The 72,089-nt window shown below is 32.5% G+C and overlaps 3 protein-coding genes across 5 annotated transcripts; 2 read left to right on the top strand and 1 right to left on the bottom strand.

The window, feature by feature from the left end:
• The first annotated feature begins 34,428 nt into the window (after positions 1-34,428).
• On the top strand, positions 34,429-38,453 carry LOC144574592 (zinc finger CCCH domain-containing protein 53-like). Of its 2 annotated transcripts, none has more exons than XM_078324583.1 (9): positions 34,429-35,201; positions 35,286-35,477; positions 35,580-35,765; positions 35,846-35,943; positions 36,032-36,274; positions 36,383-36,533; positions 37,109-37,309; positions 37,412-37,493; positions 37,626-38,453. In XM_078324583.1, exons 1-8 carry the CDS (start codon positions 34,552-34,554, stop codon positions 37,443-37,445), a joined length of 1,755 nt encoding a protein of 584 aa, XP_078180709.1. In that variant the 5' UTR covers positions 34,429-34,551; the 3' UTR covers positions 37,446-37,493; positions 37,626-38,453. The 2 variants fall into 2 exon arrangements, with proteins under 2 accessions (XP_078180709.1, XP_078180710.1); XM_078324584.1 differs by having other exon boundaries at positions 36,032-36,265.
• A 1,625-nt stretch (positions 38,454-40,078) lies between these two features.
• LOC144574947 (glutathione transferase GST 23-like) lies at positions 40,079-43,258 on the bottom strand. 2 transcript variants are annotated; one of them, XM_078325051.1, is made up of 2 exons: positions 42,794-43,258; positions 40,079-40,487 (listed from the first exon to the last, which is right to left on the bottom strand). In XM_078325051.1, the coding sequence occupies exons 1-2, from the start codon at positions 43,118-43,120 to the stop codon at positions 40,143-40,145; spliced, it is 672 nt and encodes a 223-aa protein (XP_078181177.1). In that variant the 5' UTR covers positions 43,121-43,258; the 3' UTR covers positions 40,079-40,142. The 2 variants fall into 2 exon arrangements, with proteins under 2 accessions (XP_078181177.1, XP_078181178.1); XM_078325052.1 differs by lacking the exon at positions 40,079-40,487 and adding an exon at positions 42,049-42,465 and having other exon boundaries at positions 42,794-43,204.
• Positions 43,259-43,600: 342 nt separating this feature from the next.
• On the top strand, positions 43,601-46,778 carry LOC144574948 (L-ascorbate oxidase homolog). Its single transcript, XM_078325053.1, has 3 exons — positions 43,601-44,729; positions 44,919-46,019; positions 46,156-46,778. Exons 1-3 carry the CDS (start codon positions 44,485-44,487, stop codon positions 46,454-46,456), a joined length of 1,647 nt encoding a protein of 548 aa, XP_078181179.1. The 5' UTR covers positions 43,601-44,484; the 3' UTR covers positions 46,457-46,778.
• Positions 46,779-72,089: the final 25,311 nt, after the last annotated feature.

Genomic DNA, 72,089 nt, shown 5'->3' on the forward strand with positions numbered 1-72,089 from the left:
GATATCACAAGTCTAAAGATAACACTAATTAAGGACTTGGTATTGATTCTTAATAAAAAAATTTATTCAAATATACACAATGAAATATAGTTAGATTGCCTCAATAATGTCAACTTTTTTTGAGAGAATAATTGGATTATTTGATTATTGTCAACATATACCATTTGCTCGAAGATAGGCAAATGAACACAATAAATAGTAAATGCATTTTAAAATAATTATATGAATAATTCTTGAATAATCTCTTAGGCTTTTGACTAAACAAAATACCGATCGTTGTACGTCTACCGTTGAACGAAAACTTAAACTAAATTTTTGAGGCACTAAACGACATTTTTTTTAATTCTGATGCTTCATATGCCTGGTGCAACCCCCAAGGGATATTCGAATCCATCTCATCCCCCCCCCCCCCCCCCCCCTTTATGTAAAGTGGTCATACGCGCAAATCCGACTTTCCTAGCCAAAGTTATGGCTGTTTAATGTTTTTTGAAAGCTGAACTTTAAAAATTCATAATTAATTGTAGAAAAATCCAAATAAATTGAAATTTGTGTCAATTATGTGTATTTTTTAATGTTCTACATGTTGGTGTAATCATTTCTTCAGTTTGATCCCTATATCAATCCAGACTTCCTAATTTACCAGAAGAGGTCAAATTTGATGTTTTTAGTGCATTGCACTATACCAGTGGTCTTTGCTTAGTGCTGGGCTGCTGAGTTTGGATTTGGTAGCATACCAGAGGTCAGTCTATGATGCTTTGTGCATAGACAGATATCTAATTTGAGGTTTGTTCATATTTTAGTAGCTCTAAACTCCTGTTTTAGTACCAGAAATAAAGAGAAGAATATCAACAAGTTGTCAGAGCTTGGAAATTTTTTAATCAAGGCCAAATTCTTAATTAGTGTTATCTTTAAACTTGTGATATCCAACTGACAAACCAAATCAAAGTTATAAAGAGTTACGACATCACTGCATAAATATATCAAATATCTTATTTTTTGGCATACACTCTAAACAAGAAAAAAATTTCTTCATAAAATTATTTAAATCAAAATATTAAGATCTCGTTAAAAATAAAAAAAAGAGGACCGCCCGAACCACAAGTGGTCTGGCCCCCAATGGTTCGCCCCTGGCCCGGGCGGTCTGCTAGAGAGGGTGGGCTGAGCGGTCGAGGCAATTTAAAAAAAAAACCCAATACAGGACAGTTTTAAAATTTTCTTTTTTTTAGGGTATTAATAAAAATGGCCGGGTTTTAGGTAGCTAAATAAAAAATAATAATAAAATGGGGAATAAATAATCAAGCTCCGTTGAAAACTGTGACACCTAGGGCTGCAAAAGAATCGAGCCGCTCAAACTTAACCCGGTTTGAGTTTGAGTTCGAGTTCAAGTTTGAACCACTTTCAAACTGAACTGGTTAGAAATTGAAGCAAGGTTTTGATCTGAAAAGAAGAGTTTGAGTTTGATTCAGTGCAATTCGAACTAGTTTTGAACCGAACTGGTTTGAAATTTAAGCATGGTTTAGAACTAAAAATAAGAGTTTCGAATCGAGTTAGACTCAGTTCAAGTTTGATTCGAACCAAACTAGATTTGATTTGTTTCAAAACTGAACTGGTTTGATAATTCGTTTCGAGCTGAATTTATTTTCGAATCGAACTCAATCAAATCACGGACTACGAACTTTTTGTGCACCTCTAGTGACAACTAGCAAAATAGCTATTAAAATTTAAAAAATTTTAAAAATATATATTGTATATTTTCTTTGTAGTTATACATATGTTTTGCATTAAATTAAATGTCAATAAAAAAAAATTTGAGAAAATAAATGCCAACAAAATTAAACTGTTATTTTTTTTTTTAAAAATCCCAAAAAATGACTAACTAATTTTTATATTGCATCATATTTTATGCATTTGATATTTAAACTATAGAGAATATAATTGTGATTTTGTTAGTTTAATTTTAATCTCATTTTGTCAAGGGTAATTATATCCATGTTTCCTGTTAATAAGATCTTCTTTTAAGAACTGTACTTGCAAACGACTTGAAGATGAAAGGAACTATACAATGGGGAAACACAGAAAGGAAACTAACCGAAGAAATGATAATTATTTTAAAATTGTTTAAATAAGATAGATTACTTAAACCATTTGAGCTACTAGTTCAAACATCATATTAGTGCTCCAATCATCTTTCCTTTTTATGAATTAGTTTAAAAGTGAGAGGCTCCTACAGTGATACCAAACTGCTTGCGCCTCCTCTCTAGTCTCTAAAGCTGAATATGAAGACATAAGATGAGAAAATCCAACCTAGTAATCTACGGTATGTATAATATTTCTTTCACTCCAATGAATCAAGTATCAACCCGCGCGCAGAGGATTAATGGAATTGACAAGTCATTTAGCATCATACTGATCCACCACTTGTAATATCTGGGCCGAGAGTTTTAACAGATACAAGTTAAAAGGCCTTGCTAAATTATCTGGGCCGAGATATAAAATTTCTAACAAATTACCTACTTTACAACGCCCCTTTTCACAATTAAAAGGCCTTTGTACAACACTTTTGAAGCAGAGTCGAGACATCAATTGTTTGTCAGTGAAAGCATATTCATGAAATCGGTGGTCAGTAATAAATAATAAATAATAAATAAATAGAAAGATTGAAGAAAACAAGAAATCAAGCAATGATATCTTGTAGCAACACCCTGTTTTGTTATGGATAAGGCTACTTTAATAGTTAACAAATTGGAGTGATCTCGAGTGTGGGTCCCTGATTTTATATATATTTTTATTTATTTAGTACAGCACGTACATGGTGCTGCTGATCAGTTGAAATAATAAAAATTGTAGACAGAGCACAATGGCAAGAAGACAATAGCTGACATGCTCACATGTGAGCTTAAACACTGTGTGCTGATTGGTTGGATGCCTTCCCTAGCTCCTCTGTCTGTGATTTGCTCATAATATTTTTTTGAACTTCAATTTTATTATTTATACTATTTTTTCAAAAACAATAAATATAATTAAATCTTGAATTTTAGCATCCAAAAACGGTTTTCTCTTACATGAAACACTTTCTCATGAATAATTCGATTATAACACGTTAGGTAATAGAATATTTTTGTTTAGATTTGGACCGTCCAATTATAATTCGCATGAATACAAAAGGTTTCATACATTTCATTTCGAATCAGATTAATTTGTCTGAATTCTAATATAATAGTCAGAGAAAAACACTTCCTCAGAAAATGTCATTATAGGTATTAATGTCTTACCTCAGTGACATCATTCTTCAGAAAGCATTTTTCTCTGACAAAGATGCTAACATTTGCGCTATAATTTGAGATTTTAACAATTCTTTTGTTATATTTTTATTTTTCTAAATGCTAAAAATAAAAATAATATCGGTCCAACTTTTTTTTGTCAAAACTCTAAAACAAATGGTATCTTATCTTGAAAATGTTCGTTGGTTTACAATTTAGAGAATTTCAGGACCGAAATGCAAAGATGTACCTTGGTAAAGAGGCTATTTTATTATAGTACTCAAATATATTAAATTTATTTTTGTTATCTCCGCTTCACAAAATAAAAAATGTTACAATCCGCATTCTCAGAGGATACGCGTAGATATCAATAACAAAAGAAAAAGAACCCCTTTTTTTAAAGCTCTTTTTGTAAAATTTCGATGACCCTCCAAAATTTACTCAGAAAAAAATAATCGATGACAAGAGAAGAATACATAACATGTAGATTTTTTTTTTCAAGGTTCAATCAGCATGTTTGTGTTGAAATTTTACAAAAAGATTTCTCTTTATGATGCATTTGCTGGTTATGCTTTTAAATTCCGATTGAAAAAATATATATTTTGACAATTCCGGTTGGTATAAATAATGATTAGAATTCCTGGAAAACGTTTTATTTTAATACTCTTAATAATGAATTCTAAAACTTAAAAACAAAATTTAAAAAAAAATTATAGACACATTTTTTTTGGTATATATCGGCTTTAGCCTTTTAGAGTATGATGTTAATCATCATACCAGCAGCCACTCTTTGAACTATTTGGTTAGCTAGGAACAATGTCTGTTTTAATAACTCTTTAATACCTTCAGCTGCTATAATAGGATCAAAAATAATCTTACTTCATATTGGTGTAAAAATAACTTGGATGATTCTTTTTTCAAACTAACCTTAGTAATTCTCATGGATACCTCTTCTTTGTCTCAGGCAGGCGTTATAATCCTCTCGGAGACCGATACGTCGGAAGAGGAAAGCAATACTTGGGATTCCGAGGAAGATCCTTGTCTTAGACTCGAAGGGTCAGACCTTTCTAACTACCTGCGAGACAGAGCTGAATATGATGTGATTAATGCTGCATTCCTCTCATCTGCCAACCCCCCTGGTCAACCAAGTTCTTCTTATACCAGTTCGATCACCTGCTACTTTCTAGTTTCACTTTCTAAGTAGTTGTCTCAGCTGTTTTGTAATTGGACTTATGTAGTGCCTAAACAAACTATTTCCTCTGCTTTATTAGATATCTCCTAATTACTTCACAATTAGGAAGATCCATATATGTAGTAGTTATCTGCTTTTGAACTCTATAAATAGTTTGTAAGAATATTTGCGTTTCTATGGAAACAGGTGGTATACACCACTTTTATCAAAAAAAAAAAAAAAAAAAAAAAAAAAAAGAAAGAAAAGAAAGGGTATGATGTTAATCAATCTATCAAATCCAAATTCGAACCAGCCCAATATCCATACAATTATTCGATCTAGTATCAATTAGTTTCTTACGTACTTATGGCATCTTGTTATATTATTGTAATCAACAAAGTTTGATTGGAAGTACTGTTTAATTATATTATTACAAATTAAAACAATGCAGTTCTGATTTCTAAATCTGATCCCAATGATAGCCATCCTTGGTCAAATAATTAAAGCGACTAGCAGTACACGTAGGAGGATGTTCATTACACTATTTGGTGTAAAAAATGTTTGAGGGTTGTGGTTCGAGAACTCGTTACATATATATATATATATAAAACCGCAAATTAATAGGATAGAAACGAAACCTGTAGAATTCGGATTAATTTGTCTATATATACTAACTCAAAAATTTGACTTACTACAGAAAAAAAATTATTTCGAATTGACAAGATTATTAATATTAAACGAATCTTACGAATTTTCAAATTGATTCAAATTAGTTTGAATTCTAATTGGACGGTCTTGACTGTTCAGCAAAAATAAATTAAGTCTCTTTAAATTTCATTTTATATTCTTTAGCTTTAATTATTAGTTACTTAATTTTTTTACAGAGATTAAGAAACTCTTCTTAATTTAGTCCTTTTTTGTCCAAAATCTTATTTTTGTTCAAATTAACTTTGAAAAACCTCTACTCCTGAATTAAGTCTTCTTAATTAACATCTATTTACATATTAAGTCAACCACACATAAACTTCTTAGTGTGGATTAATTAAGATTTAATCTTACTCTTTGCGTCTAATAATCTCATAGTGTATATATGGAGTACCTCTCAAATATAAAGTTATATATATATATATATATATATATCACTAGTTATACATGCATGGGCCAGCTTTTCCTTTTCTTTTTTTAAAAAAATGGTTCGTCGTGATTTGAAGTTGTTCGGTTAACATCAATATTAAAGGCATGTCCTAAATTCAATTAAATTATTTTGTGATTTGGTATTCTCTAGACACTGACCAATCCAGACGAACTAGTTCTTAAATGAATTATTAGTCTTTTTGGACAATTGAGGTCCTCCTTTTCCATAAAAACAAAAGGCCAATTAATTAGTTCTGGCAGTCAACTTTAATAGATGTAATTAAATGAAACAAACTTTGGAATCTAAAAAAAAAATAGATAAATATTTAAGCAGAATACTACTAATTAATTAATTAGCACAACTTATTAATCAAATAATTAAGGTTAATGGACGTATCCGGTTGATGAATTTAGACTATTCAAAGGGAAGCTAGCCTCACTTAATTAATTTGGAAAGCTAAACAACCCTGTCTTATTATATAGTTCAATTCATGATATGCACAACTCATTTGCACAATCTAATCTTATTTTAACAAGATTACAATACAGCATGAAATTAATATGCTGATCAATCCTTGTTGGCCCAACTGGAATCATTTAAACCTTAAATTCCCTTTCAAATGACAGGAGAACAACTAATGCAATAGCGCACTGACAAAGATTGCAACGATCTTGTTTAATTTTAAACTATACATTAATTTGTTTTAGACTATTAATTTTGTGGGCTCCTTATGTCTTGTTAAAACACGTACTGGTCCCATTTGACACAAGACAAAGTTGATTTGGTGTTAATCACAGAGTTAATTAATTAGTCCATAAAAATATATATATATGCTGTTTAATTTGTTGAGTTAGTACACGTACTATATCAATCCAGATATTTATTTAATTACTTTAAAAGAAATATGAGGTTTCAGTACTAATCTTCAATTATCACTCTCTATTTGTCTACATAAAATTAGCTAAATTTGGTATATATGATCATATCAAATTATTACTATATCATTTCCGTAGCATGGGAAAACGAGATTATATATATATAATGCACAAGTCACAGGACCTCAAGAGCAATTATAACCTTATCATGTATATATAGTGTTCACTGTTCAGTACATTAGCTCCTTCCAAATTAAGCAATTACAATTTGCAAATTGTTAAATAATTATTTCCAATCAGAAAAGGACTTATATATATACAACCACAACCTATCCTTTCATGCAGTCCTTTTCATTAAAATTTTAATATATATTTTTTTTCAATTTATACCAGTTCAAATATTCAATTCTGGCCAATAAACTTTTTAATAAATTTCAATTTGGTCAATCTATTTAATCATTCCAAGCGAAATAGTTGCAGCAGTGTTTAGCAACTTTTAAGTACTAATTAATCAATCATTCTCATGCAACATGTTTAATCATAATTAGATGTTTCTCTTCTCATCATGACTTGTATATTTTTAGTTCAATTGCAACTACAATCTAACCTATAATACATACTTAGCTATATATATATCTCAAAGAACTATTCTACAAGGCAAAAAGATATAATTGCTTGAGAGGGACATAAACCTCTATAACAGGACATATAATTGCACCAATTAATTTGGCTAAAACAAGTAAAAATAGCCGTTTCTTTTCTTAACCCAACTTTTTCTCATTTCATTGTTTCAGTCAGCACAAGTCCAAGATTCCCCAATTCCCAACAAATAGTTGCCTTGCTCCCCTTGCAATTGCATCACCCCAGCACAAGCCAACTAAGGTGGTTACTGTTCAAATGTGACACCAACTTATGTTGTGCATTGTGAAGTTATATGGAAGAAAGTCTTAGTTTTGCAGCATAAAATATCAAACAAAGCAAGGAAATTATATTAAGTCTAAATGTAAATAAAGTTAGATTTTGTTAAGTACTATATATATCTAGTGCAAGATTCTATATACAAGTTATGTTCATTGTAGAAAAGTTTTTATATAATTTGTCTCTAAAATAAAATATTTTTTTAAAGATTTTCTATTGTCTTTATCCCATTTAACACAACACAATAATTAAGCATTAAAAAAATCTTAATGAAAATTTAAGAAGACTTCTTTGGAATACGTATGATGCAGTATAGATTGTGCTTATGTTAGATAATTAGTTAAATTATTCTGACAATCTTATATGATTAGGGTGTCAAAATTGCATGCAACTAATTTAAAGATCCATATATATATATATATAAAGCTAACTGGCATGTTAAAAAACTTGATACATATATGTCGATCAAAATAAATCATTATCAGAAAATTAAACCTATAATTACTACCAATAATACTTTTGAAACACCTTGATGGTACACCTAATGATAATGTGATATACCTCACAATAAATTCATAGATTAATCATAAGAAAATAGTTAGATTAATATACTTCATAAGTACATATACAAGCAATAGTAGATCATAGGACATGATAGCTTGAACACATGAATATATAGCCACAAAAGAGCCAAAAAGGTTGGCAACAAAAAAGAGTTCAGCTTTCCAACTCAAACAGGAAACCGTGCCAAGGCAGTCACACGTGAAATGGAGCCAAACACCAAGCCATGACACAGCGAGAGTCGCGAGAGGAGAGAGAGAGAGAGAGCAGAATATTTGTTTTTAGCATTGTATAAAAAAATTTAAGGATTTGGATGGAGTATGGAGAAATTGCAGCCCATAGAATATTGGATACGGTATCGTACGGATATCGTATTGGATATGATACATCGATACATAAATTTTTCAAAATCTAGAATACGATATGTTTATTTTTATATATTTTTTATTATTATAATTATATTATTAGTTTTACAATTGTATTATTTTCTAACAACAAAGGGTAACTAGTGTAGTATTAGATATATAGCTTAGTTGAGAATCAAGAGGTCTTGAGTTCGAGTCTCGCAGAGAAAAAATAATTTTGGAGAGTGGTGTATGTGCGGCTCAAGATAGACCATATCTTTTATTGCGTGGTGTGCAGGTTTTGTGCGTTCAACGGAGCATATCAGGTGCATATCCAGTTATATTGCTACGTGTCAAGCCGTATTGGAAATTATATCAAGATATTAAGAATACGCCACCTAAGTAGATACACCAGCTGGCATATCAAGCGCGTATCGCTATCCGATATGTACCTAATACAGAGACAAAGTCCATGTAGGAGTATCTGAATAACATAAAATATACTCTAGAAAGCGAATCAAATTACTCTAATTTTATATAATTGTGATTCACATGTCTACATAAAATAAAGAGTTTTGGAGTCATCTACGGGTTCAAAATCTCAATATTATCTATCTATTTTTCTACATTATTTTTGAGTAATTTCTATAAACTAAAAATTATGGAGAGAGAGGGAATTGAGAGACAGAAGCGGGTGCGTTGAGATCCCACTCCAGTGGCTGTGATATTGCCCCTTGGAGCTTTGGAGGGTAATTGGTTGTATTGTATTGCACCCCATGTCATTCTTCTCTAAAATCTACAAGTATTGTATGACTGTATGTTTATTTTAAGGTTTGCAAAATATTGAAATTACATCGGAAATTTCACTTGTATTTAATTAGTTGGTTAAGCTGTCATTTTGTTGTGTATATAAACATCAATATACTTATCAATTAATGTATTTTAATGTCAATAGAAACACATAATTGTTTGTAGTAATGATTTTGTGATAATAAATGAAGGAAATAAAAAAAAAGAAGCAATGCAAGTAACTTAAACTAAATAAATGTTGCCATTTCATATTTGTTTGTGATATATGTAGAAGTTTAAAATTAGTTAACTTATTTGAAGTCATTAAATAAATAAATAAGTAAGTAAAATTAAAAACTATAATTCAACAAAGTTAGTGACAGTATTTCTTTTCACGAAAAATGCAAGTTTAAAACCAACTAAATAATATCAACGTAATAAAATATTTGTCCTCACATGCATTAACTACTAATTAATAATTTGAAGATATAAACATATTTTATAAAAAATGTGAACTATACATACAAAATAACATTACGAACTAACATTAATATCAACAGTTGCTTAAATGCGATGAATATATTACTAATGGACGAATTCAAAACTATAATGTTATATGTAATTACTTTAAAATTTTCTAACTTAATGTAAAAAAAAAAAAAAAAGAGTGAGGCTATCGTATTTTGCAGCGCGGATTGGCTTGTGTCATGAATTTGTATTTTTAGTTTTAAAGATCAAACAGTCGATCTGAACTGCTAAATGTGATTTACATATAAAAATGTAATTGAAGAATAAATTTTACACTTTTTAGAATTTTTTTACTAGTTTTATATGAAGAAGTAGATACTCACTAACTTTGTATGGTTGAAAAGTAGGAACCGCTCAACATGATTATGTGATTTTATATTTATCTAAAAAAATATATATATAATTTGATCTTCAAATACATTTTAAAATAGATATCAAGTTAAATAATTTGGATCAGTTATTTGAACTTTATAATTAGATTGATTCATATCACGAATTGTTCCACACTTTGTAATGTATCGTAGTCTCATAAGAAGTGAGTTCATTAATTTCATCACTAAATAAAATAAAATAAAATAAAGGGAAATGTGATGATTATAAATGATTGAGGCTATGAAGAAATTCCAGTGGGAATATTGTAGAGGATTGATGGTAATAAGTAATAACTAGTGAGATGAGACTGAGAGACTAGATAGCAGTAGGCAAGGCAGGACAGGAACACAAGCCATGTGAGTGCCTCTGACATATTTCTTTCTCCTGCTTTTAAAGCTGACTTGTCCTTTTGGTAACCAGCTCGGCTCCTCTCCAATTCTATGGTTGCATTGGACAGACTCTCTGTCTCTCTAGTCTCTACCTAAGCTAAGAGCGTCAACAACTCAAGATAATGTGTCCCTGTACCCTGTTGATATCCATTTTAAATTTCTACGTATCACTGTATGAGTGAGAGCGAGACTACGGTTTCCTAATATAAATCATATTTTATCTGAACCGCTCGTGATCTTCCTAAAAAATATACTTCAATCTAGATTTTTAGATTTTTTAAATAGATAAAAAATTATTAGATCTTGATATTATGAACTAGTCAAAAATAGCGATTCTTTACCTATCTAAAAAGATAGTAAAATTAATTAAAAAATATATATATATAATTTGAACTCTTTAAGTTTATTTTTCATGGGAAGATTATGTTAAGTAGTCCTGATTAAATATTTGTACTTAAAAAAATAGAAATATATATCCATAGTATAGACCATTGTGTGTTTTAACTTATACATAATATCATAGCCTCACTCTTATATGTATTTTATGTTTGTAAAAATTATAGTATTATTGTTTATATAATTATAAAAAAACTAATTTATGTATCATATTCATATCAATGATTTAGCTATTTTCTTCACATCAATTTTGAAAGTTTTTATTTCTTGATTTCCAATTTTGTTGATATGGTAAAAAAAAATTATACTTGAAAGCAGTAAACAGAACAATTTTAGGAATAAAGATATTTTTATGAATAGAAGACGAGACCCGCCATTCGTTATTTTGTCTATTGAATTTAAAAATGAAAGCTGATAACAGTATCCGCGCTACAGTACTCACACTGTACCTGCAGGGGGACCACCAATTAAATTTGGAAAAATATTTTTTTGTGGGGATCGCAAAAACTCCACAATTCAAAAAAAATTTTTAAAGTATTAATATCTATGCATAGAAGTATTTATACCTATGTACAGAAATATTTATAGCTATGAGGTAAATAATTATTTATTGTGCGGATACTGTAGCGTGAAAATAATAGTACCCACAGCACTGTATCCGCGGGAGGACCATCGAAAATCAAATGCAGAAAGATAACTTCCTACAGGGACTGCAAAATCTCCACAATTTTAATTTTTTTTTCATATTATTAATACCTACATAATTTTTTCTTTCAAATGAGATCCATGATGACGTACTTTCAAACTCGTCGTCGCGCAAGTATTTATACCTCATCGTACAAGTATTTTTTACATATGACACTGAAAGTATTAATATCTAAGTATTGAAAGTATTTATACTTATACACTGAAGTATTTATACGTATGAGGTCAACTATTTTTGTCAGAAGAAAGCTGACGCGGGGATGATTGGAGAACTCGAAAAGGGATAATCATAATAAGTCACGCATTAAAATATTAATATTTTTTTTACGTGTTACTATCTTATCTTCTAAGTATTTATAACTACGAATGTATACATATCTAAGTATTTTTTACATATGATACTGAAAGTATTAATATCTAAGTACTTGAAGTATTTATTCCTATGAAGTTAACTATTTTTGTTAGAGAAAGGTTCACGCGAGAACGAGTGTGGGGATTGTAAAAGGAAAACTATATAATTAGTGGGGACCGTAAAGAAATGATGCTGCTGAGATTTTAGAATATTATTTCTCTAAGTGAGGGTACTGTAGCACGAGTAATGTAGCGTGAGTACTGTAGCGCAGGTACTAAAATAATTATTCTTTACAAATTAGGAGACCATATACTAGCAATAATGATTTATCAAATATAAATCTATACATAAGAATAAAAACAAAAATACATGTATATTACCACGTGAAATAAATAGGAAACAGGACTAGATTTTCACTCAAAAAATTAATCTGTTCTCCTAAAATTCATAAGGAAGACAATATCCTTGCACTGTTCTAAATTAAAATTAATAAGAAAAAAACTAAAACAACAATATTTTTCATTTACACAGGAACCACATGTACTGCTAATAAACAATATAGTATATATACATATACCAAAAAAAAATGCACATAACAGATAGATTATAAGAATACTTAACAAACTATTCACGATGTGACGGACTTTTTTTTTTTACATAATTAATTTGCTCATCAACGTCATTTAATTAAAGTTTTTTGTTTAAGCTTTCTAATTCACCTTGCTTCACACCTCCATACTATAGTCCCTAATGACACTTAGAGGATGGTTAATTAGAGTTTTAGAAACTCTTTAGACATTTTTCAATTAACCATCTAAATTAATCAAGCCAAACAGTTGTGTACAAGTAAAGTAAATAGAGAAAAGTTTAGAGAGATTTCACACGCAGGATGATAACGGAGTTCAGTGTAAAATGCCTACATCTCCGGGGCAGAGCAACCTCATCGGCGCCCCTTTCCTATTACCCAGAAAGAAAGGATACAGCTAGTGACTCGTAATCCCAAATCGTGTGGGCAGTCACGGCCAACTTCGTGTACAGGTTGGGCCTAAAAGCTGTAGCTGGCGAGTCCTACGCAGAGGATCATCACACAGCTTTGAGTGTATTAAGCTGAAACGCTTGTGCTAGTGTACTCCTTCATGCCCCACAAACAAACTACACTAGCAAAGTGATAGTGTTAATGTCCTAGATCAAATGGTTTTGACTCTATGATTTGGGTTCATATGATGGCTGAAGTAATTCAGCTTGTTCCTAGAGTATGACACCATTTGATTCACTGGCTGGGACTAAAGTGGTCATGTTTGGTTGTGGAGTAAGTGGTGGAGTAAACCCACTACTCCACTTTTAAGGAGCCAAATGAGGAGTAAATTTAAAGGAGTAAGATGGAGTAATATTTGAGTTAATCCGGATTAAGTTACTCTACCTCTCCAGGTGGAATAACTTACTCCACCTGTGGGTCCCACAATTAGAGTAACACAATGTTATAATTTTCTCTCTCTTCATGATCTTACTCCACCAAATGTTTGGTATTTTTAGTGTATGGAATTGTATTGAATTTATACTATTTTTGTCTTTAAATTTGTTAACCTTAATACTCAAAGAATGGTTAGTTACAAGCGCACAACCTATCCTTGTAGTATTTAGGTGTCGAACTACAGAGAGTATTATTAAAAACTAATTTCTGACTTTATGAAATAATTTCATAAAATAAAAGAAAGTAAAGTAAAAGTGGGGGGAGGGGTTTATTCTAACAATCCTAAGTTTGGGTTCAAACCCGGAAGAGAAGAGTTTTAAACAAATAAAAGTAATAAAGGAAAGTTTTGGTTGCTTTCAAGTTTGAGAAGATCTAAGGGCATTCGGTCTACAATCCCTTGCTAATTCTATCTACTCGGTTTATTTAAATTCATATTTGATTTGACGAGGTTTCTAATCTAACATGTTAAAAAGGATCATTTTCGTGAATTAATAACGTGCCTAGATAATTCGGACTTCACGGTTATGTCCTTCACCCTAGCTGTCTAGACCATAAAGCTCTTGTTAGTCTCTCATATCCTCGAAGATCAGTACTTCACGATTAAGTCCTTCTTACCAATATCTGATTCAATTTGAGATGTCCTAATTAGGAGTTGACTTCACGATTAAATTCTTCACCAAACCCTAACCTTAATTTTTGTAGTTCCAGCATAGATTACAAATTGGTTAGATCCTAATCCAAACCTAAGGTATTTGTGTTCATAATTTGGTACCATCCTATATAATCCTAACTTCTTTGGTTCTTTCAAATCCAAAGCGGGAGTTATGCAAGTCAAGTACTAATTATGTAATCAACACTAATGATAAATTATATAAATTAACAATCCAATCAAACAATCATAATAAAAATAAATAACCGAATAAAATAGAATTAAGCAAGTTCATGCATTGACCTAAACCCCTAAAGAGATATCTATTCTCTCATGGAGATATCCATTACAAAAATAGACAAAAATAAAGATAAATGAAATAAAGAATAAGTTACACCCTTCTCTAAATTAAAAACATCAATCTTGCCGACTTCTTCCTCAAGTTTTCTTCTTCTCCTTCCTTGAAAAGCTTTCGAGACTTCAGGAATTTCTGCAGATTTTCCGTTGTATTCAATGGTAATAGACATACACCAAGAGATGATGAGAGATGCCTTGAATGAGAAAGATCTCCTCCTTTTATAGCTAAAGTTCTGCCCAATTTAGAGCCTAGAATGTGGGGACGTTATTAAGTGCTATCTTTACATGTTTCCTAAACTGGCGTATCTAATTTAGGCCCTTGAAACGCGCCCTGGATGTGCCAGAAATAGAAAAATTATCGAAAACATATTTTTTTGGCTGTTTGCGGGTCCAGTAAGTCCGCACTGGGTGGTCGGTGCAGGTGGCCTGGCCGCACTGGCTTCTAATTTCCTTTTTTTAACTTCTTAATTTCTGCATGATTCTCTGAGTGCATCCGCACTGGATCCTAGTGTGTCTGCACTAGCCTCGGACTTTTCTCTTTCCCTGAAGATTCTAAAACTTGCAAAAATCAGCTAAGTAGTGAGTGCATCCGCACTGGCAGTGAGTGTGTCTGCATTCGGCTCGGACTTTTTCTAGATAGTGCTGAGATACTGGAAATTCGTCTAAGTACTGAGTGCGTCCGCACTGAGGGCTGGTGCGTCCGCACTGGGAGGTCTTTTCTTCATTTCCTGCAATCTAAAGCCGAGCAAACACAGTAATTTGAAGAAAAGGCGCTCGAAGTCCAATGCAGAAGAAGGAGTCATCCAAGGAAGAGGTGTTCTAGGTTCTAGGTTATGTCTTTTTTTATTACTTCTTTTATTTTGTCATGGCTTAGAGTAGCTAAGCTCCTTCTCTCTAGGGATGGATGTAATGAATTCTAATTTATTTCTTTACTATAATATTTATTTTTCTTTTATGTCTATTTAAGTTTTCATTATGCTTTGAATGTTATTGAAATATGTCCTTGCATACAGAGTTTCATCTACTAAATGCCAAAGTAATCTACATGCCATAAGGTTACATAGTCATTGCGTCCTTGTGTGAGGGACAAACATGTAAGTACTAGCACCTAAGCTAACGATTCATGGTATCAGTTCAAATACTAGGGTTAGAACCCAAGGTGCTCCCTTAACAGGATATAAACTAGATAGCATATCAAAGTATAATTAGGAATTTATTTATTACTTGTAATGAATAAGGTTTAGGGTTATTACATAACGAGTAATAGGGGAATATAATTGATTAGGTTAGTGTGAGTGATTTAATTATATTATATCATGTGATAATCTAAATTGTCCCCTATAAGCCGACCTTACAGTCAGAGAACCTTTCAAATACGCATAGAATCGAACCCAAGCATCTGTAGGAAATAATAGTACCGATATGCGACTCTGCTCTGCGGGGTGGTCTATATCGCATATGGTAATGACAGAAGGTCATATGCGGCAATGACAGAAGGTCATATTCAGGTAGACATTAGTACCATAAATATGTATTGAGATAATTAGAAGGATTTCATTCAAAACCCTAGAGGCTCCCTAAACTTGGTTTACAGTAATTAGCATCTCCACCTATCAATTTGCCAAAATAAACTGTAAAATCAAACTGCACCTATTATTATTATTATTATTATTTATTTTATTAAGTATACACGCTACCCAATTAAACCCGAAGAACCTAAACTAGTGCTAAAGTTGTTAAACTACTAAGTTCTATCCCTGTGGATTGACACCCGACACTACTACATGGTAGGATTATGCGCTTGTAATCCGACAGAGTAGCATTAGAGTAACTAAGTATATATTTATATATACTAAGAGTTAGTAGTCTCATTTAGAGTTATCACATGCAATGTGATATTGGCTGATCACAAGTATATGATGATTCACAGATCAAGTAACACAATATATATGCGTGCAAGATTGACACAATCCTATCTTGGGCTTATCATTATAGATATAATGTGATATTGGATACGACACATGCAGTGTTAAAAATATTGTGTCTATAGGATCAAGATAGTGTCTGGTTACATATCATCTGTATCGTTTGGGTAATCAAGAAGCATTGTTAGATTCCTATCTTGATCAATGAGACCGGTTGCTCATTGTCAACATGATACTAATCCAAGAAGGACACACCTCCAAGGGCTCTAGTTGTCTTATCATATGAGTTTATGATATCATTGATGCACAACCACATGTTGCACATCGGATCACATAAATACTTATGCATGCTGGCTAATGGTAAGTATTGAATACTGTTGGCTTTTGGAGCCCTCTACTTGTATGTTTGACTAGATTTGCAAAACATACATAAATTGCATTTAACAATTTCCTTGAGTTGAGATATGTGCAGGTTCATAGTTCATAAGATTTAGAATTGCAACAAGACTGCTGAGGCCCTTTCCTTTGTCCTTGAGATAATTGTGTTGTATCTTGCAATAATCTTTTTTGTCTATTTAACTAATTTGCAAAACATACAATTATTGAATTTCACGATTTCTTCTATTTTAGAATTATGCAGGTTCAAGCCAATTGTAATTGCAATGTAGATTGCTTAAACTGAAGAAATCATGAAGATAGCTATCAATAATTTAATTTGTAATATTTTAAACTTGGTAAAGTGTGTTTGATGTTGTTTCAACATGATACAAACGTTGGTAATGTTTGTAAAAGGTTATAACGATTATACCTTAAGAAAACGCTGTGAAACAACTTGATCAAAGTCAAAAGAATCAAAAACATTGCCATAACGTTTTAAAAAGTTGGTAATGTTTTAATTAAATTTCTGAACTTCAGAAATTCTTGTTTTTAATCAAGTTTTCACAGAGTGAAATCATTGGTAATGTTTGAATTGAGCTCACAGAAAATTGAAAACCCTAAATCATATTTTGAACTAAAACGTTGTAACGTTTTAACAAACGTCTGTAACGTTTTAACAAACGTCTGTAACGTTTTAAGTCAAATTGCTCTTTCTGGAGCTGTCTCTATAAATTGAGCTGTGGAGTCTCTTCCCCACTTAACCTAGCCGCCCCTAACATTGCAAAAATCTATTTTATATGGGCTTGAGCTCCTCCATTGTTGTAAGAGCTTAGAACTTCAATATCCCTCAAATAACATCAAATCCACTTCACTAATCTTGAGTTAGATTATGTTAGAGTGACCTTTTGAGTGTTTTTCTTGTGAACATTGATTTAGAGACTTTGTTCTCTTCTTGAGTTGTCTGTGTGACTTCCTTTGGTTATAAGGGCTCGCCGGCTCTCATCTCTAGTTGGTCATGTGACTTCCCTTAGTTGTAAGGGCTCATCAGTTCACAAGTTGTAAACCTTTCTCGTTGAGTATAGAAAGGCGCACCAGAGACGTAGGCCTTTGTTTTGCCGAACTCTGTTATCACCCCATGTGTCAAATTTCTCTAAAGTCGTCTATTTACTTTTAATCGCAATTACTTTTCAATTTTAAGCGATTAGCGGTGCATTTAGTATAACAAACTGACTGCACCACTGTTTCAATAAAGGCTAAGACTTCAGAATCAACATCTACTCTTCACAAGCATTCTGAAAGGTGGTCATAAGCCGAAATCGGACACTCGAGAACCACAATATGTCTGTTTGAAGAGTGTTGAAGTTCCAGAACAGTTGATAACCGTTATAATGGTCCAGGGACCGTTACAACGGTAAAAATACACCACAACAGGGAAAATACCACTTAAGCATCACTTGACGGAGGGCAAGTCAGAGCTATTAGAAAAGCAAATAAAATATGATTTCATTTGTTCATACTTTTTTTATTCAAATTTGGTACGCGTTTGTTCATACTTTACAAGTTTACATGATTTATAACATAGTATGCATTATAAATTTTTATAATTGGATTTTGTCTCATTTCATAAAGAAAAAACACCAAGATTAAAAAAAAAAGATATAAAGATAATTATTCACAATTAAATTCATACTCATCCTATTAGATATTTTATTAAGATAAAGTTTAAGTAAATTTAATAGGTTTACTTCAATTTTATTTGCTATATAGAGAGAAGAATTTGAAATGAGTACTTGTATCTCTCTCTATCTTGCATAAGAATAGTTAATTTCAAAAATTACCCTTCTCTTCGCTGGAATTCGAAATCTGTTCAAACCGGTATTTTTTTTCTGATTTCTAACTAACTTTTTGGCAAAACAATCTCCATTTTGAAATCGATCAAAACCGACAAAAAAAATTACCAAATTTTATCACTAGCGGTTTTATCATCGGTTTCAAAAGTCACTTCTAGATAAATATGAAAAATATTGTGATCTTTCTATTTTTGAAAAAAAAACAAAGACTTTAAGTAATTTAATATGTAATTTGTCAGAGTTATATTAGATACTTTTTTTGTTTTTAAAAAAATAGAAGATCACAATATTAAATATTTCTAATATTTCAATACAAAAATAAAATAAATTATAATTTTTTTGTTTTGTAAAAAAAAAAAAACTTTAGAAATTGGTGATAAAATCCGATAATTTTCTTGCCGGTTTTGATCGGTTTCAAACCGGAAATTCTTTTGCCGAAAAGTTAGTTAGAAATCGGGAAAAGAAAAATCGATTTGGGCAGATTTCGAATTCCAATGGAGAGAGAGAGTTTTTGAAGTTAATTATTAATTTTGGATATTAATAAAAATTTCGGTAATAATTACATAGTATAACAATTGTTTTGAGTGCCTTCACAAAGGTTCTCGTTTCCTTTTGGTGTTTTAAAGGAAATCATTTAACGGAAGCAGGGTTTCTCCAATGAAATCCTTGAACTGGAGAGGATCCGATTCCACCAGTTTGACCCCCCCGGCGGCAAGCTATTCCCTTGATTTCCGTAACGCCACTATCTAACCTCACTTTATGCACCCAATCAACTCTCGTAATTCAGCAACAGTTTTTATTCAAGTAACGAGTAGAGTGATATGTTTGATTTTACTAATATTTCTACAAATCCTTTACCAAAAAAATTAAAAATGGTTTACATAATCCTCATCTGCACATGACAATATACAACTTATGAAATAAATAATTTCATTCTTAAAAAGACTTTTTATTTTGAACAATGTTGTATAAATTATTTCAATAAATTTCTCATATAATATTCTTATCATTAGCTCCCAAACTTTGGTTAAAACTTACAAGAATTCATAAACAATATAGATTACTAAAATGGGTTATTATTACAGTTATCTTCTTATACTTTGCCAAAATCAATTGTATATTTGTATTAGTACATTGAATTTTAAATTATCAGAATATTTAAAAATGTTAACCATTTCTAATCCTTTGCTCATTTATTCTCCATTCTTTTTAATAAGAAACATCATATCTATTAAAAAAAAATTAAAAAAAAAAATTGGTTATCATTTTGGCCAAACAAAACTATATATCTAACAGACAATACAACTCATTTATTACAAATTGTGGGTACAATTTGGTGAAGATACATACAACATGTCTCGTGTTTAAACTTTAAAATAAGAAGAAAAAAGTTATGCTAGAAAGACCGAGCCCACTAACCTGGGATTGCATGCATGCGGTTAAAAAAGCAAATTGTAAGGCATAAATATAATTACCCCTGGACAAGAGAAAGAGAAAGAGAAAGAGAAAGAGAAAGCAGTTGAAGGACATAAAGTTATGAGAGTATGAGAGCATAGATAGATAGGATAGGGGCACTTGAGATTTTTTGATAATAGGTTCTTTATAATGGGTGTGAAATGTGAATGTGATTGAATGAAAGGTGAAAAGGTATTTTCAACCAAAGGGAATAAATCATTCACTTACGTACGCATTAGCTTTATGAAAAACATGCATATAGATATCAATGATGTGAGTACAACTTGAACTTGGTTGGTTTTGCACTCATCAAGAAATAACTTTAAAACTAATCAAAATTAATTTCAAACAATGAATTTAAACTATTGAAGTCGGTATACTTCATGAATGATGTATTTACATATTAAATTTATAAATTTTTGAATTAAATTAGTATAAAGTAAAGAATAATGAAAAATGAATGTATCAAGATTAATTGATATATTTTTTTCTTACCGCATGATTTTGTAATAAATTATTTAAATTTTATAAATTTTGTATGTAAACACAATATTCGTGAAGTAGATCAATTTTAATTGTTAGGATTTGTCGATCAAAGTTATTTCGATATGTTTTGGATTTGGTTAGCTTAAGAATATTCTAGTTCTACTCCAATGATAGCATGTCACTTGGAGTCTTTGAGTATGGAATCCGATCTATCTGATCTAATTCCGGATCAATTCATGTTATTTTGGAAATTTCTAGAAGGAAGCGTCTAATTATCCAGAGCCTTTTGTCCACCATTTGTCCACAGCTTTGACTTGCGCGAATACTGTAAAATTACTTCTACATGCTGTATAATTATACAATATATCACATAAAATATATCAGTTAATCACAAAACATCCAGCAACTATTTGAAGTGGCCACATAATAGTTAGAAAAAGATTGCAACTTGCACAACATGACAAAATAAATGTACTTTCGGAAATTGCAGTTATAGGAAGTTATTGGCAGTTAGAGTTAGTTATTAGTGGTTATTGGCACTGAGTTGAATCTTGTATACTGTAAAATTGAATCTTGTATACTGTAAAATTGAATCTTGTATACAGTAAAATTTTCAATTTAATATTGTATACTGTAAAATTGAATCTTGTATACTGTAAAATTGAATCTTCTACATAGTAAAATTTACAATTGAATCTTGTATATTGTAAATGTACAATTGAATCGTCTATACTGTAAAATTTTCACATAATACTGTAAATTTTCAATTGAATCTTGTATATTGTAAAATTTCTAAAACTAAACCATAAAATATTACCATCTATACTGTAAAATAAAATGTAAAAAAATGCTATATTTCAGTTTAAACTACAATCTGCAAACAATCATGTATACTGTAAAATTGCAAAATATAAACCATAAAATAATACCATGTATACTATAAAATTGCTAAATCTATACATACATCCATCATCACACACAAAATATATTCACCACAAAATAACATCTGTTCACCACAAACAACATCTGTTCAACACAAGATAAAAATATTCACTGGAACATTCAGAATAGCATAACAACAACAACAAAAACTATGGACAGATAACTTTTACAGTAAAAACCTCCTGTGTTCATTGTTCAGATGAGTAAGAAGCCTCTCTATCATCTCTTTCCTCCAGATTTTCACAAGATGAATACTGTAAAATTAACGGGGCAATACACTAAAATTCACAGATCAATACTCCATATCGCCTCTCTATCATTTCTTTTCTCAATTAAATGAGATTGAGTCAGTAATCTCAATTAAAATCGACATTCCAAAGGAAAAATGAATCAGAAATGTACAATATTTCTTACCAAAGCTTGAAACAATGCATTCACTGTTCGGAGTAGCGAGCCGAAATCGAACCAGTACTTGATTGAAGCAAATGAAGGACAGAGACAAATGAAGAGCGAAGGGCTTGATTGAAGCAAATCGAACCAGGTTAATGAACTAGCGAAATGATTTTGAAGAGCGAAGGGCTTGATTGAAGAGCGATGGACACCGATCAGGGAACTAGCGAAATGATTTTGAATGAACTAGCGATTTTCTTCTTCATATCGCCTCCAGATCCATCTATAAAGTCGTTCACTGATCCATCTATAAAACGTAGCGAAATCAATTTGAATGAACTAGCGAAATTGATTTGAATGAAATCGTGCAGATCAGGGAACGAAGAAAATCGCCTAAGAAAGGAAATGAATAATCGGATAAGGTTTAAATAGGCGGAGATGAGAGCCCAAGGTGGGACCGGTTCGTTAAAATTAGTTAAGAGACGGTGGATAAGGGTTTGTGGACAGATGGTGGACAAAACTCAGTGGACAGAAACATTTTCTCTTTCTAGAAATCATTCAATATTCACAAATTTGAAGTAAATGGTATGTATATTTTTTTTTCTACCAAACGACACAAATTCGAATACTTCAGCATCTTGCATATACAAACCAAGCGTAAGATTATTCACATAACAACACTAATGTATTTAATTGGCATGATGTCAAACGACTGTTATAGAATTAAAAATATTTTCAATCTTTTTTTTCAAAACAACCAACTATTTAGCATATCAATTTAATTATATGTATGTAAAAAATAGACCATTTTGATAAAATAATTAATTTTGCCTCATAGATTAAAATAATAAACATTTGCGGTTATGTTAAAGTAAATTTACAAAGTATGCACATTTACTGGCTTGTTTTTTTTAATAGCCAATCAATTAAAATATTAAATTATAGATTTTTTTTTTTTAAATCTGCTCAACAATTGTCAATGTAGGAAAGTAATGACAAAGAAAGAGAGGAATTACGTAAGAAAGTTCACTGCCTCTATGCTCTGATTCAGAAGTAAACAAAATTGTCAAAGTTGTACATTGAACTCATCTCTACTTTTTTTCGCTTCAAATCAAAATTTTCAGTTATAGAAGATAACTTCCGCTGATCAGCTACGTCACTCTCTCGTTTCTTTTTCTATTTTTTTTTATCTTTAATGAAGACATTTCTCTTAAGTTCTTTTTAAAAATTAAAAAAAAAGAAAAGAGACAAGACTTTTGATAAAACAACAACATGCATGAGAATGAAAACAATTTAAAACGATAAACTTATCAATCATCACGTCTATTTTGGTAAATAAAATGATTACAACATAATGACCCACCTCACAAATATCACTTAATGGAGCCCATATCATATCACATCTGATTTCCAAAAGTATGCATGCATCCATAATGTCTAGCTGGAAAGAGGTCCCGTTTCCCTATATAATATTCCCAAAAGGATTTCAAAAATATTTGTTTCTACCGAGTTGGCATTAAATTGTGGCGGGACCCACTTCTCAGTGAGTCTATAATAAAAATTGTGTTAGAAATCATGTACGGACTCTATAATGAAAATGGTTTCTACTTGAAAGGGTAATGATTTAGAGGTTGACATTTCAACCTTGAAATATACCTTTTTTTTTTTTCTGAGGATCTAAAACTGGAGACATTTTTAGTTTTGGATAGTGTACTGACTGTAAATCTGCTGTGATTCTAAAGGGATCGCACGACCTGTTATTCCATATCATCTATTTATATGTCTAGAGATTCGTGCATAAAAATAAGTGTTGTTGAGATTTGTGTATTTTAAAATGTGAAGGGTTAAATTTGGAATGACAGGGAGGGTCCTGCGATCCCTTTATAATGACAGCAGATTTAATTATTTCCCTTCTGAAGATACTATGAGAACTTTTATACAGTTTCAAACAATTTATTGATATACTCACTAGGCTTGCTCAGTTGCCGAATCGTCTGTCCCCAGAGTCACTGCGGGTGGGCTCTCATTTAAAAACAGTAACAGTAACTAAACCCTTTAACAGTAACCGATCCCACCCCGCAGTGACTCTGGGGGTAGGAGATTCGGTTCCCTGACATTGGACCTATATTTCGCTCATAATTTTATGAGGTCTTGGAAGGCGAGTTGTTCCGTAATTGCGGAGAATTGCCTAAGGGCTTCAAGCCTTCAACTCAAAAAAAAATGAGGAGGGTTCAAATGTACCAAAATTTTTGTGCACCCAAATGCACTCTATTTTTCAAATTCTTTTTCTCTGTTTTCAAAGTCCGAATAGTCAATCCGAACCGTTAGATGCGATCTATATATTAAGATGTGCTTGGAGACCAAATTTTACATTTTGTGGAATTTTTTTACTATTTATTAAGCCACTTTGAAAATCGCTGATTTTACATTTTCTGGACCATTGGATCAGCGATTTTCAAAGTGATTAATAAATAGTAAAAAAATTTCAAAAAATGTAAAATTTGGTCTCCAAGCACATCTTAATATGTAGATCGCATCTAATGGTTCGGATTGACTATTCGGACTTTGAAAATGGAGAAAAAAAGATAAAGTGCATTTGGATGCACAGAAATTTTGGTGCATTTGAACCCTCCTCAAAAAAAAAATATATATATATGTATGTATATTTCGGAGAATTAATATTAATAAAAGATATGTAGAAAAATAAAAAGAATGTGCTGGTTGTATGGTTGTATGGTTGTAAAATATCGGATCATTGATTCCGATCTAAATATTTTAATTTTCATTTGACACCTCTTGACTCTTGAGGAACAATTGCAATATCTATCTATTGACTATTGCTACAGAAGATCATGGATGGTTAACCAATGAGTTCGATTTTGAACAAATATTAAAATATGAATGAAGAAAAGAAATATAAAGTGGTCTGAAACAAGAAAAACGTTTCAATTGGAGGTAGGAGAGCAATTCATATCGAACTTGGTTTACTAAACTGAGATGAAACCATTTTTGGATAAAGCCTTGATTCCAGTACAGTCATCCTTTGAAGTTTGAATAAGCTGATTAAATGTCGGTTGTACCTTAATTGATTAAGACATAATGAAACAAAAAAATATACATATTACATACTGAGGGTCTGATTCAAAAAGATGGAACCAAATAAAAATGTACATTGGTGGAGTTGGGGAGCAATCTCTATCTCTATCTTTCATTAATAACTCAACTCAAGTAATCCAATTCTGGATAAACACTATAATTGCATATGGATGCAATCCATAATAGTTGTTGTGCAGTTCCAATCAACTTGACCTCAGGTGCGGCTGTCAGCTGTCAGCAGTCAGCACCTTGCACCTTGCACCTTGCACCTCTCTCTCTAATCATTTTATTATTTTTCCTCTAATTATTCCTTTCCTAAAGTACCATTTGATATGGTCATCCACAATACTGCAAATATTCATTTTTTTTTTTTAAAAAAAAAAAAATACCCGGCTTATGGGTTGGGACTGGGTGTCTCTTACTGCTTTTTTAAATATATACTTGGTCCCATTTTCTATGTTTAATACACAAAACAAGCATCTATTAAAGATTTAATTAGATCATATCTTCGGTTCTATCTTATAAAATAATTACATGAAAAAAAAAAGTATTAGTTTGATTCGTCATCAGTAGTCAATGATCGATTATTAATTTCATTGATAGAGCATGTATAGTTTTTAAACGAACAACATCCAATCATTGTCAATTCAATTGGTTCATGCCAATATACGTCAAAAAAGTAGATTAATTAAGAGGACAATAATTTGACTAAAATAATTTTAAGGTGGATATATATATATATATATATATATATACTTGGAGACCAAATTTTACATTTTTTTTTTTGAATTATTTACTATTATTTAGATAGGTACAAAATCACTGTTATTTTATGGTTCAGAAAAAATAATTTTGTACCTTACTAAAGTTAGTAAAAAGAAATTTAAAAAATATATAAAATTTGATCTCCAATTTAAATTAATGAAAGATATAACAATTAATCACACAAATTACTTACAATATTACTTTGCAACTTCCGAGCAACTCGTGCTGATAATGTGTTGTAAAATAAATATAAGAAAAAGTGTACAAGATATTGAGAATGTATAAGATAGCTATCTTTCATTCATAAGTTTTTTTTTTAATATCTAATTTACATGAGAGGGAGAGAATAACAATTTTAGAAACAATCTTATGAACATCCCATAAATCATAATTAATTTGATTTACAACAGAACTTGTGATTTTCAGTTTGATTTTCTAAGTCATTAATTAGATCAAATTTATAACCATTTTTTTATTTCCAATTACTTGTTGGTCCGTTAGATTGATTTTCATGTTAAAAACTAAAAGAATAACGGTAAATAAAAAAGAAAAAGGGGCCTTCAGACAGTTATCCTTAAAATTGAATCCCTCTATAAATAATCTTGTTTGAACCGCACCCCTTTATTTCGTGTCATTACTGTCGCATCTTTTGTTGTTTCCCCACTTTAATTTCTCCCATATAAATTCCCATATCTAAATTAGACTCAAATGAGATACTCTCTGTCTCCTTTTTTTTCCAACGCAACCACAAAAAGAAAGAAAATAAAAGGAATGTTTTATAAATAAACCGATTCTAACTTGTCAGTCCGATTTGAAATTTCAAATATCTCGCTATCAGCTAATTACCGGACTTCTTTATAATATGTGTTTTTGTTTTGTATGGTAGATTAAAATATTAGTATAGAATATTGAATTATGATGACATATTTAATGGAATAACAGGTCTGAGGTTGAAATTTGATTTGTGGTTGTAGCCTCCCACTGTTGGTTGGACTTCTTGATGGGTTGGCGGCTTTCCAATGTTGGATGGATTTTTCATTGGAATGGTGGTATGAGAATGTGGGAACCGCTTATGACAGAGATTATACATGTGTGAATATAATGTGATTTGTTTTACGGTTAATATAAACTGACGTTCTATCGCCGGTTAAATATGCATGCATAATTTGACCTGTATTTGTGTGAATTAGTATAGCCAATTTAAATATTTGTTAAATTAAGTCAATTATAGAGAAGCACGTCGTTAAATAATATGTTACTAAGCTTGTAGCTGACTCTGTTTTGTTATTTTATTTTATTTTATGTTGTGATGTAGGTTGATGGGCTAAGAAAAAATATAATGATGATGTTATAATCACGCTCCGAATGATCAAAATCTGAGATGTGACACCTACAAAATTCTTCTGGAGGTAAAAGAGTTAGAAACAGTTTGGAGATCTTAATCTCCCCTTTTATTTTACTATAAATATATAAATGCTTGATACTTTAAATCCAAAGGTTGAAGCCATCTTGCTTTTAGCAACAAAAGCTCACATTTAGAGGCATGTTTATCGCTTCCATTTTGGTAGTTACCATCATATCCATTTCACCACATTTATTTATATTAATAGTTATGGACTTATGGTACTGTTTAACTGTTATTGGTTTTGAGGCGCTTTGCGCTGTACGGCATTACTTCATTTAATATACATTTATTTGATGATGACACGCCTACTTTTTATAATCCTAAAACAGGTATTATTATTATTATAAGAGTGAGTCTATGGTACTATGCATATTACGATTTGGCACCGTGCTACGGCTCTATATTTGAGTTTTCAAATCCTAACGGTCGATCCGAACCGTTCATCTTGTTCTCCATATTAATATGTGTTTGGAGACCAAATTTTACATTTTTTGAAATTTTTTTACTATTTGTTTAGATTTATTGAAAATCACTGTTTTTGAATGGTCCAGAATTTTCAGATCAAGTGATTTTCTAAATATCTAAAAAAATAGTAAAAAAATTTCAAAAAATGTAAAATTTGGTCTCCAAACACATATTAATATGGAGAACAAGATGAACGGTTCGGATTGACCGTTAGGATTTGAAAACTCAAATATAGAGCCGTAGCACGGTAACAACCCGTGATATGCATAGTACCATAGACTCACTCTTATTATAATCTGGTCATAGCAGCACTAATACCAGGGGATATCAATTGGGACCCACCAGGTAAATATTTCTCTCGTCTTTCCAGCACTGGAGTCATGCAGTTAGTTTATTTTTTTAGTATTTATTAAGATGCTATTTTGATATAGACATCACGTTTAACGGTTCGGATTGATTATTTGAATTTTGAAATCACAAAAATAACTTATAAAAATATGGTGTCAAGATGTGTCATCATAAAATTGTGTAATTGGATCCCTCCTTTTTATATATTAATGGTTTATGTATGATTTTATACTATTTAATTTTATGCTAAATGAATTCAAAAATTTATAAATTTAGCATGTAAATTTACCGCTCTTAAAGTAGATTGATTTAAACAATTTAGATTTGTTGTTTGAACAGTTTGAAGTCAGCTGTACTTAAACTAAAGTGCCACCAATGACATAACAGCTAGATTATGTGTGTATGAGTATGTGGAATATAAGATACGCAAATGTTTTTCTTGCAAAAGATATTTAATAACAAATAAATGCTGAAATTAACGAAATTCATATTTTTATTATAAAAAAGCATGGATGCGTTGAAATTTTTCCTAGGAAATTTGTAATAATTAACTTGATTTTCTTAAAAACAAATGGAGAAGAAATAAACAATTTGCCTACAATTGTGATTCTTCTTGAAGGAATAAAGGAGGGCTTTTCTATGTCTGTAATTAAAATAAAATAAAAAATGCCCATCTTCTCCAATATCTCTTTAAATAAAAAATAAATCAACAATTAGCACACATCTTCCTTTACAGACATGGAAAGTGATTGCCACTCCAGAATTTTCATATCAGCTCAAAGCATCATTAAAATAATAAGCAAATCCAATTAGTACCTATTATCTCCCGACACACTGTTGGAAAACGGATGCTACAAAAGCATATGTATTATATTATCTTATGAAGAGAACATAGTATATATTACAAATAAGATATTGTGCGGTCATTTTTATTAATATCCTAAAAAAAAAAAGAAAATTTTAAAATTACTCCTTTTTTAAAACTGCCCTGACCGTTGGGCTCACGGCCCACCCTCCCTAGCAGACCACCCGGGCCAAGGGCGGTCCACTAGAGACCAGACCGCCTGGGAGCTGGGCAGTCCGCTAATTTTTTTTTTGTTTAGAGAGATTTAATTATTTTGATTTAAATAATTTTGTGAAGAAATTTTTTTCTTGTTTAGAGTGTATGTCAAAAAATAAGACATTTGATATATTTATGAAGTGATATCGCAACTCTTTATAACTTTGATTTGATTTGTCAGTTGGATATCACAAGTCTAAATATAACACTAATTAAGGACTTGGACTTGATTGTTAAATTTTAAAGCTTTGACAGCTTATTAATCTTCTCCTCTTTATTTCTGGTACTAAAACAATAGTTTAGAGTTACTAAAATATGAACAAACCTCAAATTAGATCTCTGTCTATGCACAAAGCACCATAGACCGACCTCTGATATGGTATTAAGTCCAAACTCAGCAGCCAAGCACTAAGCAGAGGCCACTGGTATAGTGCAATGCAGTAAAAACATCAAATTTGACATCTTCTGGTAAATCAGCGAGTCTGGACTGATACAAGGACCAAACTGAAAAAATGATTACACCAGCATGTAGATCATTAAAAAATACATATAATTAACACAAATTTTAATATATTTGGATTTTTCTACAGTTAGTTATGAATTTTCAAAGTTTATCTTTCGAAAATCTTTAAACAGCCATAACTTTGGCTAGGAAAGTCGGATTTGCGCGTATGACTACTTTTCAAAAGGGGGGGGGGACAAGGCAAATTTGAATGTCGCCCGGAGAAAATTCCAGGGCATTCAAAGCATTAGAATTTCAAAAAACATCGTTTAGTGCCTCAAAAATTCAGTTTAAATTTTCGTTGAACGGTAGATACAACGATCGGTATTTTATTTAGTCAAAAGCCTAAGAGATTATTCAAGAATTATTCATATAATTATTTTAAAATGCATTTACTATTTATTGTATTTGTTTGCCTATCTCCAAGCAAATGGTATACGTCGATAATAATTCTCTAAAAAAAATATAAATTGACATCATTGATACAATCTAACTATATTTTCTTGTGTATATTTGAATAAAATAAATTATTAAGAATCAATGCCAAGTCCTTAATTAGTGTTATCTTTAGACTTGTGATATCCAACTGACAAATCAAATCAAAGTTATAAAGAGTTACGACATCACTTCATAAATATATCAAATGTCTTATTTTTTGGCATACACTTTAAACAAGAAATTTTTTTCTTTACAAAATTATTTAAATCAAAATATTGATATCTCTCTAAAAAAAAAAAAAAAAAAAGAACCACCCCTGGCGGTCTGCTAGGGAGGGTGGGCCCAGTGGTTAGGGCAGTTTAAAAAAAAAATCAATGCGGGAGGCATTTTAAAAAAAAATTTTTTGGAGATTAATAAAAATGGCCGGATATTGTGCTTTTACACATGACTTTTTTTTTTTTTTTTTTGTACCAAGAGTTTTTTTATTGTTTGCATGATTAAAATGTACTTTTACTGCCGCTAGTGCATTCAGACACTGACAGTGACAAGGCCACATAGAATCCGAGGAGGACACTTGCTCCCTAGCTCAATTTTTTTTTCAAAATTATACTTCTATATATGTTTTTTTTCCAGAAAATTTATAAAATACACTTAACATTACAAAAAAAATATATAAATTATACTTTCAAAATATAGTTGTATTTTTCCCCCAAGATTTTTTATTTCAAAATAATTCTAAAGTTGTGTCTAACTCCAAAATTTTGTTCGGCCCTAATATGATTTTACTCAATTTGTGAATTGTTTTGAAATTGGATAGCCAAATGGTATTTTAAAATGCAGAAAAGATGGAGCAAAGTTAGGGTGTGATGTGCTCACTGCTCTGAGGTTGGTGAGCACTTCTAAAACTCTTTGAAATTAGCTTCGTACAACAAATATAAACTGTTGAAATTCATTCACTTCATGAGTGATGCATATATATGAATTTTTTGGTAGTTTGAAATTCATCAGTACAAACTACAAAATCAAGCGGTAAGAAAAATGAATCCTTTATAAGTTGTTTTTTGTATTCATTTTTCATTATTTTTTTACTGCTTAATTTTGTACTAAATGAATTCAAAATTTTCAAAATTTTGCATATACATGCAATACTAATGAAGTAGATGGATTCAACTGTTTAAATTTGTCGTTTAAAACCAATTTAATAAATTTTGAAGTTGTTATTACCAATTTCCCTTGAAGAGCATATCACATCCTATCTTTGCTCCAGAAAAAATATCTTTCCTTTTTTAATTTTAAACAGACGAAATTATAACTTATAAGAATCATTTTATGATTTAGTAGCTAAAGATATTATATTTTATATGATACATCGAATGTTCGAAACTTGAATAAAGAATTCTTTGTAGATATAAAAGGTGGGATATTTGTTTCTATTTTATTTTGGATATAAATCACGTAGAGTGTCGTTATTTTCTAGAAGTTAATAGCATATACAGAGATGAATGAATTTCAAGAGTGTTATATTTCAAGCTTATTTTCCCTAATAATATGAACTATTTTCTTTATCAAAATAATTGTTGTCGCGAGGGGGTGAAAGTAGACTTATCAACTTACATAGAGTCAATTATATAATTTTTCATACAAAATTTATAATTAATTTTACATATTCATAACACTATAATAATACAGTAAATTATATATGTCAAAACAATATATATTTAAAATAAATGGGTCAGTTAATCTCTATTCATTCAAGATGAATCCACCTCTTACGGTTACGGTCGTACTTCATGTTATGTGTCTTATATATAAAGGATTTGGATTAATAATGTCCTCTTAAAAGTAAAAAGGCTTTCAATAATTTTGTTATGGATTCGTTTTACTACTGAAGCGATGCATATGTGTGAAATTATACATGGCGTATAAGCATAAAACCCCGATTTTTTTTTAAAATACCCAAAAAAATAATTATTTTATTAAAAATAACCACGTTTTGGATGAAATTTTAAAAATACCCAGGTCGCAGATTTTTTCTGCGCTCCGGAATTTTTATTCCGGGCCGCAGAAAAAATTTGCGCCCCGAAATTTTTTTTTTTAGAATTTTTTATTCCGAGTGCAGATTTTTTCTACGGGCCGGATTTTTTTTTTTTTTTTTTTTAGATTTTGGAGAAAAAAAAAATCCATCATGTATATGTATATGTATGTATATGTATATGTATGTATATGTATGTGTATGTATATGTATATGTATATGTATGTATATGTATATGTATATGTATGTATATGTATATGTATGTATATGTATATGTATATGTATATGTATGTATATGTATATATCTGTATATGTATATGTATATATGTGTATATAATATATGTATAACTCATTTTTTTTTTATAATATATGTATATGTATATAATATTTATGTATATGTATATGTAAATATACAAATATATGTATATATAAATATACATATATATGTATATATAAATATACATATATATGTATATATAAATATACATATATATGTATATATAAATATACATATATATGTATATATAAATATACATATATATGTATATATAAATATACATATATATGTATATATAAATATACATATATATATACATATATATGTATATAATATTTATGTATATGTATATGTATATGTATATAATATTTATGTTTATGTCTATGTATATGTAGATGTATATGTATATGTATATTTTTTTTAAATTTTTTTTTTAGAGTTTGGAGAAAGAAAATATCCATGGTCTGATTTTTTTTAATAATATATGTGTATGTATATATAATATAATATGTGTATAATATATGTATATGTATATGTATATGTAGATATGTATATGTATATATGTGTATATATGTGTACATATACATATACATATACATATACATATACATATACATATACATATACATATACATATACATATACATATACATATACATATACATATACATATACATATACATATACATATACATATACATATACATATACATATACATATACATATACATATACATATACATATACATATACATAGACATATACATAGACATAGACATACACATACACATACACATACACATACACATACACATACACATACACATACACATACACATACACATACACATACACATACACATACACATACACATACACAATGGATTTTTTTTCTCCAAACAATAAAAAAAAAAAAAAAAAATTCGGAGCGCAAATTTTTTCCGCGGCCCGGAATAAAAATTTCGGAGCGCAGAAAAAATCTACGGCCTTGGTATTTTTAAAATTCCACCCAAAACCTGGTTATTTTTAATAAAATAATTATTTTTTTGGGTATTTTTAAAAAAATCGGCATAAAACCAATATCTTTTTTTTTTTGGGTACAAGAAATCCTAACTTTTTAAAAGTAAAAGTATTTTAAATAAGAAACTTATTAAATAAAATTTCTATTCAATAACTTTTAGAAACATATAAATGTATTTCTAAAATATTGAATACGTAAGCAATGACTTAGGGATCTAAACAAGTTACAGCGTGACTGGATACGTCCCGATACGACATGGCACAACACAACACACATGCCGGTCACGCAACATGATTCGCATGTTCTGTACTATGATCATTCGTGTGATGTGACAATCTTTTAAAAATCTAATATGACACGACACATCACGCGAGAGATCTAGTCACACCGCGACACATAACGTGGTTACGTGAGTTACATATAAAATTATGACCATTAGATATTGGTCGAATGGTTAATCTTAAATAAATTAAATTAAATTATGAAAATAGTTAAATAAGACCAGTCACGTGTGATCATGGCATGACTAACGTGCTGTGAAATCCTTCTAAATTTGATCACAACATGGCACGTGACATATAAATCTAACTTTGTCACAATAAGTATCTTCTAAATTTGATCACAACATGGCACGTGACATATAAATCTAACTTTGTCATGATAAGTACTTAGGTCCCTAGACAATCATATAAGTAGGATATCATGAATTCAAAACTAGATGAAGAAAATATTTTGTTATAATAATATAGATATGAAATTTTAGTTTTGAATTCAAAACTTGATTAAGAAAGTGGAGGATACTTAGGCTTAACAAAGTGGGTCAAACCCCACTACTAAATCCCTGTGCACAAACTGATATAGCTGGTAATACATTTATTGCCCTGCTGTTACAAAAAAGTTTGCTGAACAACACTTCAAATTTCAGAGAATTGTCAATTTGACAAGATCAAGATAGATATATTAAATACTCCAAAAAGGTAACATAAAAAAATCCGGGCGACCTCATCGGTGTACACCGATGGTCTAACCGTCAATTTGTCATGCTGAATCTATAATGGTTCACCGTCACGGACCTCCCGGCGTAACTCATATATAGACCACTGAGAGCAGTATCCCTCCATTTAATCCAAACTGGAGAGATAATGACCCACTAAAATTGCTCAATTACCGCAAATTTGTCTCGTAGCGCCACTTTACCACCAACCTTACCTCATGACAACAGCTGTAAAAACGCTCCAGTGCACCAAAACCCCGTTCCCCGTTTGTCCACTTCTACATTAGGAAATTACTATTTTAACCCTTCGTTCTTACCTTCCTCTTTATCCTCACTTCCACTCTCCCTCTTTAATAAACACTTGCTCTGTTTTATTTCTTCTTCTCTTCTCTTCCCCCTTCCCCCTTCCCCCTTTCTCTTTCTCTCTCCCTCTCCCTCTCTCGCTCCGCCATGGACGCCTACGAGGCGACACGTGTCGTCTTCTCTCGTATCCAATCTCTCGATCCAGAGAACGCTTCTAAAATCATGGGTCTCCTTCTAATCCAAGACCATGGCGAGAAGGAGATGATCCGCCTTGCTCTTGGCCCCGAATCACTCCTCCAATCCCTGATTCTCAAATCAAGAAAAGAACTTAACCTGTCGTCACCTCCACCTCCACCTTCTTTTAATACCTCGCCTCGTCTTCTCCCTTCCCCCAACTCTTGGGCCTCGTCACCTCAGCCCTTCTCCCGAGCAAACAACGGCTCATTAGAGGAGGCACCGCCATGCGCTGAAGATATCTATGGGGAGGTTTTGGAGGAACAGGGGTTAGGGTTTTACTCGGATGCCATGGCAGGATGGGGAGGAGGGGGTCTGGGCTGGAAACCGTGCTTGTATTTTGCAAGAGGTTATTGCAAAAACGGAGCGAGCTGCAGGTTCTTGCATGACGAAAAACTAGATGCTGCAACGGCAGCTGCTGTAAGTCTGGAGCAGGAGATTCTCTTGCGGAGCAAGAACCAGAGCCCCCGGCCGAGTCAGCTCATGGCCTCTGCCTTCCCGTACTCCCCTTCCGGCAAAGGAGGTGTTGGCTTTCTCTTTCAGCAACAGACAGACAGCCAAAGGTACAACCTTTCTCTCTCTCTCTCACCTCTTCCCTTCATGTGTGTGCGTGAGTTGGAAGAGGTGTAATATTTTAAGTGTGACAGAGCGGCGGCAGTGGCGGCAGCATTGATGGCGAGTGGCGGTGCTGATGAGGCAGGAAGGTTTATGGCTCGGTCACCGAGGCTTGAGAGGAGTGATCTTGCAGCGGGTTTGAATAACCCGGGAGCTCGTCAGATTTATCTCACCTTCCCGGCTGATAGCACCTTCAGTGAAGAGGACGTGTCAAACTACTTCAGGTAACTGTTCGACAAAATGCCACTGCAAAAAAAAAAAAAAAATCTCTAGGACCAAATTAGCTGTGCCGTGTTCTAATTTGTTCTCTGTGTTTGTGATTGAAGCATATATGGACCGGTACAGGATGTGAGAATACCGTACCAGCAGAAGAGAATGTTTGGTTTTGTGACCTTTGTTTATCCCGAGACGGTGAAGCTGATTCTGGCAAAGGGAAATCCGCATTTTGTGTGCGATGCAAGAGTTCTTGTTAAACCTTACAAAGAGAAGGGAAAAGTTCCAGAGAAATACAGGTTTGTTTCTTTGCCCCTTGTTCTTGCTGTTGTTCTGATTTCGATTGTAATAATATATATTTTTTTTGGTTTTGTTACAGGTCGAAGAATCTTCAAGCCGAGAGAGGAGATTTTTCTGGCTGCTCTAGTCCTACTGGATTGTTAGACACGAGAGATCCCTTTGAATTACCTCACCTTGGTAATTTCCATTCACAATTAATCACATTTAAATGTCTTGTATGTTACAATTTTGTATAAAGATTGTAAATTTGTTGAAATTCAAAAAGGAACTCGCATGTTGTATGGCACAAGCCCGACCCAAGAGGCATTTCTGAGAAGGAAACTGGAAGAGCAGCAGCAACAAATCGAGTTGCAACAGGCTATTGAATTACAGGGTAGGAGATTCATGGGACTCCAATTGCTGGATTTGAAAAACCGGACACTGAATTGCCCCCCTGTTACGTCGCCTACTCCAATTTCTGAGACGAAGAGCAATTTGGAAGAAGATGCATCTAACCAAGGTCAACTTGGTAAATATTCAATTCTGCTTTGTTTAGATTTTATTAACATTTTAAAAGAGGAAAGGTTCAGTCTGGTGCTGAGTTAAAGCGTGGCTCTGTTTTTTACTCTGTTAATAGACAAGAAGGCGTGCAGTAACATTCAATGCGCTCCAGCTGGAATGACTGACATGCGGGACCCACCGAAAGTCAACGGGTCTCATGAGGTAGTGGTCAAAGAATCTGGAACTGAAGCCGCTACAGTCAATGCAGATTTCGGTTTCCCAGAAAGGTAATGGTGCTCTGTTCTATAATTTACTATTTCTTTATTTATTGTTCTCCCTTTTTTCCCCAAAAAAAGGGTGTGAGAACAAGGAAAGAGTGGGTGTTCTACTGTCGTTTGTTTGTTTATTAATTTATCTCGGCTCCTCCATTAATTGCCCTTAGAAAGCTTTTGGTGGTTCCTTTTGGGTTATTGGTGGAAAGAATTGCTCTGTTTTTTTTTAATTTCTTTTAATTTGGTGGCATATACTTTTAGAGAAAATTGTTTATTCCCTTTTTTGGTACACAGAAAAGAATGGTTCTTGTGTTATGCTCTGTTTTTCATTTCATGGATTCTCTTTTCTGATGGCATATCCAGTTCCTTTTAAAGAAAAGAGAGAAACCAATTGTCCTAAATGTTATCTTATTCTTTCTGACATGGTTGCAAATCATTCGCTCTTTCCTTTTCTGAAAAATAAGAATTGAAAGGACAGAAACAAAGACGTTCTTTTTCTTTGCTCTTTCTTTTTCTCGTGTTTTTTAATTTTTTTTTTTTTTTGTGTTTTCTAATTACCATCCTTTATTTTGAATTTTGATTTGTTTCAGCAGTCTGGAGCACAATTTACCTGATAGCCCTTTTGCATCCCCAACCAAGTCTTGCTCACAAATTGTGGATACGCCATTTTTACCAAATGAACCCTCAAACCGAAGTAATTCCAATAGCTCCCCGTTCATGGTTTCACCTCTCATCCCTCCTTCCTCCATTGACCTTGCCTCTTATAACTCTTGTTTCTTTCAAATGCCTAGGTAATGGAAGTTCAAATTATAATTCATTGTTCAAGAGTTATATACATGATAACTCAATTTAAAATCTTTAATATTATATTTTCCCATTGGTTTTGTTGCCAGATTCTCTTCTGGGCATGGCGCCGTTGGTATGTGAATAGTTGTGAGAGAAGGGGGGGGGGGGGCGTTTCTCTCTCTAGCTGGGGTAAGTAACATACACACAATCAGGAGCCAATAATTGAAGCACATATACAATATAACACTGTATATTAAAATCTGTTACATTACCAACCCAAGCTTTGATTGATGGTTCTGTTATTGTTATTTAATATGGCAGGAGAGAGAAAGCTGATGGTGTGATGATGACTCAATACTGGTGGATAAAACAGAGATGAAAAAAGTTTTAACAAGATAGGAGTAAAAAAAAGGAAAACTTATATATGCTACTATTATTAGGCTATTACTAAGCTTATTAGTACTCACCTTAGGTTTATATAGTTATCATAGGTTACTTTCTTAATTATAAGTATAGTTGTTATATGTTAGAGTTTAGGGAAAGCCATAAAAGGGCTCTGTTCCCTCTGATATTGGCTTTTTATTTTCTATGTTAATTTATGAGGTAGAGAGAAAGAAGAGAGTTTGAGAGAGAAAAGGAGCAGATTTAGTAGTAGTATTACCTTTTTCAAAAAAAAAAAAAAAAAAAAATGAGAACAGCGTTAGTATTTAGTGTGTCAGCTACCTACCCCTGCCATATACTGTCAAAATCTTTGCATACAAAACCAAACAGTAGAGAGAGAGAGAGAGAGAGAGAGAGAGAGAAAAGAGGGAGACCAAACTGGAATCAGAGAGGACATAAACGATAAAGTGAAAGGAGCATGGACCACACTCACGGGTGTGTGTTGAGTGTGTGCGCTCGTTCGAGATTGAAGAGATGGATGGAGAATCAAAGGTGGTATCATGGCTTCTCTCTGTCCTTTTGATGTACTGTATTGCATGTGTTGTGTTTGATGTGTTGTGTTGTGTTGTACCACCTCTCTCTCTCCATAGACTAGCTTTCTTTTTTTTACTTTTACTTTTTTTTTTTTCTCCTTTTTTCTGTTTTGTTACTTTTGCTGTAGGAAAAAAAAAGAAAATGAAAGTAACCAACAAATAATTTATCTATACACTGATCTCTCTCTCTACTCTTTTTCTTGTTGTTACTTTTGGTACAAGGTGAACGCTTGTTGGACTACTGCCAAATAAGCATCAAATTGACCGTTGTAATTGCTAAATCAGCATCAAATTAAATTACCTGATGTGATTTGAGTACCTAGGTGCTCTTTTTGTAAATGTGGCAGCACAAATTTTACATGTCACATTTGTCCGAGTTGAAAACACAAGAAACCTGCTTTCACTGCATTTGAAGTGGTGGGGTCCAAGTGAGAGAGAATCTACCGTGTGGTTTAAAAAAAAAAATAACACATCGATGTACGTAAAAGAGGAGACTTGAGGGGAAAAAGGAGACACCTTAAATGGAATGGCACGGTACCGGTGCCATGCACCATCACTTTTGCTTCGTTCTTTCCAGCACTAAACCAATAAAGACACTAAAACCTCTTTTATCAGAAAAGAGACCTATAGCCTTACTTCAATTTAATCCATTTTTACAATTTGTGCTTGAAAAACTAAACAAATATTTTGTGGTGGGTATTACCTCGCTGTCTGTCTCTCTCTAATCCTGACCCTTTTCTTGGCTTCACTTGTGCTGAGTCACCAAATTTCATTTCTAAACACCTCTAGAATCCTCGGTGGAATTAATGTATCAATAATTTGGAATCATAAAGTTCCCAAATGTTTGAAACTTATTTTAAGGGGAAGTCTCACAAGACATGAATATATTTATACTGTACAACTATCTTAAACTATTTCTGAATGCTTCCTTTTTCCTAGTTATCTATTTTTAGTTTTTTTTTTTGTCCAAAATACTATGATGGTAGCTTAATTGCGTTGAGAAAATAATTGTAGAGGAGGTGAGCTAGGTCTGCAACTGCTGTGAATTGTGATCTATTCCATCTCTTGATTTTGTATATGCATGATTTAATGGAGGTGGGTCACATGGGCTGATTACAGTAAGTTGTGGTCCTGTGCTTTTCCCCATCTTTTGAATTTATAATAGGAGTGTATCAAGCTGTCTGTCTGCATAAGATAAGCTCCTGCGCACATGCACAGCAGCATTTGTGAAAAATTTAAAATTGAAAATTGAAATTTAAGATTTGTACGCTCCTAATTTTACTTTGGTAGGGCCCACTTTGACCCAACTTTTCAATTTTCTTTTTGGGCCTCTCTTTTTGTATAGAAAAAAGTTCCTACATTTAGGTTGATAGTCTATGTAGCTGGATTTCTCTGGTTACTTACAATATTTGATTAGGTCTAAGTCTAATATTTGTGCTTAGTTGTATATTTAAACTAGCTAGATGTCATGACTGCACAATATATGGATAATAAGGAAATAAAATAAAGTATGTCCAATAGCATGCTATAGGGGTTTGGGTACCTACATTAAAAATGAATAACAAGGAAGAAACACTTGAAAATGATTGCCTAATTTTTTTTTTCAAAATTTCAACTATTTCATATTTTGTCTAGATTTACTTTCCTATCCAGATTCCTGATTGCAAATATACAGTGGCCTAATAATTTAATTGAGGCATAGTATCTGTACAGTAATGACTACTATTGAGCCCCTGAAACTCTACTATTTGGTATCTATAGTTCTATACTGAACCAACTTCCCATAGTACTGCAGTTGCATGTGCTGGGTACACAATGACTGAATACAATTTTCTGGTTGCACAATGAAACATACATCTTCCATTTAATTTATCTCTTGTAGAAAGACATCACGAATCTTTTGGTACCTATCGAATAGTTTCTCTCTTGGAGGCAAGGTGTCTTTCACAATTTCAGAACTTGAAAATGCTTCCATCCATGCATGTAGCAAAGGAAATTTTCTCATAGTGATAATTTTGAACTTGGTAATTTCTTCATAAATCGGAACTACATACAAAAGGAACCCAACTGAAATATCAAGATATCCAATTCTGTCTCCACCAAAATATTTCTTTCCAATTAGCACTTTCTCTAAGAGCTCAAAATTGTCAGTAACTGACTTAAGTGCCTCTTCTTGTTCTTTGCCTTCAGAAATGAAAAGGCACCATAACTACATTTCCGACATTCTTTGCAATGATCAATAAAACTTTAATAAAAGTTGAAATTCTAACTTGCCGCTTTATATATAGTGATCATAAGCTTTTCAGTAAAATGCTTGTATTTTAACTCGTCAGAAATCAATATTTCTAATTTGTCACTATATATCTTGTTACCTACGTAGCGATAATAAATCAGACAGAATTTTGGAACAAAGAATAAATCAGCTAAAAATATACCCCATCGCCTCTGGCCGTGGTTCTTTAACAAGGATCTTGTGGCATGATTGGATTCTCCTTCCAAGTTTCTACAATAAACTCTAGAATGATCAACGACTCAGCAACGGCTTTGCCGTTATGTAAAAGTACCAGCACCTTCTTGTACACTGGATTGTGCCCCAAGAACAAAGCACTCTTGTTTGATAAATCTTCTTCAACAAAATTGTATCTGATTTTCTTTATATTTAGTGCCCAAATTACCCTCAGAGCATATGGGCTTGACCATATGCCAAAAGTGTCACCTCCTCTCCTTCTTTTCCCTCTTCCATTGGTGGTAATATGGTTTTACAAGTTATCATGCTGTTGCCTTTATTATGTAGTGCAGCTTTCTTTATCATTCTATGGAAAAATACACAAAGGAAAAAAAAAAATCTTCTTTTTACTCTTCTAGTCAGTATTGGCGGCTAGCTTTGTTTCTACAAGAGTTAGACTGATTTGTCTTATTTGAATGAGTTGATTAATTCAAGTATAATTGATCAGTACTTGATAACAATATGTTCATCATTTTTATTAGCTTCCACTTTTAATGGTTGTTTTCTTATATTCATTTATTCAGTCATTTTTATTTTAGTAAATAAAAGGTACTTTTCTTTAGATGGCTTGGTCAATGGAAAAGAAAAGGTGTTTGACATTTTTTACATCCTTTTGTTCATCATCTCAGAAAAATAAAAAACTGAATTAGCAAGGAGTTTGGATATCTATTCAATTTTTCATATAATTAAAACACTGAAACATAATTTGCTTATTTGGTTTTGGTGATTTTGGCGAGTGACCTATCTGTTTCAATGTATGGAAGAGAGTAAATATGTTTTTGTTATTTTTTTAAACAAATTTTTGGAGAACTTTTGTGCAGATAAATTGCATTGGTCTTGATCCTTTTTTTTCATGCATAAAGACCCAATTTTTAAGATTATCTTTTTGGGTCTCTTTTGTAAAGAAAAGTTCCTAAATTTAGGTTGATGGTCTATGCAACTGGATTTCTCTGGTTACTTGCACTATTATTATATAAGGTCTAATATTTGTGCCAAGTTGTATCTTTGAAATTAGCTAGATGTGATGAGTACTGCAAATATAGTTACTGTACAATGGTTGAATAATAAGGGAAAAAAAACAGCTTAAAGAAAATGATGTCTGATTTTTTTTGAAATTTTAACTATTTCATACTTTGCTTAGATTATTTTCCTATACAGATTCATGATTGTAAATATAGAGTGGCCTAATAATTTAATTGAGGCTTAGTATCTATACTGAACCAACTTGGTATAGTACTGCAGTTGCATGTGCTGAGTAGTACAGTTAGCAAACCACAGAATTCATTTCATCACTGACTGAACTGAATACAATTTTTAGTTGCACAATGAAACATGCATCTTCCATTTAATTTCTATATTGTAGAAGGACATTGCAAGTCCTTTCGGATAGTTTCTCTCTTGGAGGCAAGGTGTCTTTGACAAATTCAGAACTTGAAAATGCTTCCATCCATGCATGCAGCAAAGGAAATTTCGCTGCAGTGATAATTTTGAACTTGGTTATTTCTTCACAAATAGGAATTACGTACGAAATCCACCCAACTGAAATATCGAGATATCCAATTCTGTCTCCACCAAAATATTTCTTTCCAATTAGCTCTTTCTCTAGGAGCTTAAAATTGTCACTAACTGAGTTAAGCGCCTCTTCTTGCTCTTTTCCTTCAGAAGTGAGAAAGCGCCACCACTACAATTTCAAAATTCATCATAGACTTAAATTCTTGGCAATGATCAAAATAGCTAAGAAAGGGATATTGACAAATAGAAACCTAATCCAGGGCTTAGGCATAATGTTTGTAATTTAAAATTTAGTAGGGATTTCAAACTTTAACTAATAAAAGTTGAAATTCTAACTAGCTGCTTTATATATAATGCTCATGGGCTTTTCCGTAAAAAGCTTGTATTCTAACTTGTCAGCAATATTTCTAATTTGTCACTACTTTTTTTTTACCTACGTATCTCTAACGAATTGGACAAAATTTTGGAACAAAGAAAAACACAGCTGAAAAATATACCCCGTTGCCTCCGGCGGTGGCCCAAAATCTTGCCATGGCTCTTTGATAAGGATCTTGTGGCATGATTGGATTCTCCTTCCAAGTTTCTTCAATAAACTCTAGAATAATCAGCGACTCAGTAACGGCTTTACCTTTGTACACAAGCACGGGCACCTTCTTGTACACAGGATTGTGTTCCAAAAGCAAATCACTCTTGTTGGATAAATCTTCTTCAACATACTTATATCTGATTTTCTTTATATTTAGTGCCCAAATTACCCTCAGAGCATATGGGCTTGACCACATGCCAAACAGTGTCACCTCCTCTCCTTTTTTTGCTTCCTCCATTGGTGATAATATGGTTTTACAAGTTCTCTTGCTGTTAGCTTTTATTATGATGTGTAGCTTGCTTTATCTTTCTATGGAAATTAATACACACACAAAGAAAAAAATTCTTCTTTTTCCTCTTCTAGTCAGAATTGCCGTCCAGCTTTGTTTCAAAGATTTAGACTGATTTTCTTATTTGAATAAGTTTATTAATTGAAGTATAATTGAGTACTTGTTTACTGTTTGCTTATCATTTGATATTAGCTTCAACATTTATTGGTTGTTTTCATTTATTCAGTTACTTTTAAAAATAAAAATTTAGTAAAATTACTTTTCTCTTCAAAACTAATAATGGCTTAGTTAAAAGGAATTGAAATATTTGTCTTACCTACATGGCTGAGTAGCTAGTCCTGAGTCCTGACATTGACAGTTTTGACAATCTTTTGTTCATTTAATCAAAATAAAACCTGAATTAGCAAAGAGTTTGGATATTTATTCCAACTTTTCCTATAATTAAAACACTAAAGCATAATTATAAGGTTTTGGCGATTTGGGGGAGTGGCGGCCACCTGTTTCATTGTATGGAAGAAAGTAAGTTTTTTTTTTTGTAAAAAAAACAAAATTTTGAAGAACAAATAGCCAACATGTAAGGGGGCCCAAAAATTGCCCATAATTAGTTATTAACTAAATTCATGATAAATCCAGGCTTGTTGCCTATGGCAACGGGCCTAAGCTAAATAGGCTGTTTTGATCCTATAAAAATCTTATTCTGAAAATGAGGAACTGAACCCCTAGACTGTATTGTTATCCTCTAAATACGGCAAGAAAAGAAAACAGAATTTCAAAGCTTAAACCTCTGCTGTTACATCGTAGTTAACTGAGTCATAAATTTTAATGATCGACATAAACTTGGAAAACTAAAACCACTAGAACCGGTCTCATACTAAGTTAGGCATCGATCAACTGCTCGATACGCGCTTTTAGTATCTCTATATAAGATCATACGCATGCTCAGTCAGGGATAGCAAACAACTTGGCCTTATCTCTATTTAGTCTATACCAATAAAAAGAAAATTAAAACAAGAGATAAGGTCCTATCCAATCTCTTTCAAGTTTTTAATCCAAGGCAAAGATTGTAAGTTCCTTATTTTATAACTTTTCCTAATATTACTTTTTTTATATATATAATTTTGGTGGTAAGATTGCAATGCTAATTATATCAAACTGGAATTCATATGCGAAGGATATAAAAAAAAAGAACAAACAATTACTATAAGAATAACTTGTCATCATAATTTTTTTATTAGCTTGATGTATGATAAACTATTACATAATATAATAATACACGCTGCATTCTGTCGTGTGCAGTGGTACCGGAAACTGAAATGGGGCGTGTTGCGTTAGCATCTTTGTTTTCGGTGTTGCTAGGCTTGTCGGTTGTCATGGCAGAGGATCCATACCTCTATTTCACATGGAAAGTAACGTATGGCACGATTGCTCCGTTGGGGGTAAAGCAGCAGGCAATTCTGATCAACGGGCAGTTTCCCGGCCCCAATATCAACTCCACGACCAACAACAATATCGTCATCAATGTGTACAACTACCTCGATGAACCCTTCCTCTTATCATGGTTTATATTTCCTCAATTGCTAAAATAGTCGATCTAAGCATGTCTTTTTGTTTGAAAAGCACGGTCGAAGCTACCAGCAAAAAGGAGTCGATCTAAGCATGTCACGTGAAATATTTGAGCAAAAGGATATATATATATAGTAGTTGAGAAATGTATAATTTTAGCAATGATCATTGATTGGTTTTGTAGGAATGGGATTCAACAGAGGAAGAACTCGTGGCAAGATGGTGTGTCTGGGACAAACTGCCCGATCCTGCCCGGAAAGAATTTCACATACAAATTCCAAGTCAAGGACGAAATCGGCAGTTTCTACTACTACCCTTCTCTTGGCATGCACAAGGCAGCAGGTGGCTTTGGAGGCCTTCGTGTCAACAGCCGACTTCTCATCCCGGTCCCATTTGACCCACCAGCTGATGACTACACGGTGCTGATCGGCGACTGGTACACTAAAGATCACAAGGCTCTTCAACACCGGCTCGACACCGGCCATAGCATTGGCCGCCCTGCTGGTGTCCTAATAAATGGCAAATCTGGCAAAGCTAACGAACCACTTTTTGTGATGCAACCTGGAAAGACTTATAGGTATAGAATTTGCAATGTTGGTCTGAAGACATCTCTCAACTTCAGAATCCAAGGGCACACCATGAAGCTTGTTGAGATGGAAGGGTCCCACACCATACAAAACGTGTACAGCTTTCTGGATATACACGTGGGCCAGTGCTACTCGGTTCTTGTCACAGCAAACAAAAAGCCAATGGACTATTACATGGTTGTGTCAACCCGATTCTTAAAGGAAACCATCACTACAACTGCCATAATTCGATATGCTGGTTCTAATCAGCCTCCAAACCCAACAATCCCAAAGGTACCGTTAGGTTGGGCTTGGTCTCTGACCCAGTGGAGGTCTTTCAGGTGGAATTTGACTGCCAGTGCGGCCCGTCCCAACCCGCAAGGTTCATACCACTACGGCCAGATCAACATTACACGTACCATCAGGCTTGTCAATTCCCATAAGCTAGTTAACGGAAAGCTCCGTTACACCCTCAATGGTGTGTCTCACAGCAATTCTAAAACTAAAACCCCATTTAAGCTTGCCGAATACTTCAACATTGCAAAAAAGGTGTTCGACTACAACCTCATGAAGGATGAACCAGTTGCTAGTGCACTGGTGAAAATAGCACCTAATGTAATCAGTGCACAGCACCGCACTTTCATCGAAATTATCTTTGAGAACCCCGAGAAGAGCATTCAGACTTACCACTTGGACGGTTACGCCTTCTTTGCTGTTGGGTAAGGATTGCTACTGATATATATATATATATATAATTAAATTAACATGCAATTATGTTATTTAAAAAAAAAATGCAATTGTGTTAATTACCTGGTGTTAAATATTTAATTTCTCTCATGATTGGTCTGTGTGTAGTATGGGACCAGGCAAATGGACACCAAGGAGCAGAAAGATGTACAATCTCCTTGATGCAGTAAGCAGATATTCGATACAGGTTTACCCGAATTCGTGGACGGCAATCATGACTTCATTTGATAATGCTGGTATGTGGAATCTTCGATCGGGGAACTGGGAGAACCAGTACTTGGGACAGCAATTTTACATCAGTGTAGTTTCAGAGGCCAGGTCAATAAGGGATGAGTATAACATGCCCGACAATGCGCTTCGGTGTGGTGCCGTTGTTGGTCTCCCGCTTCCTCCTCCTTATACTGCATGATGATGTTGATTGTGCATGTTCAAATGTCACCTCGTATAAATGACCAATATTGGATGAAGATTTGGAAGTTTTGCTGTTTTATTTAACCTCCTTTTTTTATTTTTTCTGTTTGCTGCTGGCTAATGACAGAACAAAATGCTCAAAACCAAAAATCGTTAGAAGAACATAGCATGACTTTATAATTGTTTTTCTTCTGTAACTTCGTTTTATGAATTTGATCATCTCACTATCAAATGTTCTTGTGGTACATTGCAATGAGACGAATTAATTTGCATCGGCAACTTAAGACCGTTAATCTAATATTCATTCATTTCCAATTCTTGATCATATAGACATGTTGGGTCTTGCATAATTTATGCTCTCTTAACTATTTGCGTGATTATATTTCAATTTGCATGATTTATGGTTGAACATTGTTTGGTATGAAATTTTTTCGCTCTGATTATGTATATAAGATCAGGTCCTTTTGATCCATGATGCACATGCAGCTTCTAATGTTAACAGTTCTTTTCTTTTCCACCATCCTACCTATGCAAAGCATAATTAATTTGTAAATCTTAAAATAAATAGATATTACTATTAATTATCATTTGGAGGTAAGGTATTGGTGGAAATTGATTTGCAGATTGGATTAATTAATTATTGCTATATGATCCACAATTAGACATTACAAATCATAAATTATCTTTCGCTGAAATATCAAACTACCAATAAAATCTTGTTTCAAAATGGTTGAAATATTTTGAAAATATCTTTAAATCTCGCGATCAATATTAGACTCCAGAAGAATATGAAGTCATTCAAAGGCCATTACTGTTAGGACAAGATGAGTACATGTTTTTTCCCCACAAGATTATTCTAATATAGTTGTTTCAAGACTTAATGATACATTAGTTATTATGGTAGAATTTATATTCGGGTAATTTTGTTTTTAAATCTTCTTCTTGCATTGATTAGTTTAATGTATGAGTTTATAAGAGAAAAAATTCCACTAAACAAGCAGGAGGGTTGTGCAAATTTGTAGTAACAAAGACTTATTTAATCATTTTGTATTCCGGTTTAATATGCATGTCTTTCTTTTTTCTTTTTTTCCTTTTTACATTGTAAAAATGCAATACAAAATTAAATTTACGATTTCAAATGATACATGCCTTTTCATTTCAATATTTATTTGTCCAATGCAGCAAATGCATAAACTTGAACAATTTCTTGGAGAAAATATTTGATAATTTGCAAATAGCAGTCAGATGCTTTAGCTCCTAATAAAACGGTGATGCCATTTATACAATAAAATCTTGTTATTCACAGTAAGTGGCGAAGTCTGAAATTTTGTCAGAGGTAGGCAAATATATATAGTTGAAAAAAAAAATTCAACATAACAAAAATTACAACATCAATTAAATAAACAAGAAGTCAAGATAATATAAATGAACATCAAAAGTTTTAACCAAGTCAAAAACTTGTAACAAATATTGATTTGCATATAAACAAGAAATATATTAATGCTACATAGTCAAGTCAATGGAGGGATATAAAGGCAGTAAGATGAAGGCAGTGGCAAAGTCACACTCATAGATACATTTAATTTGCCTTATGATTCCCTGATGTAGTGCACTGTTGAGTATGTTAAAAAAAAAATGAACCTAAGGTTGTATATATAAATAAGCCCAAATGTGCAGTCTGACTAAGCAAGGATTATACAAGGCGAACTAGATTTCACAGGTGTTGATCTTACTGTTAGGATCTCTGTAGATATCTAATGTATGTAAAGTTGTAAACATAAATAAGACAATTATAAGGGCCAAGCTGCATAATTAAATATTTAGAGCCTGATAAGGACACTGAACCTACATTTTTGTTATTTTGACCTTCTTTCATTTTCTGTATATTGCTTTCTTCGGATTTGATCTTTAATTTGACATTGTGTTAGTCTTGTAAATATATCACATGATAAAAAAAAAATGTGTAACAGTAGGAATTCAAATCTCAGGTAATGTATAGGATGTCCAACCCAATTTCATCACAGTACCAGAATTATCCCAACCCCAAGTACATATGACAAAAAGGGATGTAATGGTACCTGTGCTGGTACCATATGCATACACACAAACAGTCAAAAAGGGAAATTAAATGTGACTATGGTTCTCGCACAAAAGATAACAATACAACCGATTCACCAGTCACCACAAATCAGAAAATCAAGAAGTTCAAAGGTTTGATTTGACGATTGATTTACAAGCAAAATAGCCATATGGCTCAGCCCACATATGAAATCAGCAAGCTCAACACAAATACAAGCAATGAGGCATAAAGGGATTTACCGAAACAACATAATAATAGCAATTAATGAACTCAAGAAATTCGGTACTAAAATTAAGTTTAAGAATTACATGTAGGCAGTAGGTGGCTAGACGTATTCTCCTGCGTGGGCACATGCGCACAGCACAGGTGAGTCGAACAGCAGGTGGCGATGACAATCTGGTTCCTTTTCTCCTTCATGCACAGGTGGCGACGGCTATCAAAATCTCCTCTAGTCCTCTGTGCTGAGGCGTTTGTTTTTTTTTTTACTGATCTCTGGAAGTGACAAAAATTCTAGGTCAAAATTGGCAAGTTTCAAAAAATAATTTGATCCAAAAAATAAAGAAAATTTCAGAATAAACAAATACCTATCTCTATTACATATTGTCTTAGGCTCTTAGCACAATCTGACACAAAACGATAGTTATCTAAAATAGCACGCTTTCTTCCCAATTAAAAATTGCAATAATTTCTATCTAAGAGCTGCGTTTCTTGCATCCCCAATTCCCTATTTCTCTCCTCCATCTGCACAATACCATTCTAATATTTTGTTTGGATGAGTGCTGTAAAAAATGTCCGTTTAGGTCAATTAGTACGTCATTGCCTGTGACCAAATCATTATGGATTTTTCTGATTAATCGGACAATTATTTTTTGAAATGACCGATTATTTTCAATTAATTGAACGGTACCTTGTCTGTGCAACAATTGCATACCTTTATTTACAACACCGGTTTGAATGGAGAGTAGAGGAAGAGATGGAATGGAAAGAATTTTTTTTTTTTTTCTCGAATCATGTTTGATTGATAAAATTATATCGGAGGTGAAGGGTGTAGGAAAGAAAAGTTTTAACCTTGCATGTTTGTAATCAATATAATCAATTTTCCTCTTAATTTGAAGTATAACAGATGGAAAAAATTATTGTAAATATTAAAAAAAAAATGACACATATATCCAACTCTATATCTTTCCTATATAATTTTCATCAAAATTTCTTTATCACAAACCTACAGTAAGCACTGAATTTCTTATTGATATTCTAAATTTTAGTTAATCAAATAAGAAATAAGACGGAAAAGTTAAATTTATATATTTTCCTTCATTAATCATCCAAACACAAAAAGATTTATTTTTTTTTAGGGTAAGAAGGCAATTATCATCTTACGATTTTTCATTGTTAAAAAAATATATTTACATCTCATTAGTCCTACAAATTAACACTTACTATATTAAACTATTTATAATCCTAACCTAGCCTCTGTTACCACCTAATTTACCAGTATCATGACCGATCACCTCCTACTTCTCGCTGCCTCACATGCCTTGCCACTTCGCCTTAGCCACCTCGCATCTCTTGCCACATGCATAGGGGTGTAGAGGGGATAGCCGAATCCTCTCTGCCCTTCTCACAATCAACCCTTGTTGCTTGGCTACCCGTTCGCCTCAACCGTGTCTTCGATCTAAGGTTTCGCTTTATTAATTCCCACTACACGCAACCACCCTTGGTCTAAGTCGGAGGGAACAACTGAATCCGCGTCGCCCCTCTTGCAAGCAATCCTTGTTGCCTCGTATGACTCAGCCCTCTCACCGCGTGCATAGGAGCAGAGAGGGGATGGCCGAAGCCTCTCCACCTTTATCACAAGCACCCTCACTACTAGAGTTTCGCCTCAGCCACGTCGCCCCTTTCCCCCAACCACCTCACTGCTAGGGTTTCGCTTCGCTGCTAAGGTTTCGCTTCAGCCGCCTTGTCACACCCCGCGGCCACGGGATGCGACAGTACCCCGCCGTAAGCATACAACTCCGTGTATACTTACAAGGCAATTCAATTTACATTCAAGCATTCACAACTAATAATATAAAACAGAGTGTATAGATGTAAATCGGAGTACATAGTCTGGTCATAATATAATACATCAAAAGTATCTCATCCGGATACTACCCATAAGGCCTACCCTAAAGCTCTACAACAAAACATATATATAACTAGGTCATATAAGGGTATACTACCAAAGGCCTACTACTCGCGTGCCTCCCCGTGATCAGTCGCACCAGAACCTGTAAAATAACCCGAAGGGTGGGGGAGAGAATAAATTCTCAGTGCGAATTTGCCACAGTTAGATTATTGGACTTGCAATCAAACTCCATATTCAAAAATGAAACCCATTCAATAGCAATTCAAACAAATACATATTCATAATAAAAAGGAATGCATATGCTCGACAACAAATAATAAAACCGGATCACGGTTCACGGAATTTCCAAGATGAATTTCAAAATAAACACATAGTTGGCTTAACTCGACTCATTAGGGCTTGTAACAACTACAGATGTTCTTTCGAGCTGGACCGTTATCAAACCCACATCTGTAGGGTTACAGGCGCCTACAGATGGCCAACCAAGCTGGACCCTTTATCTGACACCCATCTGTAGCTGTTTGGCTTAACCATTTCCTAAGGTCTGGTTACAAGTCACCTATACAGGTCAACTTGACAAAAATGCAATCACGCGGAATCAAAGTCAGCCATACTGCTCAACTTTGCAATTTCATTCAAATAGAACCAAAGTCGGCTATCAGCCTTGCAAAATTCAGTAAACAGATCAACGGATAGGTCACCGTCACCTGATCCAGCCACCTAAACAGGTCGGCCTGGCAAATTCAGAAACAGATCAACGGATAGGTCACCGTCACCTGATCCAGCCACCTAAACAGGTCGGCCTGGCAAATTCAGAAACAGATCAACGGATAGGTCACCGTCACCTGATCCAGCCACCTAAACAGGTCGGCCTGGCAGATCCATTCACGTATAGAACAATTAATAGAACTAATCAAATAATAACCATACCAACATGCCAATTTACCTTAACCGAACAATTTAATCATTCTCATTTATGCGAGAATCAATATGCAGCATGAATTTCAAAGTATGCAACAATTAAGCATTCAACATGACAAACGAATAAACAGTTTAATTCCTGAAAATAAAGTATCAAACAAGTCCAAGAATCCCACACCTGATTACGAAGAGCGTATCGCGCACTTAAGGTTCAGACGTCTCGAGAGGTCCCGCGAAATCATGCTCAATCGAGCCTACGCCTATATTAACATATACATACGTGGTTTAATATTTGTTCGACTATCACTATGTTTACTCGAGTCATATTAGTTTAAATCATACTTTCCTTGACAAATCCTTATAATCTCATACAATTTACCATTTGGTCCTACAACCCATATACATTTTCCACACATCGGAACAATTGCACAAATACCCATTTAATTATTCATTTCTCTAACTCCACAAACCCTAATTCGATTTAACCCAAAATAATTTCATATTTTAGAAGGGAGACAAACTTGTCGGTTAATACCTCTAATTGTTGGATCAAACTAGATAAATCACAACTTTTCGCAAAGTTTCGGATTTGGACCAAACCCTAGATGGAAGAATCAAGGTTTAGATGGAATCGAGAAAGAAATTACCAAATTCACAATATAGAAGCTCAATAGAGAGGGGTTACTCACAAATTATACACAATATTCGGGTTCAAGCAAAAACCCTAACAATGGTGAGAATTTCAGATTTTGAGAAGAAAGGAGAAAAATGAAGTACCAATTGAAGCAATAGATGGTTACGAGCGAGAGAATCAACAATTTCCGACTTCCTTTTTCAATTTCTCCGAGCTTTTGATGGATTTTAGAGAGAGAAGAGGGTCTCTCTCTCTTTTTCTTTCTTTTGGGCGGAGCACACAAGGAAGGGGGAAAGGCTGGAGAGAAAGAAGGAGAGACAACAGGAATTTTGCTAAATAGACCCTCACACTGTTGGATAAAACGTTACAATGTTTTAGTAAATCGTTATAACGATTCAGCTGGTGAAAAACGCAGGAAATAGTGTATAAAACGCATAATTTAGTGTATAAAACGTTATAACGTTTTGGTAAATCGTTATAACGATTCAGCTAGTGAAAAACGCAGAAAATAGTGTATAAAACGCATAAGTTAGTGTATAAAATGTTATAACGTTTTCTGAAAACGTTATGACGTTTTAATTGAATCCCGCCTTCATAAAATCGTCGTTTTTCATCAAGTTTTACAGTGAAAAACGTTACATAACGTTTTACGATTTTTTTTTTTAACGTAACACGCCTCATCTCCTCGTTGTGCATAAGAGCGGAGAAGGAATGACCAAACCCTCTCCGCCCCTCTTGCAAGCAACCCTTGCTGATAGGGTTTCGCTCTTTTGAATAGTTTTGAAGGACTTAAAGCAAACAGAGAGAGCCAATTCAAACACGAAAAGATTAAATATATTAATATTCATTTTATTCCATTTTCATTACCTGCTATTCTTTACCTCCTCTTCTTTCCTCTACTCTTCATCCAAACAAGATGCTAGAGACTGGACAGCGCACTCGTATTTTGAACCTGATAATTAAGAGAATCATACACATTACAACATTCCAAGAACTTATACACTTGTTGATGTAGTTGCCGGAAAAAAAATACAAGATATCAGGGCAAGAAGGCCCAGGGCACCCAGGGCGACAGCCCTGGACCCCAAAATCTAACAGGGCCCCCAAATACAAAAAAAAACTTGTATATGTAAATTATTTTGTACAGCAATCCAAGAACTTATACACCTGTTGATGTAGTTGCCGGAAAAAAAAATACAAGATATCAGGGCAAGCAGGCCCGGTTCTGGCCCAGGGCACCCAGGGCGACAGCCCTAGACCCCAAAATCTAACAGGCCCCCAAATACAAAAAAAAACTTGTATATGTAAATTATTTTGGGCCAAACTTTGTGCAAACAGAAAAACCATTTCTCTACCGAACTTTGTGCAAATGCAATTTTTTTTGTCTTGGCCCAAACAAAAAAAAGGCATTTCTCTCCGTAAAACGACAAATGAGAAAAGGACCTAGAAAAAGCAGAGAAAAGGGGACGTAGTCAACTCATTAAAATATATAGGTTACTGCGAGCCCCATACCAAAGCATGTCCATAATTCTCTGGATTCTATCAACAATTGTCTGTCCGAAACCGAGTGAGCATCCTTATCGACGAAAAAAAATAAAAAACCTAAATTTGGGATCTACCGTTTCTTCGTTCTTTGTAAATCGATTTACAGACAAACGTGAGATTGAGGGAAATTAATAAACTTAGTTCTTTTCACAAATCACGATATCGTTCTGCAACAGCGAGTGTGAGATAAAGTCTTGACTGAGCGAGGCAGAGGTGGAGTCTAATTAGGGCAAGGCCGACGCAGCGATGCATCGACACAGCATCTGGACTGAGTGAGGCATGACGGCGACCGCAGCCTCTAGATTGGACTGCCTGGACTGCCAGTAGCTCAGCGCTGAGTCTACCTCATTATCTAGGTTTTATCTTTCTATTACTTTATTTTTAATTTAAAACAACGTTTCTTAGAAAACATGTATCGGGTAGTAAAAAAAGAAACATAAAAAAAAAAAGAGAAGAAAAAATAAAACCTCAAAAAAAAAAATTATTCAAAAGCTTTGAAAGAAAATTAATATAAAAAATGAGTCTTTAAAAAACTAAAACAATATTTCTTTCGCTCCGGGTTCAAAAATTTTGAGAACCGGCCCTGAAGGCAAGTAGTTAGTCAGGATGTAGATATCAAATGTTTTGTGGTACGTTGCAAATATTGAGATGATTAATTTTCGCATGAGCAACAGAACATCAATGATCATATAGACGTGTCGGGTGTTGCATAATTTATGCTCTCTTCCCTAATTCGTGATTGCATTTCAATTTGCATGATTTATGTGCGCATGGTTGAGCATTGTTTTGGTACGAAGTTCTTTCACTCTGATTATGTGTATATATAACAAAAACAATTGCGAGTCCGCATTAATTGTCTAAAAATGAAAAGCCTATTTAGTCGGAAAAATTTAGCTCTTTCGTCAAGAGAGGAAAAAGGGAGATCGAGACCTGGCCGTCTCTTTTCTCTGCTCCATTTTATCTCTCTTATTTTTTTTAGATCTTAATCCGACTCTTTTCTCTGCTCCATTTCATCTCTTATTTTTTTTAGATCTCAATCCGATGCACCAGTATACTCTCATCTCCCGTCTCTATCTCCTTAAGCGGAGAAGAGAATTAGAGAGACGGGAGGGAGCAGAGAGCGTGGTATCGTCGAAGCTTGGAGCGTATAGTTTTTATCCATCACGATCGGAGTGAGGTGGTGAATTGATCCGGTCATCGGAGCACCGCAGTGAGTAGATTTGGTCATCGGAGCGCGGTGGTGAGTAGATCCGGTCGTCGGAGTGTGGCGGTGAGTAGATCTGGCCTTCAGAGCGCGGCGGTGAGTAGTTCCGGCTGTCAGAGCGCGGTAGTGAGTAGATCCGGCCGTGAAGCGCGGCGGTGAGTAGATCGGACTGTCGGAGTGCAGCGGTGCGTGTCAAAGCGTGGCGATGAGTAATTCGGACCGTCGGAGTACGACGGCTATCAGACAAAAATAAATCAAATAGTGGAGAGGATTAGAGAATGATATATTATGATGTTTAAGAGTGCAAATAAGTAGTATTAGATGATAAAAATAGTTTAGATAAATTATTGAGAATAAAAGAGTTTAGATTTAGAAATTAGAGTCATTTGACTCTTATAATTACGTTTTTTTATCATGTTAATTGACATCTAAAATCACTAACTTAAAAAAAATAAAAAATTATGTGTATATATAAGATCAGATCTTTTGATGATGCGTATCTGCTGAAGTTAAACAACTACTTTCTCTTCCACCATCTAAGCTATGCAAAGCATAATTTACGATCATAAAAAAGTATACGAATTCAAATAAATAAATAAATAAATGTCACTATTAATTGTATTTTTTAGATATGGGTGGAAATTGAAATGGTAATAGCTAGGTTGGCAAATTGTCTGTACAATCCACAATTAACTCATTACAAACAATAAATTATCTTTTGACAACTTCTAAAATTTTGGTTCAAATTAATGGTCAAGATATGTCGAAATTATCTTTCAATAATGAATCAAAATGTTAAACGAATAGTTATTCAAAAACATTACCATTAGAACAAGATTACTATATGTTTTGTGCACAAGATTATCATAATATTTCCAAGGCAAAAAAACTTATTATTTTTTCATATGGTTAATATATTTTACTTAAATATTAGAACATTAGTTAATTCTAATAAGAAAAATAATTAAAGATTTTCTCTTGATTATAATATTGATACAGTAATGGTATTAAAAAAATTACTTTAAATTTGTTGCTGTAAATAAATAGAATTATAAAAAAAATCACTAGGTTATTTTGGTGGGATTTTAATAGATACACCGTGTGATTGTAATATTTGTTGTTGTGAATTAAACAATATTCTTTCAGATAATTTTTTTTGTTTTAGTTTAAGTACTTTAAAAAAAAAAGATGACTTTGTTTGGATATTTATTGTAGTTTATGGTCTTATAAATTAATTTTAATTAAAAAATGAACAACAATTAATACTTGAAGAATTTGAGAAATATAAGTAATATTTATGATGTCACAATTTGGCTGCATATTGGTGGTTTTAATGATTAGATAGAATAATTGATGAAAGAAGGGGGAACGAATTTATAATTATATAATTAGCAGTATGTTTAACAATTTTAGATAAGATATGCAGCTGTTAGAATTATCTTAATTTAGTTGGTCTAAATCTTAATTCTCTCATTCTCAAGCCCGATTTTTTTTATTTATATTCAAAAAAAGAATAAAATTTTAAAAAATAACCGAAGCTAAACGGAGTATCGAAATCTACCCAAACCGGAAATTTTTTTCCGGTAATTCAGTCCAAAACCGGAAATGATGTTTTTTCCGGTTTCAACATTCCAAAACAACACCAAAAAAAGAGAGAGAAACCGTAAAAGAATTTTCCGTTTTGAACATTTTTTTTCTTTTTTCAGATTTTTTAATTTAAATAGAAATATTTATAATTTATTTATTTTTTGTATTAAAATATTAGAAATATTTAATATATTTCTTTGAAAATAGACGGAATACTATATAATTTGATTTATTAGAAAGACTGCTACAAATAACCCGGATCAACATTTTTCATGCCGGATATTTTGTGGCTGTAAGAAAAATTAATATATTTATTTATGTTATTGGAAAAAAATAAAAATGTTTGGATTCTCAGTTATTGATCCCGGTTCAAAAGTCACTTCTAAGTAAATACAGAAAATATTGTCATCTTTCTATTACATTTAATTTTTAAAAAGTGGTATCTATTTTTGAAAAAAAATAAAAATTTTAAGTTATTTCATGATTGTTATTAAAAATAATTCTCAAAATAGATACAAATTTTTATAAATTAAATGTACTAGAAAGATCATAATATTTTCTGAATTATCTAGAAGTGACTTTTAAACCGGATCAATAACTCAGAATCCAAGCATTTTTATTTTTTTCCAATAACTCATAAAGAAATATATTAATTTTTCTTACCGCCACAAAAAATTCGGTATGAAAAATGTTGATCCGGTTTATTTGTAGCAGTCTTTCTAATAAATCAAATTATATAATATTCCATATATTTTCAAAGAAATATATTAAATATTTATAATATTTCAATACAAAAAATAAATAATTTATAAATATTTCTATTTAAATAAAAAAAATCTGAAAAAAATATATTGAAACCGGAAATTTTTTTACGGTCTCTCTCTTTTTTTTAGCCACTGTTTTGGAATGTTGAAACCGTAACTTTTTTTTTCCGGTTTTGAACTGAATTACCGGAAAAAAAAATTTCAGTTTGGGTAGATTTTGAAATCCCATTAAGCTTCGGTTATTTTTTGAAATTTAATTATTTTTTTTAATATAAATAAAAAAAATCGGTTCTCAAGCAGTAGATTTAATAATTTTAGTTGAGATATGTAGCCGATTTTTTTTCAGATTTTTTTTTTCATTTTTCATTTTTTATAAATTATTTATTTTTTGTATTGAAGTATTACAAAAGACTCATTTTATATATATATATATATATATATATATACAGAGAGAGAGAGAGATGGGCTATGGTGCATTGCAATGCATGGGCACCCTTGTGCATTGGACTATAAATCACGGATTCAAAGTCCAAATGACCGATCCAAACCGTTCATCTTGTTCTCCATATTAATATGTGCTTGGGGACCAAATTTTACATTTGTTTGGAATTTTTTTTACTATTTATTAAGCCACTTTGAAAATCGCCGATCCGGTGGTCCAGAAATTTTTACTGTTCATCCAGATTTTCAAAGTGGCTTAATAAATAGTAAAAAAATTCCAAAAAATATAAAATTTGGTCTCCAAGCACATATTAATATGGAGAACAAGATGAACGGTTTGAATCGGTCATTTGGACTTTGAATCCATGATTTATCATCCAATGCACAAGGGTGCCCTTGCATTGCAATGCACCATAGCCCATCTCATATTATATATACATATTTTATATTATATATACATATATACATATATATATATATACACACACACATATATTATATACACACACACACACATATATTATATTATGAGTTAGGCTGGGGTGCTATGGATAGCACAGTGGCCTCTATGCTACGGCTCAATATTCGAGTTTTCAAAATCCAAACGGTCGATCCGAACCGTTCATCTTATTCTCCATATTAATATCTGCTTGGAGACCAAATTTTACATTTTTCTTAATTTTTTTACTATTTATTAAGTATTTTACAAAATTGTTGATCCAACGGTGGCTGCACAAAACAGTAAAACCATTGGATTAGCGATTTTCAAAGTGGCTTAATAAATAGTAAAAAAATTCAGAAAATTATAAAATTTTGTCTCCAAGCAGATATTAATATGGAGAATAAGATGAACGGTTCGGATCGACCGTTTGGATTTTGAAAACTCGAATATTGAGCCGTAGCATAGAGGCCACTATGCTATCCATAGCACCCCAGCCTAACTCATATATTATATATACATATATACACATATAATATATTATATATACATATATACACATATAATATATTATATATACATATATACACATATATTATATTATATATAGGTTGTGGCTAATTTGCTGCCGGCGGTGCTGCCGTCCTTTTTTTATTTTGTCATGTCCAAACAACAAATCCAAACTGTTAGATGTTTAATCTATACTATAATCTACGTAGAGACCAAATTTTACCTTTTTTTGGAATTTTTTTACTATTTATTAAGCTAGTTTGAAAACCGCTGATTTCAATGCGGTAGAAATTTACTGAAATCAGCAGTTTTCAAACCAGCTAAATAGTAAAAAAATTCCAAAAAATGTGAAATTTGGTCTCCAAGTAGATTATAATATAGATTAAACATCTAACGGTTTAGATTTGTTGTTTGGACATCACAAAATAAATAAAAAATCCGGCAGCACCTCCGGCTAAAATGCTGCCGGCAGCAAATTAGTCAGACCCATTATATATACATATATATACATATATTATATTATATGTACATAGAGGAGGGTTCCAATGCCTCATTTTTTTCATACCTCATATTTTATATTTTCATTTTCAAAGTCTAAATTATCGATCCGAACCGTTCTGCAAAATATTTATACTAAAATATGCATGGAGATGAAATTTTATATTTTTTGGAATTTTTTTTGCTAATTTTTAAGATAGGTACAAAATCACTGTTTTTGAACCGTTTAAAAAACACTGATTTTCTATCCATCTTAAAAAATAGTAAAAAAAATTTAAGTTTTCGTTCAACGGTAGGCATTCAACGATCGGTATTTTCAAAATTTTCAAAGTCCAAACAGTCGATCCAAACCATTCAACATGATGGATATTTTAAAATGTGCTTGCAGATCAAATTTTATATTTTTCTAATTTTTTTACTATTTATTAAGATGAGTACAAAAATTCAATAGTCTGAATATAGTGATTTTGTTAAATACTTAATAAAGAGTAAAAAAATTCAAAAAAAATTAAAATTTAATATGCAAGCACATTTTAACATATATATTGTATTATATATACATATATATATAGAGATGGGCTATGGTGCATTGCAATGCATGGAGGGGTTTGTGTATTGGACCATAAATCTAAAATTCAAAATCCAAATGGTCGATCCAAACCCTTCATCTTGTTCTCCATATTAATATGTGCTTGGAGACCAAATTTTACATTTTTCTGAATTTTTTTACTATTTATTAAGTATTTTACAAAATTGTTGATCCAACGGTGGCTGCTGATTTTACTGTTTTGTTAAGCCACCGTTGGATCAACAATTTTGTAAAATACTTAATAAATAGTAAAAAAATTCAGAAAAATGTAAAATTTGGTCTCCAAGCACATATTAATATGGAGAACAAGATGAACGGTTTGGATCGGTCATTTGAATTTTGAATTTTAGATTTATGGTCCAATGCACAAACCCCTCCATGCATTGCAATGCACCATAGCCCATCTCTCTCTCTCTCTCTCTCTCTCTCTATATATATATATATATATATATGGAGTTAGGCTGGGGTGCTATGGATAGCATAGTGGCCTCTATGCTATGGCTCAATATTCGAGTTTTCAAAATCCAAACGGTCGATCGGAACCGTTCATCTTATTCTCCATATTAATATCTGCTTGGAGACCAAATTTTATAATTTTCTGAATTTTTTTACTATTTATTAAGCCACTTTGAAAATCGCTAATCCAACGGTTTTACTGTTTTGTGCAGCCACCGTTGGATCAACAATTTTGTAAAATACTTAATAAATAGTAAAAAAATTCAGAAAAATGTAAAATTTGGTCTCCAAGCAGATATTAATATGGAGAATAAGATGAACGGTTTGGATCAACCGTTTGGATTTTGAAAACTCGAATATTGAGCCGTAGCATAGAGGCCACTATGCTATCCATAGCACCCCAGCCTAACTCTATATATATGTATATATATATATATATATGTATGTATGTATGTATGTATGTATGTATATGTAATATATGTATCATATGTGTATATATATCAAATTTGACCCCTGCTGGTAAATCAGCAAATCTGGACTGATACAAGGATCAAACTGCAAAAGTGATTACACTAGCATATAGATCATTCAAAAATACACAGAATTAACACAAATTTCAATTTATTTGAATTTTTCTACAGTTAGTTATGAATTTTCAAAGATCAGCTTTCAAAAAAACTTTAAACGGCTATAACTTGGGCTAGGAAAGTCGGATTTGCGCGTATGATCACTTTTCAGAAAGGGGAGAACGAGATGGATTCGAATTTTTGTGAGAGGCATTCGGAGCATCAAAATTAAAAAAAAAACGTTGTTTAGTGCCTCAAAAATTTAGTTTAAGTTTTCGTTCAATGGTAGGCATTCAACGATCGGTATTTTCAAATTATTTTCAAATCCGGCATGAAAAATGTTGATCCGGATTATTGGTAGTAGTCTTTCGAATAAATCAAATTATATAGTATTGTCACACCCCAAATCCCGCGGGCCTGACAGCCTGCCGCGTGTATCTATCAGGTGTCACATATACACGCAAGGCAGTGGATCTTTTATATGCATTACCAATATCCTCATTTGCTGCGTCCGTGTAATAAACCTGAAAATAATCGGGAGAGGGGGTGAGAATAAATTCTCAGTGCAAAATTTGCCACAGTTTAGATTATTGGACTTGCAATCAAACTCTATATTCAAAAATGAAACTCAAACAATAACAATGCAAACAGATATATATAATCATAAATAACAGAATGCCAATGCTCGACAACAATTAATCAACCTGAAACACATTTCACGGAATTTCCAAGATGAATTTCAAAACACAACATATATTTGGCTTAACTTAATTCATTAGGGCTTGTAGCAACTATAGATGTTCTTTCGAGCTGGACCGTTATCAAACCCACATCTGTAGGGTTACAGGCGCCTACAGATGGCCAACCAAGCTGGACCATTTATCTGACACCCATCTGTAGCTGTTTGGCTTAACCATATCCTAAGGTCTGGTTACAAGTCACCTATACAGGTCAACTTGACACAAATGCAAACACACGGAATCAAAGTCAGCCATACCGCTCAACCTTGCAATTTCATTCAAATAGAATCACAAACAACTATCAGCCTTGCCCAATTCATTAAACAGGTCAACGGGTAGGTCACCGTCACCGTATCCAGCCACCTCAACAGGTCGGTCTGGCAAATCCATAACAGGTCAAACGCATAAGTCAGCAGCGTCACCCTATCCAGCCACCTAAACAGGTCGGTCTGGCAAATTCTAACAGGTCAAACGCATAAGTCAGCAGCGTCACCCTATCCAGCCACCTAAACAGGTCGGCCTGGCAAATTCATAAACACAGGTCAACGGATAGGTCACCGTTACCTTATCCAGCCACCTAAACAGGTCGGCCTGGAAGATTCATTCACAACAAGAACAATTAATAGAACTAAACAAATAATAACCATACCAACATGCCAATTAATCTTAACCTAACAATTCAATCATTCTCATTTATGCAAGAATCAATATGCAGCATGAATTCCAAAATATGCAACAATTAATCATTCAACATGACAAACGAATAAACAGTTTAATTCCTGAAAATAAAGTATCAAACAAGTCCAAGAATCCCGCACCTTATTATGACGAGCGTACCGCTTAGTTACGGATCGGGCGTCTCGAATTACCTCGCGATATCTGGCTCGACTGAGCCTACACCTATATTATACGATTACTTGGTTTAGTTCGGTTACATTCTCAAAACTTAAATTCCAAAAGCCATCTTTCCATTCGTCAATTCTTTTATACCTTTCGGCTCATTTATAATCATTTTAATTCAAGTCCAATTCCAAATTTACATATACACATCATGTCATATTCATTTCAATATTTCAAGGCTTATAAAAATTACAAGCCCAATTCACCTTATTTATCCAATTAAACATTCAAAAGCCCAAAACAATCAACCATTTCAATTTAATTCAAGTATAGCCCAACAGCAAAGTCACGGCTATCATTCCATATAAATTCACATGGTTCTTTAATTCTTTGATTTGTGCATTTATACTCTTGTAAAAATATTTCTCAAGTTGACCCGGGATCAGGCTTTGGCAGGTTCACTGGTACAGTGTGTAATACGCTTTAATAAACACCATGTAATATAAAACCATGAATATTTTGTTATATATATATGTTTTTATTCAGAAACCAATTCATTTTATATCAGTAAAAGAAGCATTCAATTAAACTAGATATTACTACACAAACCATAAGACAGATACATACATTTGTACCGAATAATCCAATTCATATAATTTCACATATGGACGGCCACCATTTCAAACAAATCATTTCTTACATTTTAGTCCCTTTAATTCATACAAATCACTTCCTACAATTATGCTACGATATCAATTGAATCCGACCGAGTCGGAAAAATCAACAATCCGAACTCGATAATTAGTCAATTCAAGTGCTACGGCATTAATCGATTCATCAAGATACAAATCAAGAATTTTAGAAATTAACCGAAAGAGAAAATGTCGAAAGAAGTGATCGGTTCCGAGGGTTTCGCCTCGCCTCGCGGCCATCTCACTCGAGCACAAGCAAGCACCATAGCAGCACCAAGGTAGCACCAAGCCACCACCATCACGGCACCAAGCAAAATCCACATTTCTAGGATTTCCGAACTCGAAACTCAACGGCAATCGAACCCACGAGAGAGAGAGGTCGGTCGGGAGAGGGGTCCACGGGTTAGGGAGAGGAAGGGTTTTCTGGTGGGGCCGCGGGTCAGGGAGCATGGGCGCGGGTTAGGGTTTTGACGGGTGGGGAAGAGAGGCGGGAAAAGAGAGAGAGAGGGGGCGGGTGGTGGTGGGGCTCACGGGTAGAGAAAGAGGAGAGAGTGGGGTGTGGGGCTGGTGGGCGGGTTCGCCGGCGACGGGAGGGGAAGAGGGGGCGGAGAGCCCCTCTGGTTTTTTTTGGCGTAGGCAGAGGAAAAGGGGACGGGTGGGGTGGGGGGGGGGCTTCTGTCACGTAGAGGGAGAGGAGGGAAGGAGAGGAAAGGGGTTTTAATAATGGGACTGCTTTAAGATTCGTGCTGGATGGAATCCAATGGTCTAAATAATTCAAAATTTCAATAGGATCTCATTTAATTGGTTTAAAATCTGTTTCTCCTATAAATTCGACTCGGAGTTTCGTAAAAATTATTATAACATCGTACTATTATTTTAGGGCTATAATAATAATGTTTTTAATATAAATAATATCCAATTAGTCTGTATAATTTATTATGAACGAAATTTGAAATCTTTTATACAATGTTAATCATACAAAAGTTTGTATTTTAAATCTCTTAATTAAAACTTCATATCTTCGTTATAATATTTAAGATGTTAAATTCTAAATTTCAAATTTGAATAGTTTCGATATCAAATAATATGTTCATACACACATATATTTATTTAATTAAACTTCCATAATTCATTAATAAACAAGATTGATAAATTTCATGATTTATTTATATTTCGAAATTTTAGTTTCGTTTTAGTCGGTCAGAAAATTTCTGAATGGTCGTTAAGTTAATTACAAATCTTTATTTAAGCCAAATGATCGATTTATCAATTTAATCATGTTTTAAAATTTCGGAATGTAACAAGTATTCCATCTATTTTTTAAAAAATATATTAAATATTTGTAATACTTCAATACAAAATATAAATAAATTATAAAAAATGAAAAAAAAAAAGCGAATCCGAAAAAAAAAATTTCCTAAAAAAACATTAAATCATAAAACCTGAAAAAATTATTCCAGTTTTAATATCCATTTACCGGAAAAAAAATTTCCGGTTTGAGTAGTTTTCGAAATTGACCCGAGGTTTGGTTAGTTTTTTAAATTTATATTTTTTTTTGGATATAAATAAAAAAATCGGGATATGCAGTTATTAGATAGATATATATTCTCTAGAAACTATATTATTCACATTCAGGCCTTTAACACCGAATTTTTTTTATTATCCAAAAAAAAAATTCAAAATTTATCCAAAAAAAAAAATTCAAAATTTTCAAATCTACACCATTTGCAAAAATTTCTGAATCTGCCCAGGTTGGAAAATAATTTCCCAGAATAATTTTTCAGATCCAAGGTTGACTTCCCGTGAAATTATTTCATGAAAATCTATTTCCGGGAAATAATTTCACGGATATAAGATTTTATGTTTTTTTAATTAATTAGAAAATGTTATGATTTTTTTTTGTATAGAAATATTTTTATATTTCTTTGAAAATAGATGTAATGAATTTAATAGAAAGACTGCGACAAATATTTCGGATCAATATTTTTCATGCCGGATTTTCTGCAGTTGTATGAAAAATTAAAATATTTCTTTGTGTTACTAGAAAAAATGTCTTGAATCTGAGTTATTGATCTCGGTTCAAAAATCACTTCTGAATAATCCTTCTAGTGCATTCAAATTCTAAGATATTTCATTTATTTTGAAAAAAATTGAAATGAAATCATTTCAATATGTCAAGATGTTAGATAAAACTGTGTTTTTTCAAAAATAGAAGGACCACGATATTTTCTTTATATACTCAGAAGTGACTTTTGAACTGAGATTAATAACTTAGATCCAAAACATTTTTATTTTTTTTCCAGCAACACACAAAGCAATATTTTAATATTTCTTACTACTGCAAAAAGTCCGGCATAAAAACTGTTGATCCGAATTATTTGTTACAATCTTTCTAATAAATTCAATCATATAGTATTCCATTTATTTTCAAATAAATAAATAAATATTTATAATATTTCAATAAAAAAAATTATTACATTTTATATTTAATTAAAATAATCAGAAAATCCTAAAACCGAGAGATTATTTTTTGGAATTAGGATGCTGAAATCCGGAAAATAATTTCACAGATCTAGGGCCTGAATCTGTGAAATAATCTTTCAGTTTGGACGACAGATTTTAAAATTTTTGTAAATAGAGTGTAGATTTGTAAATTTTGAAATTTTTTTAGATATTCATAAAAAATTTGGCCTTTAATATCTACCTTGAGCACATTCAGACATGAACCTCTAATTTGAATACAGGTAGAGTTAAAATGCATAATTATTATTACTTTCAATCATGCCTCACATTCTTGTATTTTTGTTTTTAAAGTTGTATAGTCCATCTAAACCACTCAACATGATCTATATATTATGTTTGGAGACCAATTTTATATTTTTTCAGAAATTTTTTTTTACCAACTTTATAGATAAGTATAATATCATCATTTTTTTAATGGTTCAAAATCTTTTGAATAACACTCATTGATCAATTAAATAAAAAGAAGGGTTAATTTCTCATGTACCTTCAAGAGTTCTTGAATTTGTCCGCACAACTTCTATATTTTAGTTTTAGAAAGATTGCCGTAGTCTGCATAAATTTAATATCAACAAGCCTATTTGACATTTGGGATTTACATGGCAATATCTTAAAAAGAACTACACCAAATAAATTTACATGAAAAGAAACAGCAAGTTGTCTGCACAACTTCTATATTTTAGTTGTAGAAAGATTGGATAGTCTGCAAAAATTTAATATCAACAAGCTTAATTATTTGACCTTTGGGATTTACATGACAATGTCTTAAAAAGAACTACACCAAATAAATACCGACCCACATAGGATTACCCCTCAAAGTCAGAAATCCCCCAATCATTCGGCTTCTTCATATATATATATATATAGAAACACAAATGTCAAATTGTCTTCACAGCTTCGGAATAGCCACTAATTAAACTCGATCACACCAAACCTAAAACATAATTAAATAACTCCAGTTTACCATGTTCGAGGTAGAGTTTACGCCACAGCGGCGAAGCGATGCCAGATCGGAGCGGTGTAGTAAGCTTGTGCTACTGTGGTTCACGATCATTGCAATCATATGCATAGTCTTCTTCTTTCTCAGCCACATTTTGGCCTCTGTCATCACTGTCATTGTTCTTCTTTCCATGATGTGGTTTACTTGGTACTATTTTCACTCAGCACCGCCCGAGACTGAGCCAACTGAAGTGCACCGTGCTACCATGGAAGTTTTAAGCCCGTCGGATATAGCAGAAATCCCTAGTTTTTCTTTCCAACGAAATATTGGTGATGATTTCAAGGACTTCAATGGCAGCAATGGAGGTGTTGGTTGGTTGCAGTGTGCGGTTTGTATTGCCACGGTGAAAGAAGGGGAGATGGTGAGGCGGCTGCCAGTGTGCAAGCATGTGTTTCATCTGATGTGTATTGACAAGTGGCTCGGATCACACTCGACCTGTCCCATGTGCCGTGCTGATGTCAAAACCGGGGAGGTGTCATCCGAGCCGCCTGTGCCGCCAGTGTAGGTAGTTCAAGCTACAAAATATTTGTCTTGCAAATGTTCATTAATTATAATTAAGAAAGCAAGTGTCTGGTTTATTGCTATTTTGATTAATGATTGTATGCTGGCTTTGTGAAAATAATTTCAGTACGTGTCATTCCTGATTCAGACTGTAATATTAGGTATCGGGTTATTGAGGTTTTAAATTGGACATGTTAATTTGCTCGTTTCTAAATTTTTCAAAAGAAATTGACAGTGACCGTCGAATATGTGTATTGATATGATAAAAGATAAAAGATTCGTACAACACATGCACTCATGTAAAAGTAAAACACAATCAAAAGATTGATTAGACAAATCTCTCTCATCTGCTGCAGTTAGAAAGGAGCTATTTGATCATGACTCATGAGTGACAAAGCAGGTCCGAATTATTTTCAATTAAAATCTTGATGGGGAACAATTTCGTTTTGCCGCGAGAATACGGGCCCACGGAAAAAGTACAAGGCCCATTGGTATTACATGGTTCAACAGGCCTACAAATTAATTTCTAAAATTGTTTTCAGGCATTCCTCGGCCCACCAGAGAGATCAATTGAGATTATCTTATCCTTAATTAATACGGTCAGTTCCAAACTGTCGTGTCATTTCTGATGTATCTGCTTATTTATTTTTCAAATAAAGCTCTCTACTAGCTGGAAGGTTTGCACTGGAACCATGATTGGCGTGTAGATGGGATTTACAACATCATTCTTTTACCTCTGTGGTTTGTTAACATTTTGAGTTTTTTTTTTTTGGGTTAAAATCACACTTATTTTTGTATCCTCTAAATGTTACTTGTGTGTTGTATCACACATTTTGCAAAGAGTCCTACATATTTAGCATAAATAACCCACTTCGAAAAGAAACCAATTAAAAAAATCCATGAAAACCAAAAAAGTGTTATGCACAAATAATTTTCTCCTCTCGATGTTAAACCCTCTTTTCAACCATAACAAATCTTTTTTTTTTTAAAAGATAATTATTTTGGATGTCGCAATACAATAAATTTTAATTAGTATGACTTATTGGGTATTGGACGAAATTGACTACAAAATACAATATATTGTAGATTATAAAGTAAGTAAAAAATTAAAACAATTCAATTTAGGAAAAATAAATCAAGGTATAAAACATGTAATACTTTTTTATTTGAAAGTATGAATAAACAAATTTTCTTATTGAAAATAAGCACTATAAAATATTCATTTGAAACATTAAAAATAATTATTTCGTGTTAATTTTCCATAATACATTTATATAAAATTAAGTAATTCATATTTTTGTTGATTTGCGTATTCAATATTTTTTTTTCATTATATTTGAAATTTGTAATGTAACTAAATTTAAATAAAGTTTGCTAACAATGATATGTTTACTAAAAACATTAAGAGAACTTCAAATAATTAAACACGAAAAATAAGTTACCAAAATAAGATAATTTTGTTATTAAGTCAAGGAATTTTCTCGAGTAGAACTAGAGTGTTCTTAAGTTTTTCAAGTCTCTTTGTGAACTCAATTTCAAAACTAATTGGATTGACTTCAAATGACAAATTCGAACCGTTGAAACTGATTTACCTTACGAGTGATGTGTATACATGTGAAAATTTTAAGCATTTAAATTAATTTAGTATAAAATCAAGCGGTCAAAATTAGAAGGTTTGTAAATTAATTTTAATGCATTCAATTTTTTTAACGTTTTTTTATCACTTGACTCCATACAAAATTAATTCGAAACTTTAAATTTTTCGCATGTAGATATCTCACTAGTAAGGTAAATGGGTTTCAACGGTTCAAATTCGTTAGCTGAAACCAATTATATTCAGTTATTTTAGAATTAAGTTTACAAAAAGATTTGATCAACTTGAGAACACCATAATTATAATTTAATATAAGCACTAATCTTCTTGATTTGCAATATTAAAATGATTTTTTTGTTGTAACATTTAATCTATATCAAATTCAACCCTAGATATTTTGTTGAATTTGCATCATATATTCATTTTATATCATATGTGAAACTTGTAATGTAATTAAACTTAACTAAAGCCGATTTTTTTATATATATCCAAAACTTCAATCAAATTAAAAAAAATAACCGAAGCACCGGTGAAATTCGATTTTTACCCAATCCGGTTATCCAATAACCGGATTTTATAGAAATGTCCGGTTAACCACTCCCCGGACTCAAAATGCACAAATCCGGTTAATGGTTAACCGGATTTGTGCATTTTGCCTTTTTTTTTTTTTTTTTTTTTTTGAAAACAGAATTTTTTTTTTTTTGTATTAAAATATTAGAAATATTGAATATATTTCTTTGAAAACAAATATAATACAATATAATTTGATTTATTAGAAAGACTGCAACAAATAACCCGGATCAATATTTTTCAAATCGGATTTTTCGCGGCTGTAAGAAAAATTAATATATTTCTTTATGTGTTATTGGAAAAAAATAAAAATAATTAGATTCCGAGTTATTGATCCCGGTTCAAAAGTCACTTCTAGGTAATCCAGAAAATATTGTGACCTTTCTAGTACATTTAATTAATAAAAAGTTGTATCTATTTTGAGAATTCTTTTTGAAAAAAAATAATTAAATAAATTAAAGTTTTTTATTTTTTTCAAAAATAGATACAACTTTTTATTAATTAAATGTACTAGAAAGGTCACAATATTTTCTGAATTACTTAGAAGTGACTTTTGAACCGGGATCAATAACTCAGAATCTAATTATTTTTATTTTTTTCCAATAACACATAAAGAAATATATTAATTTTTCTTACCGCCGCGAAAAATCTGATCTGAAAAATATTGATCCGGGTTATTTGTTGCAGTCTTTCTAATAAATAAAATTATATTGTATTATATCTGTTTTCAAAGAAATATATTCAATATTTCTAATATTTTAATACAAAAAATAAAAAATTTCTGTTTTCAAAAAAAAAAGAAAAAAAAAGAAAAGAAGGCAAAATGCACAAATCCGGTTAACCATTAACCGGATTTGTGCATTTTGAGTCCGGGGAGTGGTTAACCGGACATTTCTATAAAATCCGGTTATTGAATAACCGGATTGGGTAAAAATCGAATTTCAACGGTGCTTCGGTTATTTTTTGTAATTTGATTGAAGTTTTGGATATATATAAAAAAATCGGTAACTAAAGTATATAATAATTTAGTTATATTGTATATTCGTAAGAGAATCTTGTTTTACGTTCTTTTAACTTTACCTTATTTATTGTAAGCCAATGAGTTTATACGTAAAGATTTCCAAGATATCAATACCCAAAATTTTTAAATATACCATATTCCTAAAAATAATAAACCAAAAAACAATATATATACCACCGAAAAGGTAGCCACTTCTACAGAATGCGGCCTTGTTTATTTTTTTTGAAAATAGTTAGTTATAGTTGTGTATGGTATTTAATTTGAAAATTATTTTTCGTTTGTCAGAAAAAATATTATGTTGACAATGTTGTTAATTGCATACATACGAAGAGGCAGTTTGATTTTGTTTTGATTTAGAAATATTAAATTAAGATGTGCCTAACAAACATGAAATAAATATTCAATACAATAAAAGTACCCCTAAATAATAATTGTTCAAAATATTACAATAAACAAGCTGGTAATCACAACATAAAATTGACTACTAGATAAAAATACATTGCTTGCCTCTCAACCTGAAAATTAACAAACAAAAATGTATTGTTAGTATTAATTTTTTTTTAAGTTGGAATTTAATTTAAAAATATGAGTTTACCCCGTGCATCTCGAGCAGCTCTGTTTTGTTGTTCCTGTGTATCTCGGCGAGCCTGATGTCCTCTCCTTCTATTATGCAGTAATTCAAGCCACATCGGAATCCTATTGACTCGCCTTCGATTCAAAGTAATATTTTTGTCATTTGGAACAAGGGTTGGGCCTTTGTTTTCCGGTCAATCAGAATGATTGTCATACACATGCCATTCACCCATCCATGTGTTCATCAGTGTCTGGATGTGGTAGGACTAATGTACGAACCTGCCAGGGTCGATGTCGAGACGGTACACTACCAGAACATGAGAATACGGTATTCTGTCTAATTGCGGCTTCTGGCATGTGCATGTAATCGTGTTCTCATCCGTGATTACCACCGTATATTTATAATTCGCCTTAGTAAACCGGCCAGAAGCGTCAAACATGTATGCATTAACTCTCTCTTGTGTGGATGTTGTTGGGTTTTGACTATTCAAACTCATTTATTTGCTTAAGATGCGGAAAAAACGTAAAATAAAAATTTTACTTCTAACTTAAGCTAAGAATTAAACGGGGTATGTCATGAAACTTTCCAAGGCGGTCCACTTTCAGTATTCCTTTGGCATCAAAATCTAATTTAATCCTTTTACAGATCTACTCCATGATTGATTTCTAAATCTTTAATCTACTTACCAATTAAATAGATTAATATAACATATTATACCTTGTCTCCAAATTCTAATTGGAATGCAGCTGAGCGAGAAGAACGACATCTGGAAACGACTCGTCTCGGAGTATCAGACGTCTGATACCTCTATTGGTTATCCACCAGGACTAACCGGAGAGCGTTTTATTTCTTTTGCCAGAAATACTATAAACTGCGGAATTCTGCAAAAATACTATTCACCAAGAAAAGGACAAAATAATAATAATTACGACCTGTAGTTATTCTGATTCACTAATAAGCGAAAACGCAAATACCGCGACTTTCGCAAATATATTATTTCTGAATCCCATAACAACCGTAACCGAGAAAGAGAGAAAATATAATTAACAAACTGATCAGACAATCTGATAACACGTGAATTAGTAGTTTTTCTCTCTACCCCTCCACCCCTATTTATAGAGTTATATGGCGGTTGCCAAATGACCGAAATACCCCATGAATAGTAAGGAGGTTTCAAAGTGAAAAGACCAAAATACCTTCGGTGGATAAGAATGATG

Source organism: Carex rostrata, chromosome 23, assembly GCF_964058835.1.
Source record: "Carex rostrata chromosome 23, lpCarRost1.2, whole genome shotgun sequence".
Classification (NCBI taxonomy): domain Eukaryota; kingdom Viridiplantae; phylum Streptophyta; class Magnoliopsida; order Poales; family Cyperaceae; genus Carex; species Carex rostrata.

Coding starts and splice junctions, on each gene's coding strand:
- LOC144574948 (XM_078325053.1), top strand. CDS start 44,485: ATGGGGCGTGTTGCGTTAGCATCTTTGTTTTCGGTGTTGCTAGGCTTG. Junction 44,730..44,918: donor GAACCCTTCCTCTTATCATG/GTTTATATTTCC, acceptor TTGGTTTTGTAG/GAATGGGATTCAACAGAGGA. Junction 46,020..46,155: donor TACGCCTTCTTTGCTGTTGG/GTAAGGATTGCT, acceptor GTCTGTGTGTAG/TATGGGACCAGGCAAATGGA.
- LOC144574592 (XM_078324583.1), top strand. CDS start 34,552: ATGGACGCCTACGAGGCGACACGTGTCGTCTTCTCTCGTATCCAATCT. Junction 35,202..35,285: donor CAACAGACAGACAGCCAAAG/GTACAACCTTTC, acceptor TAAGTGTGACAG/AGCGGCGGCAGTGGCGGCAG. Junction 35,766..35,845: donor AAAGTTCCAGAGAAATACAG/GTTTGTTTCTTT, acceptor GTTTTGTTACAG/GTCGAAGAATCTTCAAGCCG.
- LOC144574947 (XM_078325051.1), bottom strand. CDS start 43,120: ATGGAGGAAGCAAAAAAAGGAGAGGAGGTGACACTGTTTGGCATGTGG. Junction 40,488..42,793: donor CCACCGCCGGAGGCAACGGG/GTATATTTTTCA, acceptor TCGGAAATGTAG/TTATGGTGCCTTTTCATTTC.